This window comes from Pholis gunnellus (genome assembly GCF_910591455.1).
Source record: "Pholis gunnellus genome assembly, chromosome: 13".
NCBI lineage: Eukaryota > Metazoa > Chordata > Actinopteri > Perciformes > Pholidae > Pholis > Pholis gunnellus.
This window is the reverse complement of record NC_136540.1, coordinates 12,785,680-12,857,768: the sequence shown is the minus strand read 5'-3', so window position 1 is coordinate 12,857,768 and position 72,089 is coordinate 12,785,680. Positions and strand designations below refer to the sequence as shown.

Genomic DNA, 72,089 nt, shown 5'->3' with positions numbered 1-72,089 from the left:
CTTACTTCTGCTCGGCCACACATTGCCATCCAATCATATGTTGTTGCCATGACATGTCCCTTTGAAACTATCTATGAAAAATATGAAAAATAGCCATTCAAAGGGCACAAGTTGTATTGAATTCAAACACAAGAGTATGATATTTTCCTTTTTACTTCCTATAACATTTTTTTTATTACATTCAATTTCACTATGGACTTTCAGAAAGAGGTTTGCCCTGTTTTCCCCTGGGGATTACGCTGCCAAACTGACTTCCTGAAAGTATAACACAGTGCTGGATCTAACCTTAATACATATATTGGCTTGTACAGGTACAAAATATGATTTCCTCTCAAGGCCCGTGCTTTTCCTGTCTCAAGAGCATAAATCAATAAAGAACTTAAAGGATAACACGGTGTGTGACCGAGGAAGCACAGGCTGAAGCATTGATTGGAAGTATAGTTAAGATACATCATGCTTTTGCAATGCAATTATGAGGGGAACCATCTAAAAATAAACACATTTGAGGAGGACATGCTTCTCCGCTTCCATTACTGTTGTCATATGTTCACATAACGCCACACAATGTCAAAACCTGACCAACCTGGGCCTGCACATAGCCTTTTATCTTTAGATGTATGGTTTGGCTCTTAAGCTGCTGGTCTGTGTGTGATAGGCAGCACATACTGCAGTGAGTTGAACTATAAATCAAGCCTTGATAGACTGTGTACACTGAATCGACACATATCTCACATCACCTCCCTCGGGATGCATCGGAGGCTAAGGCATCCATCAACATGTTAGCAGGTTAAATGCAAACAACGGGGAAGGCAAATGGATCCTGATCAGACCAGAAGCACATCAAAACATATGGTGTTCTTTTCCAGAGTGTTTCTAAACAGGCCAAATAGCAGTTGTTACTAAGTGTACTCAAAAGATATTTTGTGCAGGGTATAAATTGCAGCTTGGTACCAGGGACACAACAAGGCTTACTATAAAAAACTAAACCAGAAGATTTACTACAAAATAGAACTGTAGACTTGAGACTTTACTGCTGTGAGAGTTGAGTTACTTGACAATGGACTGCTTAAAAACTCGACTTGACAGAAAAAAATGTCATTCTGCTATGAAATACAGATGTACTACCGTTGTTTTTGGGCAACAATTTCACATTACAGGAGGGTCCACCTGACGCTCTCTCTCTCTCATAAAAACACTGCAGATTTCCTTCTCAAACATGAAACCTTTGTATGATTTGTTCTTTCTCTGTCATGTATGTGCATGCTGTGTATACTGTAAAGGGACCCATATGCCTCACGCACACACATGCATACAGTCATCTTGAGGACAAATAAATCCAATATACATCATAATCTGATCCAGTATATAATTGTGTGGTTGATTCCATAAACACTGCCACATATTTCAACATCCTTAACTTGTTTTCTTGTGTGTAAGCCCTCCAGTCTTTCACATATGAGTAAACACACACAGACACACACGCACAGGCAGAGCTAATGCTGATGTAATTTGTTAATGTTGACATTTGTGGAATCCTCAGGCAATGCATTTTCCCTCTTCATCCTTAATGTGTCATGTGGCATTCTGACCCCGCCCACCATGTACAGCAGGGATAGAGAGGTGATCTATAGATAGATAGATCTATAAATAGATAGATAGATAGATCAATCCTTGGAGAAAATGAAAAAAATATATAGAGAGATATTGGCTTAAGAAGAGAGAGAAAGCTTAAGAGAGTAAAAGACTGAAAAATACAATAGGGAGAGATAGAGAAAGAGCCTCAATTATTCATCTGCTCATCTCACTGCAGTAGATCCAGCAGGGGGAGGTGTTGCAATATTTGGTTGGTTGCTGGCCTTCTGTTGCAAAAACCCAAATAAATACACAATCAGACTTGAAAAAAGCCTAAAAACAAGCAACTTTTTTCTCCACACCTGAGAAGCATTCCCTAAACAGAGAAACACAAAACTGTACAGTGTCCTTCATAAAGTCCTTTGATATGAAATAGACAGTTGATGTGTCTTTGTGTCTCTTCTTTTACACTGTATATCTATATATGTGTCTTTGGCTCTTTCTTTCCGCCCTCGTTTTGTGCTCAAGTCCAACTTATATGACCGAGTGAAAGACCCTGAGACCCTGAACCCTGAAATGTCTCCCCTCACTTCGGAGGTTCTGACATTGTGTCGGTCTTGGAGACATTGAGAGTGGAAGAGAGAGAGAGAGAGAGAGAGAGAGAGAGAGAGAGAGAGAGAGAGAGAGAGAGAGAGAGAGAGAGAGAGAGAGCAGGATATTGGGATGGGACCAAACACTGAGAGAGCGTTTGTATCTCTCTGTCACACACAATATGATCGTTGCATTCAGCAGGTGGTCATTATCACAGAACAAGAGAATAATGTAAGGTTTGGGATTATGGTTTCTTGTCACACAGATTCTAGTCATTCGATTTCGTCGACCACCAAACGTTGTGTGTGTCTACAAAGAGTTTTATATGATAGTGCCAAGTAGTTTTTCTATATCTTTGGTGTGCAGCTCCAATCCCTTGTCTATTACTACTCCATATAGCTCTTGGCCAGTTTTAGGTATTCTAAATTGACTTTTGATTTGTCGATCACATATATCACATCAATGGTTGTCAACCAATTGCCCTTCCAAGCTGATGGGACCCTGATATTTGTCAGATCACACAGGCCAGTGGATATTGGACGTACAATTGGCAGGTATGAAGAAGATGGCTCTAATGTGAGCCATCTTACTTATCTATTTTTAAGAATTGATTTGTTGCTTCTATTGTAGTTTATGATGTGAATTTGACAAATAACCACACACACACACACACACACACAGACACACAGACACAGACACAGACATTTCTGTCACAGTTCAGCTTCACACCCTCCTCACTCTACTTTCACTCACTCCCTCCTTATCAGGCTAAACTCCCTTCACCTGTTCACTCACCTGCCGCTGATCATTAATCAAGCCACTATTTAGACTCCTGCCTCCCAGACACACACTGCCAGATTGTTCTTCGGTTTTTCCATGCCAGACTCTCCAGCGCTCTTTCCCGGACTGATCTCCTGTTGCCGACCCTGCCTGTCCCTGTTCTTCCCGCCTTGCCTGACTCCCGGTAAACCCACCAGGCTTCTGATCCTGACACTGTTTTACTCTGCCTGCTGTTCCTGGTAGTTTGAAATAAAAAGCCAAAGTTCCCTGGAATCGTGTGTGTTGCATTTGGATCCATATACTACCGGTTACAATTCCATCACCAATAGTTAATGATTTAATGAATAACAGATGTTTGCCTGGCTTTGTCTGTCATGAAGTCGAAATCACAACATGCAAGCAGCAAAGTATATCTTACGGGTGGCAATTTTGAGGTGACTCATTTTCTTCTACATTATTAACACATTACCCACAGCCAGGCCGCGATGTGCCTTTGGTGCCAGCTATTATTCCTTCTGAGACGTGTATGATAGGGATTTCATAGCATCAAATGAATCATTTTATTTCAAACCTGGCCACTGAGAAATCTCCCACCAATTATTTATTGTTTTTTTCCAAATTATGTCTCAGAGCCAAACTCTAACTAATTTTTCCTAAATTTAGTTTTGAGAGGAACTGCTCCCTCTGACTGAAATTCAATTAGGTAAACCAAGCAAATTGTGTTTCATAAACATGCTGGGCAACCAAATGTCTAAACAGATGGGTGTGTGTCAACATAATCTGATTTTTATCAATTCAAAGTGCCAATTAACTGCCATTGATGGTGACAGATTTGGTTTAAGGCCACTGAACCATCTTTTTCTGCTTTCTTGATGTCATGCTCTATTTGGGTTTCTTGAACTCTTTAGGTAATTCATCATGCAAGTCAATTAAGACCTTATTCTATTATTTGCTGCAAATATGTGGCAAGATGCAAAACAGGCTCTTGGTGATAACAGGGGAACAGGAACAGAAGCAAATGTTCCTACTTTTTTTTTTTTTTTTTAAAAAGGCCAGTTTTGAGAATGGCTACTACAAACACCAGTTTGTGCTTTGCTTAAAAACAAAAGCCCCAAAGGGTGTTGAGCTCACAGAAACTATGGTTCTACTGGTGTCTACGAAGAGAAATCAACCCAACCCAAACAACCCTGTCTTTCAACACAGACCATACAATTATAACATTACACCTAGAGTCATTTATAAAACTGGTAATACTGTGAAATTGTATATTGTTGGATTGGCTTGAGAACTCTCCTGAAACACAACCCTACAGTCAGATTAAACCTCGTACTGTTCAATGGGACACCGCAACAATGTAACATAGCTGGAGAACTGTAGTCCCTTCATAGATTTCCCCACCCGTTTTTCATACAACCCTACGGATTTCCTACTCTGATTCCAGGTTGGTCACTCTTCACGGATTTACAGTGTGGTTTCACTCTTTGAATTGACAGTTAATTAGTCGAAGCCACAGAAGCTTTTTGCTCTTCACTGGGAACAAGAATGACAATATTGTCAGCAGAGCATTCTCTGCACTTGTTGCCTGCACTTGTGTGAATGTTCTGCCAACATTTCTTTGTGACAGTTGTGTGGAAAGTAAAGAGAATTATGCGAAGAGAATAAAATAAATTACTAAAACTTTGACTGAATGCATTTGAAATTAGCGCATCACTGCATTTGCAGTCTTGGCAGAAGTGTGTCGGTTGAGAAAAAAACTGCATCTCCTTCACCCTTAACTCTTGTGGCATTGTTCTCTGCCAAAATGTGCGCTTTTTCTCTCCAGGTGTATCATATTCCTCTCTTTTTATGCCCCTTTGGACCTGGTTGCTTGATGTGACAGCATGGCTTCGAGTGAACTGAAAGGCTTTGTTCAAGTCCTCAACCTGTTTTACTGAGCTGTTACATTGTAACAATTGTTTTCTCATATAAAAAGTAAAAAAAAAAAAAAATCTTGAACGTTAACATAGAGAACAGACTCAAACTGGAAAGGATCTATCGTAATGTATTCTGAAGGTACAGTATGCACTGCATCTCAAGTGAGGGTCCACTGTGGGTTAGCATGTGATTGACAGAACATCAGATATACGACCGCCTCGGCATAGCGTGACCATCGTTATGTCAGATACCCTTTCTCACACTTCCAAGCTGTCTTGCAGCCATCCAAGCGGGTTTCATCCCAAGTGGCAACATGAGACCAGGAGAGGCAATGGAAGAGACAGAGGAAGAGATACAGGGTGAAGAATGATGGAGGGAATGGTAGAGACGGAGGGGGGATGAAATAATCCAATAGAGGTTTTGAATGCTCTCCAGAAAGGGCATTAAGAAGATACTTAGCTGAATCCATTATGCTTCTGCTTTAAATCAAATCATGTGTCCAGGTAATTGTTCTCACATTTCAAAACGAACATCCTACCTCCCTCCCCTGAATGATTGTTTACCCTGCCCCATCCATCTGAGATGTGGGATGGATGAAGTGGGAATCAGATGATGATGGTTTAATGTTGATGATGCAATAAACAATATGGAGGACGGTGTAACCAAAATGGGTTTATGAGACTAAATGAAGTATAATGAAGCAGATACAACAACAATGATGACATGGATGACAACAATGATGGTGTTGAAGGTGATGAGATTACATTATAAATGCAGGATTTACCCATTGTGCCAGTGTTTCTTCAGCAGTTTCCCAGTTACACACTGTTATGCATAAAGGTTCCCCAGTAAATTGCCATTGTTCTGCTGAGTAGCACCACTGGCAACTGTGAAGGTAGTACTTTTCTCAAAGTCGGCATGGTATTAACTTTTGGAGATCCATTGAAAATGAAACCACAGACAGGTTTAGAAAACCCAAATTATTTAAAATGTCAACGACTTCCAGGATATACCTTTCAGGTCAAGTTCACAAAACAACAGTAGAGAGCATTTTCAATAAATAAAGTGAGTTGAACTGCTTCAGTCAGAGATGGCTCCGGCTAACTCAAGGGATGAGATCGCATTGCTTGATAAAATGTTGAGAAGAATTTTTATGCATGATATTTACTGTTTTATTTTGAAAGGATTACCTTCTCCTTGCATTTCATTTCCTGCCCTGGTGTGTTCCTTAGCACTTTGATTATCCACACCTGCCCTCAATTACTCACCTTTCGCCATTAGTCTCCACTAATTATTTACTGCTTGTTATTTTCCCTGTTCCACTGTCAGATTGTCTTTGTTAATCCTTGTAAGTACATAGCTTTCCAGAATGTGTGCCTTGTTCCCTGATTGTTGGATTGTTGCCGATACTTTCTGTGTAGACTTGTTTAGTCAATTTGAACTGACCACCTGTGTATAACTGCCTGTTTTTCTTCCTCTAAGACGTTGCCTTTTTGATCTCTACCTTGTGTCCTGTGTCTCTGCGTTTGAGTCTATGTACAGCCCAGAATCGTTACTTGCCCAATCTTAACAGTAAAGTATTGTGCAAAAGAGATTACTCCAGGTAAGTCAGTTTATGGTGCACATATCTTGTTTAATATTGTATGTTAGGTTGTTGTTTTTTATTGTTTCTAAGTCCACTTACTAGCTATTTCAACTGTATCTCAGCGGATGCTGCTTGTTTAGTCTTCACCACATGACTGAAGTATGGCACGTTGGTCACAAAATAAGTGAAAGTTTAGCCTATCTTCCATTGAACATAATTCCAGCTCAATGAAAAGTTTGTTAATATGGCCAAATGCATAATTTAGAAATGAAGTTGTCATCGGTAGCCACTCGAGGTGAGTATGACTGTCCTCTCTGTTTGGCTGTCTACTTGTGGGTCTGACTGACTGTAGAGGCCAATTTGCGATCCACATACTTTGGTGCAGTGTGGGCAGGCGTAAGTTGTGTCCGTTGGTGATGGTTGAGACTTTTTCTCTCTCTGCTTTTAGTGCTGTCGCTTTGTCTCTGTGGCATGGCAAAGTCCCATTTCATGACACACAACTCCTTTCTGTACGTTTTCTTCCAGGAGTGCCTCTCCAGTACAATGTGCTCCCAGATGCTCAATGTGATGTTGAATGCCTTCAGATATTGACGTTGTCCTTGAAATGTTGCTTTTGCTCACCCGGAGCTTGCTGTACTTCCTTCAGCTGGAAATACAAAATCTGCTCGGGGAGATGCGTGTTTGACATTCGGATGACATGGTCGGTCCATCAGAGTTGCTGCTGCATTTTTGTGGTGGGCATGCTGGTCGTGTTGGCTTCCTCTGATGTTCGTGCGTCTGTCCTCCCAGCTGATCATCAGAATCTTTTGTAAAGAACTGTTCCAGGGCTCTCTGTTGCCCACTGTAGGTGGTCCATGATTTGGCTCAATGCAGCCGGGTGGGGAGGACAACGGCTCTGCAGTAAACTTGTGTAGTATATAACACACTGGCGCACAAATCAGAATTTGCAACACACTGCAGGCTGACCACATTAGTCCTCATTCGTTCTGCTGCAAGTAAGGAAAATGACTGCTGCAGCAAATGAATTACTCAAACCTTCAATGTGTGAAGCCCAAATTGACCTTTACATGACGCCTATCAAAGAAGTGTATTGCATAATTGAAAATCTTTGAAATATAAATGGACACTGAATCGCATCAACTCTTTCAATGTAGAACATCAACAGGAGGAGTGGAATGTACGCTTGAGTTCAGTCCAGTTCAATTGGCTTGATAGGTTTTTGTGCTTCACCCAGAAATTATCATTAAGCCAGTTGTAACAACATAAAAGAAATGTCTATACAATGTAAACTTCAATACTGTGACATCCTCTGCAGCCTTCAAAAGCATCAATAAATCAAAACTATGTCTCGATGACCTTCGCTCCGCAAACCCTAAAACAACTCTTTGAAAGTCACACAAAAGAGAATGAAGACTAATCCTTGATGTCATCAAGCGACACCTCCTGGAGCTGTTACATTCACTGCATATAGTTTAATAGTGTAATTAATAAGAGTTGAACATAGGGTAATAACTGAGACAGTTGTACATCTGCAGCTCTATATTGTCGTAGGGAAGCTTTCAATCATATTTGATAATGTTGCATACATCTCTTTAAGAAAAAGGAAGACATTATTGTAGTAGAGTGTACAGAAGAATGTTGCTGTTTGTTGGGCTGGGCTGTCTGTATAAAAATAGTTGTTCCACTTGGATGTTTTAGCTTCAAACAAACTTTTCAATTATGAGTGAGAGTGAAAAACTGCCAAATTAACAAACAGCTTCGAGGATTTGTGAATGCAGTAGTTCATCACATAAAGCTTGTAAAAATAAAACATAAACGGAGGTTTTACTGTGAACTGAGCAACTCCCAAAGCGGAGTCCTAGACACTACAGTTTCACCAAATGCAGCGCTTTCAGCCCAAGGCACTTTCCTTTCTATCTAAATTAGACACAAACCATGTTTCAGCTCCCCAGGTAAGAGCTAATGGCCTTGGGTTAGGCATCAGGCATGAAGACACTCCCACTGATCCAGAATACATTTGGCAGCTTTATAAACAAACTCTTTGTAAACTCTATGATGTATCAGAGGAGTCGCCGTTTGAAATCTGTAGCAACGGATGTGATGTCGTATTGTCAGTAGGGATCTACCAACAAGAGCCGTTTTTTGTTTATTTGCACTTTCTATTAGGTTTTCTCTACAGTTATTGTGTGTGTCTGTTATTCTCCCTTTTTAGTCATTTTTCAGGTGCGGCTGTGGATTTCCTGTTCTTCATATCGCAGACGCCACAGTACTGTCCTTGGTGTGTCTCCAAACATCAACCCAGCAGTGCACTTTACCTCTGATAACTCTACTGGTGGTATTCATGCGTAAGAAGCCAAAGGATCTAAGCTTGTAGAAACATACAACACACGGTAGCTTTGCTGTCCAAGTACATACAGCAAGCCAGGCTGCCACTGGGGCTCCCACCAGTGCCTTTTATAGGTCCGTGATCAGAGGAGCAGAAAGGGATACGTTTACACGGACTCCCAACTGCTCAGTGGAGAGGGATGAAGGCAGGCTGACTACCTGCATTTACCAGGTTTACAGACTCATCTCAGGGCACTAGCAGGTTTTATAATCACTGGAGTTGATTCTGTAGTGTGAAGACAGTAGAAGTCCGACAAACCCACTGTATGTTGAGGTAAACTGGTATTATGGAATGTAAATGTCTAGGTCAGGGGTAAATGTTTAGTTAGGCAAGCCCATCCTCGAAGCAGCACACGACGTGTTTTGCCTTTGAATCATTGCTAGCAACAACTATTTTGGAACACACTGAACATAAGTTCAATGATGGACAGAGAAGGATTGTATTGTGATGCAGGAGAAGTTTCTATAGATGTTGGACACTGTATCTTCTCTTATTTTATTTTGCCATGAACCTGAGTTGCCATTGAATTCCATTGTAACTGTTGTGAATCCGAGCTGACCACGGATGCTATCCTCTTTGAAGAAATGGGCAACACATTTCTTTAAAAACACTTTCAAGGCAGTTTTCAGGCAGTCCATACAGATTGTGGACAATTTTGTTCTGTAATTTTTCATACAGAATATGTTGAAGCAATACCTGTTTGTTTTTTTTATTTGTCATGTGAATTTAAGGCCACCATTTTCAACATTTTGTGTGTCCATGGAGTTTAAGGTCCTAAACTCTATGGATATGTCAACCCTGGCTGTTGTGAATCCTCTTAGTGAGAGACAGGGAGGCCTCTTCCACCAAGGCTGAGTAAATTACCAACTGTTGTGAGTAACCAATATGCCTGCTATGCACAATGGGACGGAGTGCAATGGCCTTGGGTTGAACAGGATGTGATGTAAGCATTCTGACGGAGACGCAGAAAAGAGTAACGAGCTTTAGATACAGCCTTCTCCTACGCAGTGAATTTGAAATTATCAAAGGCATTAAAAACTACTGATGTGTGTGCAGATGTCCTGCACTGATTAGGTGAAGGCCTCATATTCATCATAATAAAACTATTGTGCTGAATTAGAGCAATTTATTTCTCCTCTAGTCCTTTTGAATGTCATTGTAGAGTGAAAGGGATGTGTTGCTCTACGCCATGAAAATGATGTTTCCAGCGAAAGCCACAGATACACTTCCATCTTTGTCTCTTACAGCTAATACTGTATGATGACTTGAATTTCATATTAAATGTTAGGCAGTCACTTTGCAGGTAATCTCTATAAGCAGATTCTGCAAATTAATGCAGACTGTAGGCAACGGAACAAGATTTTAGTATTGAAAGCGTTCTGATTGTAGTCCGCTTGTTGTCTGAGTAATATTGACCAGTCATGTTTTAGCAGGTTGCATGCAGGTAAACAGTCCGTGTGGAGACCAAAAGAGGCAAAACATATTGGCCGAGATGCAATCTCTGAACCCATCAGCTGATTGAAGTATAAAAACCAACTCGTAAACTGTGAAATAACTAATCGGACTGTAAACAATAACCTTTGTATGGAAGAAGAAGTCTTAGCTGATAGCCAATGAGTTCCCAGATTGCTTTGAAGGTTCAACGATTTAATAGCTACTGGTTGAAATCGTATTCTTGTATTAAAGGCGTTATATCATCCATATTATCTATACACATTTTTCCCACAGTTCACCATATCACCATATTATCATGTTGATAAAGAATAATGAAAGATACAGTAATGTTCTGCGCTCTCGTCTGCAGTATTGTGAGTCACAGCCTTTGGCCACCATTAGCGCTCATATAGAAATATGGTAAATAAACAAACACATAAGAGTATATCAAAACAAGTATATTATTAAAGTGTCAAGTGTGTATTAATAGGGAAGAGAGTGCAAGGGTGTTTAACTGTAAGAAATTGTCCTGGGGATGTAAGTGTCAGAGTCAATCGGGGTCCCTGGCTTTGTTAATGAGTCCAACTGAAGACGGGAAGAACGCATCAAGCTACATTAGAGCTTTTATATTCGCTGTGATCAAAGTAAATATGTGTCTTTATAGCTATTTAAATCTCCGGGAAAAAAAATGGGCCAACAAGATGAGGGGAATTCTCAAGTTTTTTTGGAAACTCGGGTCTATGATGAATGGGGGATGTTTGAGCATTAGTGTTCATAATGACAAAGTGGGGCTCTGGCACATTTTACAACTACAAAAAAAGGCAAATGGAAATAGAGAGTCCATCATGAAGGTGAAAATACCAGCAACACTTGCAGTTTCATTTTGGTCAAACATGTGGTGCAATGAAGGCCACAGGCAGAAAAGCATTTGTATTTCACTGAAAAGTTATTCCATACAGCACTAAAAGCATTGCTGGAATTTTCATGGCGTTAGCATTCTGCCAGGGGAACCGTTAATCTTGATGGCAACTGTTGTGTAATGATAGGGAGATTTACTTATGCTAGAATAATGTATCATACTGTAAGTACATCCCAAAGCAGATAAATATTTTGGCATGTGTGGAAGCATTTCTGTGATGCAGCTTTCTCACGCTTCAGTTTTTTTTTTCCTCACAAAGAGGCTTTAGAAAAAAAGGAGACAAATTCCTGAGGGTTGAAGGCAGAAATAGTCTAAAAAAACACGTCACGTATTGCACTATCCCTCTGCTTTAACTTACTTGGCAATGCCTGTAACTTGCAGCACTCTCCCATTCTGGCATTTTCTCCCTCATATGTAATCTGTAGTATCTGCTTCAGTGACTTTGGGCTCAATTGTGGTCTGTGCTTGATAAAGCCGTGACCCCGAAGAGAGCACAAACGCCTCAGAAATAATACCAAAGCTGAAAGCAGAAACTCCCTGTGATCTACCTTTGGGAGTGGAGATTATACCTGCTTAACGTCAAGCAGACCAAATACCATATAAAGAGGCCATGAAATCAGACAGCTAAATTTCCCCCCCAATCACAGTGGAGAGGTTAGATGCTGGCAGGCACCTCCAAGCCACAGTTCAGGAGCATGTGTGCAAGCCTCATGGAAATCAGGCAACTGAACTTGATTGTTACAGGCTTAGAGCAAATCCTTGTGGTTTGTTCAATCCATATACAATGGATGGTTTACTGAATCAAAACAATTTAGATAGAGCCAGATAGAGGCCATTTGTCCTCATCAAACTGAGTAGCCCGGATTGGAAGGGAACACACTGTTCTAGATTTACAGTATTTATTGATTTTCACTGTTTTGGAGGCATCGTTTGGCTGTAAATATTTTGAATAAATGGTCTAAAATATTCATATTGTATGTTACCTGAGACAATCTTTAAAAAGCCATCTTGGTGTCAGACCATTGCAAACATTACTGTTTCTGTTATCTGCCAAAACAGCTTCTGAACCCTCCAAATATAGATCGGCCGACGGTAGTTTCACTGTCGATTAGATTGCACTTTATTGGCAAGTTCCTGTGGAAGCTGTCTAGTCTGCAAGCGTCCACAATGTATATTTCACTGCTTTGCAGTGTGGCATCCTGCCTAACTGCCTAATATATATATATATATATATATATATATATATATATATATATATATATATATATATATATATCAATCATTCATCACATGGGCTTACTCAAGGAGTTTCCAAACACAGTCCACATAGTTTACCAGGCTAAATGCAAACAGCGTGAGGTTAAATGCTTGTTTAGTCATGCCATTCTGACTGAGAGGTGATTGATTTGGTGGTTTGTGGCCCCTTCAGGTTGAAAGATCTGAGTGCCCACAAGTCTGAAACAGTTCACACCCTCTGCAGCTGCCTGTCCACAGTGAGTGGGCTGTTGGTATCACATATCAAGCCAATTCTAGTGGTATTATCCCCCACAGTGATGACGTGGTTGTTTTTCAACTGCAAACCTCCAGGCTCTGATACGTAAGCATGATCATATTGAAAACAAATGTCGTTAAAATTGAAATGGTGAAAATGAAATTGGGGGAGGGCTAATGGTAGCATAGTAAGGCATGTTTGTGACCACAGAGTTGTGTATTGGGAACAGCCAACAGTGAATGAAACACATGTTCATATGCAGTTATTATCCTGGGTCAAGGTGGTAAACTCCCCTAGGTTATTCCTATAATCACGTTGTGTTTCTATAGTTGAAATGAAGAATGAAAGATGACAGAAACTGTGACAAGCTTGAAGTTGTTACTCTTAACGGGGGCCCTCATTAAATCAGCAGAGAGCACCAAATGACTCAGCATGACATGTTGTTGGATGAAGAAACAATTTCTAAATGGGGTCTAATACGATTTTAAAGAAAGTTGCGCTATACAACAGTTATGGCAAATAAAAGGCTAGAGTCAATTACACTGAAGATGAGCACGGTGGAATCCAGTCTGGTAGCATTTCAGATGTGGTTTAAAAATGTTAGTAATGTCAGACCACAGAGAGTGCTTTCTCATGTTCATGTCCGAAAAGCTCTCAGTGAGGAGGGATGTGTTTGCACATTTGCTAAGTTTAATAAACGGACAAACTGACCTTAGTTTCAGTGCTTTTTATTTTATTTCTTGTCACCGCTGCAGCAGAATCTTTCAAAAGTTTCAAAAGTTGTTGTCTTTCTTCTACTGTTTTGGGTTTTTCGATTTTGGATGTTACATCATAGTAGTCTGAACGCCAGACCAATATTCTCATATCCAATCGTGCTTACAGTAGATCATTCTGCTCCCACAGCTTGATGCTAACCGAGTGGGGCTGTGACAGCATATGTGTGGGTTGTAAAACTGGAATGATAGTGGAACTGGGCATCTGTGTGTTCAATGGTGCCATTATAGAAGACTATACCTCCTCCAGCTCTTTTCTAAAGATGACACAACATATCATCATAGCCAGACTCACACATGCACCCTGTCTGCAGAGAGAATATGTGCCATGAGAGATGAACTCATTATGGATTTTTTTTTAAGCAGGCATGTCACTAAACTAAGCCTTCACATGCCAGTACTGTCTCTGCCCACCATGTACCCAATCATTTTGATTACCGAAATGAAAACCTTGGGTGCTTTGTAACAGGCCGTTTCATAAAGACATATATTATGCTGCATTGTAATAGATTTCGTGCACTTCACAATGTCACTAAAGCCACTTGCTCAGTTTAACTTACTGCAGATATCAGGTTGGTGTAATATGTCTGTATAACACAAATTCCACGTGTACACCAGGGACCCCTATAAGAACTATGAGTAAATGCCAGTAAAGGTAACTACATCCATGTACTTTCTCAATGTTATAAACACACAAAAGAATAGGTCTCCTGAGGTAGGTCAATGCGTGAGAGCCCAGGTGCACCCGTGATATGGGGATGCTCCAATTTGGTTCAAATTTCTGCTGTGACTATTGGACCAAGTGGATCTAACCTGACATCTCTCATTCTCTCTCCCTCTTTCTCTCTCTGTTAGAGAGAGAGAAAGAGGGAGAGAGAGTCTGAAAAAGTGGAACAGAGGTAGATTCTGCTGGGGATATTAAACTGGCTGCCTTGTATCATCAGAATAAATGTTGGGTATGAGCCATATAGATTACAATTAATCATCTAGTAACATGCTGTAATAGCAATCGACAAGCCTCTGCACAAATCCTTTCAATCTAATTATAAGTCAACTGTGAAGGTCTACCACGAAAACTACGTACATCCACATGGGTTAATTAACCATAACAACTTAGTAGCCACTGGGTATAGCATTCTTATAAATTACCTCCTACTGCTAACCAGTATCTCTGATGTTGACATTTGGGTCATGACCTGCATGGCTAGAGTCTCTGACAGCTGTGGTCATATGGCTGCAGGGCAGAGAGTGATAGCTGGCCCTGGGGACTGAATGATATGGGACATGCATGTGTGTGTGTGTGTGTGTGTGTGTGTGTGTCTGTTTATACCAGTTTCATTTACAGAGTATGATGAGCAAGGCTTAAAATTTTATTTTTATTTCCAAAGTTGTAAATATGTAGAATATCTATACAGGGACGTCAAATTGAAAAGAAAAAAATAGCACGCGAGGGCAATAGAGGTTACTCTCCTCAGCTCATACTAGAAGTGTTTTAACTGCAAAACAAAAATCATAAAACAGCCAAACAAACATGGTTAAATACAGTTTTAATTATTATAGTCATATTTATTAAACATAACATTACCCATACAAACATGACCCATATTACTGTCTTGCTTGTGAAACCTATATCTTCAGTAAGAGATCTTTTGAGGTACACTATGGCCAGGTAATACACATTGCAAACGGGTTATAAGAATATATTAAATATTACAAGACTTCCTTTCTTCAATTATACTGTTTTTCGGAGCGGCTGCTGGTTTACTCTCTTTTAAGGAGTGCTGCATGCCTGATGAAGCATCTGTCAATTTTCTTAAGATGATTAACCTACGCTGAGCCTCACTTGCCACAAATAAACACATGCTGGTTATTTCAAAACAGGCACAGCTCATCTTCCATACATGTCACACTGAGGCGGCTACAATCAACTTTGATTGCCACAGTCGAATTTTAATAACTAATGTTTAAAAACAGAAACCAGATAATAGCCGGTTGTCATTCTGAGTGAATGAGTTTATCAGGCCTCAAACATATGGAGAAACTGTGCAAAGGTTTATCATTTATGTCGCCTCATGGGACCATAAAAGTGATAATGCAGCATGTTCAACGCCTGTATGCCCATGTAATAAATGTTTAGAGGGGAATTTGGGCTATTGCACCATGACAAGACGATGACTCTGCTAGCACTTGCTTGTTTCTACTGCAACTGCCGCTTTCCTTGGTGCTCATTTTTTTCCTTTTACAGTCATGCTGGAAGGTTTATATTTTAAATGAGTTCAATTAAATGTATTTTTGGATTGTTCGCTGGAAAGGAACTCTCTCTCGCTCTCTCTCTCTCATAGATATATATGTATATATATATATATACACTACCGTTCAAACGTTTGGGGTCACCCAGACAATTTCGTGTCAATTTTCAGTTTCTTCGCAATTTCTTGCATGGAATAGCCTTCATTTCTAAGAACAAGAATAGACTGGCGAGTTTCACATGAAAGTTCTCTTTTTCTGGCCATGTTGAGAGTATAATCGAACCCACAAATCTGATGCTCCAGATACTCCTATGTAGATATTTCATTAAAAACCAGACGTTTCCACCTAGAATAGTCAATAACCATATTAACAATGTATAGAGTGTATTTCTGATTAATTTAATGTTATCTTCATTGAAAGAAACGGTGCTTTTCTTTGAGAAATAAGGACATTTCTAAGTGACCCCACACTTTTGAACGGTAGTGTGTATATATATATATATGAAGCCAAATTGTTCTTCTCATCTTTCAGTGAAGGTAAAGGAGAAATGCAATTCAGAAGAGAGCATACTTGAAAATGGAAACTTGACAGATATGTTCTTGGGTCAGTCGAAACAGAAGACATAACAATGCTGCTGAGGACATGTGATCTACTTTGCTCTTGTCTACTTGCACACAGTCCTAACAAGCACCAAATGTAATCTTTGCAAATGTTGTGCTATTTATTTATCCTGATTTGCCGTTCAAGCATGTGTGTAAATAGATCGAGGGGGGGGATTGCAAACAGGTTATTTATGAGACAGTGTGGGATTGGCTCCCATTTTGTACTTTAGATTATGACATATTTTTTTCCTCAAACATCCCCTCAAGGAGTCCTTGGAAAGAATTTACACCCCACCAAAGCAGGAGCATTAGCATACTTATGTAAGGATAATAAAATGGGTGAGAGCACCCTATGAAGGACTATAAAAACCTCAGGATGCTCTTTCTGGATTGTTTTTTTTAAATATGTCAAAAGATTTGGAAAAGCACATATATCATTAAATAAATGTGTATAATGCCAAAAAAAATAGATATGTCCTCTGGCAAAGGCTGCTTAACCTCATTCAGTCACGCAATCAATTAAAGTGAAAAATAAAAATCTAAGTAAACTAATCAGCTCCTTTTTGGGGATGACAGTATTTATTTGTTTATTTATTGTCAAATCAACTGGGCCGTGAGAGGCTGTATCCTCTGAGTTGAGCAGCAACAAACTGACGGAAGCTGTCCTTGGTGCTGAATGGTGGTTTGTTATACAGATGAAAACTAATAGAGCTGTCCAAGGTGCTGAAAGCGTGACTGGACTCGACTCAGGCCTGCGGCTCATTTAGGATTCTAAATAGATGCGTATGGCATAAAGGGACACACACTAACACACACTAACACACACACACACACACACACACACGCACACACTTAGCCACCTGAAATGATTTGTGTAATTACTTATAGGGGAGTTTCTTTGAAAAAGTGTACTACAAAAAGTCATTTTGGGTGTACTTGCTCCTCATTAGTCTGCAACAATCCTAAGGACCCCAGGTTGTCACTTAAGAGATTGTGTCACATTATTTGGCAACAAGATTACTATCACCATTTTGACATATCTGTTAAAAATATGAAATATGAACACCACATGGAACCTAAAGAACGGTCATGGATGGGGCATAACGTGCCTTGTTCTTTCTGAGTGTCCGGCTTTCACTAGTTCTACCTTTATTCTAAGAGATCCCGTGGATAAATATAGACCTACTACAGTTACTCCAAAAGGGTCTGTGTGTTTCTATTTTGAGGTCACAGGTACACAGCAGGTGAAAGGGGATACTAGAGTAGAGAGAGGTTACTGTTAAAACTAGTCCACTGATGTTTGCTTTCCCTCCATGGTAATGAATTCACATGATTGGAGGAGTTTATTACTAATAAGTGAATGTTGTATTGGAATTCTCACTGTATCCTCACTCACGTGAAGCTCCAAACAGTTACGTGATTTAAAAAGATGATATAGATATTTTACTGCTATATGTAGCAGTAAAAAATGAAACCACCATCTTTTTTTTCATGTAGCACCGAGCTAATTCTTTTTTACCGTAGTCAGTGCAGCTCTGCTTCCGCTTGGTGAAACCACGCATGTGTTGATCCGTGCTGCAGCAACGTGCATCAGTTCCTCTCTGACCCCAGTGTTAATCTGCATTCAGCCTGAGTCTCTTCTGTTTTTTTTTTCAGCTGCTCGACATTAGAGTAGCATATTACGGGGGTTCGCAGACTGTGGCAGTTTTTACGGCCCTGTTAGACTTACGATTCGCCAACAGACACGCAAAAAAAAAAAAAAAAGCGACGCGAAATCAAGCTTTCTGGTCGCATCGATTTTGTTTGGGCTGATTTCCCTTCACCGCACGTCCGCATCGGGTCTAGGTTTGCAGACCCGCTACCGCTAACGTGCGTAATGTATCGTAGAGAGGAAACACAGTAAATAGACGGAGACGTCCATCTGCAATAAAGAGGAAGCGAAGATGGTGATGATTGCTTCACCGAATTTTGCCTCCAAATGCTCGACAGCGATGGCGAAGCCTTCCCTTCCCCTGAAGCTGTTTCTCTGGGTGTTTATTGTCGTTAATCTTCCTACAAGGTAAGCCATCGATGCCGTCATGTGTCCTCTCTAAACCGTGATTCTATGTCGGCTTTTTGGGGGTTTGCGTGTGCCTTATTTTAACAACACGTAATTCTGCGGCGCCTCCCATCTCATGCCAACTCAACCCTGCTTTTGGTGGGATCCTGGCCGATTAGGTAGCTGAGAGGAATCTGATTTTATTAGAAAAAGCAAGGCATGTTGCGCGTATATCACATCTTTAATCGTGGTTCGATATGGGAGTGTGATAGACATTTTTTTTTTAGATACCTACAGCGACACATGCACCGCATTACAGGGAGATAATTTTATTTTTTTTATTTACAGAAAACAAAAGCGACGAACAGCTACAGTCTGACTTAAATATTCGGCTGTGGGAATCTGATGATTTAATACCGTGCAATTTTGCAGTTAAAGATATCTATGAACAGGCCTGCATCTCTCACAATATGTCCAGCGTTAGAAATAGCATAGTGGCAGGCTAATTTGCTTGGAGCTAAGGCTACATATAGTCCCTGCTAAGCTGTCTTTACGGATCAAGTCTATTCTAAGAGCCAGAGCCTTGTTATTAAACGCAGGTGTCTGATGTGGCAGTAACTCGAATAGCTTTATGTAAACAGTAATTTGTAATAAAGACAACTTGAGTATGGATGAGGGTATGTTTCATCTCACGTATCTGAAAAAAAAAAAAAAAAAAAAAAGCATTTCAAAATGGCAGACATTCACACAGAGAATACAAGTGTAAAGGCACAATAAGGACAAGGATAACACATATGGAGTCATCCTTGTCTTGAACACACACTCACACACACAGACACACACATATACAGGCAAAGGACTGCCATTTCAGCTTGAACTGAGGTGCAGATTTGAGTTTGTTGAGAGAAGCTGTTTGGTCTTCCCCGACAAGACATTATTCCCCGTGTGCTAAGATGAGAGAAGTCAAGAGGAGGGATGACAAGGCTCCTCGCTTCGCTTTCGTCTTTTTGTGCTGCTGGAGGGCGAAAAATGGAGGCAGATAAATCAGACGACGTTCAATCACCGTCATGCCGACCGCAACCTCAATGCTCCCTGCCCCAGTGCCCAGGCTTCATTGTCAGGCCTGTGCAGTTTTTTTAATTCTATGCACAAGCAGTGTTCACAATGGGCTTGAGTTACCGCGACACCTTGCCCAATTGAATTACACCAACAATTAAGATATAAGTGCAGGTTATGGATTTTATAAGTTGTGCACGTGTGATTGATACATAATGAACTGGGATGTGACAGTTTGGTGCTTCTTTGATAATCATACCAAGGCCAAATGAGAGATCTATATGTGAACACCTGTACAAATGTCATATATGTGGCTCAAAGCTAGTTACCCGCTATCACAGCAAGATGTATTCTCTTTCAAATAGTTCATATACAAGTCCCATTGAAAGACAGCTAATTGCTCAGTAAGTTGAATGAGACGTTATTTGTGATTCATGTATGAGACCTCTTACATAAGGCATCTCTCAAGGCCTCAGGCATGCTTTCAGTAATCTATGCTACTTTGTGACTCATTGACAGTTACTATGTGTAGTGATGTCTAATTGCATCACCATACATGGACCCCAATGCGCAGTCCTCCCTCATGTAAAAGTAGAAGATGTGTATCAACACATGTTTTGGCATATTGTTGCTTCAGTCAATAATTAGGCTCCAGATGTAGGCCCAGGGTCTGCTAGGAGATTTAGTAAACCCTCACAGTATGGCCATCGCAGGAGGAAGTGATGTCAGAGGGAGGAAGTGCTCTGCTCAGGTTTTCTATTGTGCCAAGTGATGTTTACTGTTTGGTAAACTCACCTCCAGAATTTTAGGTTGCAGCATTATATAATCATAATTTGGGACCCACTGCAATTTATTTTTGTATTCATTTTGTATTTTCTGTCTTTAACTGTTTTCCAACCATAACTGTACCAGAACTTATTTTAACACTAATGTATATTTCCCATGGATCAAGAAGAGCCTCTATTGTTTTGATGGACACGGACAATAAATATACGTACATGTGACATTACAGGAAATCAGATGTCAGGATTGTCGTTTAAAATTCCAATAAGACATGCTAGTTTTTATTGGTGTCATTGAAGTCTCATTAACTGTCAATAAATCCCATGTGAGCATAATAACACAGCATAATAATGTATACAGCTTCCTCTAATGCCTGACAAATAGTACTTCAGTTCTTGTAATCTGAAATACTGTGTATGAAATATACAAAGCTTAGTAGGTTGAGTACTGCTGGTGGTTAACAACATTTGTTTCCATTTCACATGAAAAATAATCCTCAATATGGCATAGTTCCTCTAAATCTGTCAGGGTTTTATAACATCACTTCAGCATATCTGATGTAAAAATGTTGTGTTGAGAATTAACCTCTAGCCCTCATCACCTAAAAAGTCAATATTGTATAGCTCATGTCGTTCGTTTCAATGCAGGAATCCAATAAGGTATCAAAAGCACTACAATGCCAAATGTAGTTGTGGCTTAAGAGAAACATCAACAACAGATACCTTGCCAGCAACATAAACACCCACACAGTTATCTACAGTTAGGATAGTTGTGTGTAAAACAAATAATGACAAAGTAACTTCAATTAGATATTCCACCTTTTTTTTTGGGGGGGGGGGGGTGTTCAGTTTTCTTGCTAAAATTAGTTTGCTAGCAAGAATATGCTATGGACACAATACATTAAATGAAGATGGCACATGAACATCTCAGCTGATGAACATTACTATAGCTTTGTTGTATTCTTTTGAGCTGCTGTAAGTGTAGATACATTGTGACAAATTTCATGACAGATTTGGTGCAAATGTAATAAATCCAATCCTGAGTCGGCCACTTGTAGCATTCCAGCTACCAAACCCAGTCATACCTGGTTATTGGTAAATGCAGTTCCATCAATTTACAGTGTATTAGGCTCAATCAAGCACTCATACTGCTTCTTGTCACCACTTGGAAAGGGTTGAGGTGTATAATGTTGACAAACATAATGACTATCCTATGTATTTATTTCTTAAATGTGTTTGATATGCAGATGTCAATCATCCTTTATTTTGTCCCTGTCCGTTTGAAAGGACAGTGGATAGCTGCCTCTTGTTTACAATGAAGAGAGTCTTGTCATATTAATCACCCAGGAGTATTAAGGTTGGAGTGATTTCAGATTCCTGGGACAGAGTTTTGTAAATTCACAACAGTGGTGATTTAGTCACATTTACTCAGCCCAGTAAGCACCACATGGAACCTGAAGAAGGGTTCCTGGATATTGTGGCGTAACGTGCCTTGTTCTTTCTGAGTGTCCTGTCTAAAGAATTTTCACTATGGCTTTCACTAGTTCTACCTTTTATTCTAAGAGATCCGTGGATAAATATAGACCTACTACAGTTACTCCAAAAGGGTCTGTGTGTTTCTATTTTAAGGACACAGGTACGCAGCAGGTGAAAGAGGATACTAGAGTAGAGAGAGGATACTGTTAAAACTAGTCCACTGATGTTTGCTTTCCCTCCATGGTAATGTATATGTACATGATCGGAGAAGTTTATTACTAATCGGTCAATGTTGTATTGGAATTTGACTCACTGTATCGTCAACATGTGAACCTCCAAACAGTTAAGTGATTTAAATAGATTACAAACAGAAAGGTCACCCCACCCAGAATTGGACCCTACTATCACTTCCTCTGATTGACAAGCGTTTTAATCCACCAACGTCAGACAGGATCTTAATTACTTATTCATATTTAATGTTGCAGCTGCTGAGAGTCTCTTTGTCAAACTTCCCATTTAAATACTCTACGGTATTACTGATTGGCCCTTTAACTTGATACACCCCATTGGCAACAATACAAATTGGGCTAATCTGGGAGCACTTGTGAGAGGAGGGTTGTGCTGTAGCAACAATGTGACGTGCACCAATTTCACGTGGGTTGATAATTAGCATGAGGGCTCACTAGATTTGGTACCTTTATTCTGTACCGTTTAAAACGTGCAAAGACGATGGCTCAAGGGAACCTCATGGGTATGCTAATGAGGGGCACAGAGCTGTTTCTATAGCTGGTATTGCTGTCATTACCCTACTTAGACCGTCTCATGAATGTGTAAAACTGCAGAAGATGGGGCACTTCACCGCTGCTTTACATGGAACCTGAGATGTGATTTTAATCTTTTTTGACCGCTCACTATAGAGCCGATGAGTGTTTATTGACGATGGCTCTAAATGTGAAGGGGTAGACTGTATGACAATATCAGACTGTCCTCAATGAGAGTTGGTGTGAACGCCACACTTGACGCCAGTCTTTCCATCATTACATACGACCATGGATATGCATGAAAAACAAACACTAATGCATAACAGCACGCACACATACATACACACTGGCGCAGACCTCTCTGAGGATCTCCAGGTACCGCATTAGTAGGCAAAACCTCAGATCTGCCTGCAGTGGAGAACACATGGCTCTTCCTTTGATCTATTTGTCTTTGGAGCATTTCCATATGCACAAAGTTACTCTGCGAGATGAATACAGCAACCTTTTAAAAAAAACAAAAAAACAGACGTTTCAAGTTCTTCCACCCTTCCCTGCCCTGTTTATCTACCCATCAATACACCTATACATCTAGTCTGTCAGTGCCAGAGACGGATACTCTCTGGATTTATATTTTATGACATCCTGTAAGGCATATCTAAAAGCATCCACCTGAGAAAAAATATTAAGATTTAATGTTTTAGGCACTAGTATTGGGGTGTAGATGGATGGCACTTAATGGCACTTAATGCAGTCTAAGGAAGAGTGCTGGTCAAAACATTATTCCTTGCACCCAGCCTAAGAACACGAGAAAGCTATTAGAGCCTCTATCCTTGTGCTTTACCATTAAAACTGTCTTTTTTTTCCACGTCACCATTAATGATTCTTTATTATTTCATTCAGCAGTCTCCTTTTCCTCTCATTGCGCTAAAGCTTTCCTGAAAGCTCGCAACTGTTTCACTGTTAATCTTCTATGCTGTTGGCTGATTCTCCAAACCCTTTCTGGGAATCTCTCTATCTTGCTGTATCTATCTATCCATCTATCACCTTTCTCTGTCTTGTTTCCGATGCATCGTGTGCCTGTACACATGTGTTAATTATCAGAGTTTTTTTGTCATCTGAGGCACAACTTCCACTTCTTTAATGCGTAGGCAGACAGGGAGGATCACACAAATAGTAGGAGATAAGTATTGATTTGAAAGAACTGAGATTTGTAGCAGACCTTAAGTTTCAATATGCTCAGAAGCACTGCTCACCACATTTCAATTTGTCATTTCAATCTTTTTCAATTCCTTTGACAGTAGTATGACTCAACTGGTGCTTTTACAAACCTCTTGGAGTTGATATAGAGATTTCTTCAATATCATTCACTCATCATATTCATGCTTTTCTGACTACTCCTCTGTTTCTGTCAGACACATAGCGTGCATACACATCTCACCCCTGGCCTTCAGCAGTACACACATTCCCTCTTACTGCAGACAACATCAAGTCTCCTGACACACTATAGTCCTACTTGACAGCAGCATGTTGTTGCCAGCATTAATTGGCCTAAATGCATTGTCATACCTCCATCTTCTACTCAGGTCTCAGAGCTAAAAGAAAGATCTTTTGTAACAGAGACCAAACCATTACAGACATATTTACCAAGACCACGCTTGTCTCTGGGAGAACAGGATAAACACATTTACAGCCCAGCCGTGGTGATATTTGTGGTAGGGGTCTCTTGAGACATCATTATCCTTTCAGTTTAAGAAGTCTGAGGTGAGGAAGTAAACTTAGGAAAATTGGCTTGTGTTCTCCAGCTCTCACTGAAAACTTGTGGGGCCCTATAAACCTAGTTACACTTTGATAAACAATTCTGCCGTCAAGTTGCCCAACTTTCCCATCTTAGAATTTGTTTTCACCAAGTTGGAAATTGAAGGAGAGCTTGTGCTGCTTTTGAAGATAATTGTGGAGGTTGTCGTTCAAACTCTGGACCTCACAGTAAAAGTTAATGCAATTCCTTTACTTTTCTTTTTTCATGTTAATGAAATAAAGGACATTTTGAGAAGCAGTGGGTAGATGTGGGCTTTTACTTTTTGCAGAAGTGAAACCTGGCACTTTGAATGTATGTCAAGCTATTAAGACTTACGTTTACTCTTAAGCCTTTACTTGAAGAGATTACCACCTTTTTTTTTGGGAAACAGTGTCACAGCTCTTTTTCAATCAGTTCGTCACACTAGTCCTTTGTCACATACGTCTTTGGGGAAAGTTGGCCACCTGGACGGAACAAACGTCAAAACATCTCACTTTTAAAAAGGGGCCATTATTAAACTTGTTTCAGTCTTGACAGATGAAGAAATTGATGCATCCTTGTGATGAATCTGTCCAGGTGGGCATTTAATGTTAAGAGTTGCTGACTACCTAACCACATTACTTAAATTAAACATTTGCAAGATCTCTCCATTGGGAAAAAGTTAGTACAAGGCTTCCGGGAGGACCAATTTAATGATGAAAGTGATGTGTCACATAGATGAGAGTGGCTCTCAGCTGGCTTGGTGGTGCACACTGATGTGCCCTAATGTATGTTCCATTGAAAATAAACCAAACAGTGTAAAACTCAGATAATGAGTTATCTCCTTTTACATCAGCTATAACCGCAGGTCCCCTCAGAGAAAGCATAATTCCCATCAGCAATAAACTCACTATATATCTATTATATATCCTTTTAAATTAGCATATGTTTACGAGCCGTGTGCCATTTCAGGCTACGATTGCTTTGTGCTTTGGTATTTTCTGCATCTCTTAAGTGTTCTATGTGAGGAACGAGACTGAGAACCATGGGATTATGGGATGTTTTGCAAATTGCAGTGTATTCACAAGATGGCATTGCTGCAAGAACACACCTCTCAGAGTGGAACAAAAAACCGATATATCTGGTACATAAAGGAGATAGCAACTTTTAATGGGCAGTTCACCAAGACAACATGGATATTTGATTAACGATAAACTTATAGTGTGAAAAATGCATGTTATGTATTACATGTGTTTCACTGAATGTGTACCATTCTGTAACTCTTGTTGGCATTTTTGAGTGGTGCAACTACTTTGTTTCACAAGAAATCCCAAAAAACAAAATGAAAAGGGAAGTTGAATCACACATATTTCAGTTTGTCTAGCTGTAACGTGATGAAGAAAAGCCCTGAAAATATCCCTTCTGACCTTGTCTCTAAGCTCCTAATATGTATTTATAAAGAAAGCAGAGCACAGTGCAAAAAAACACAGCTTGCTCTTCTTTAAAAATAAATTATTGATTGAATGCATTTATTTTCTCTCTCTTCCTCGCAGCTCCTTCCAGACTGATGAGGATGATGAGGTTACCAACAAGACGTGGGTGCTGACTCCCAAAGTGTACGAGAGTGACGTCACACACATCCTAAACAGCCTACTAGACGGATATGACAACAAGCTCAGACCTGACATCGGAGGTGGGTCCTGATTTCTCACAGATGATTCGATTAGTTGCAGAATCGCAAAGAAATACACCCACATTCTAAAAGGATCCTGGAGCTGGCCTTATTCTCACTTGTTGAAGATATTCCATGATTGTGCTGCAGTGTGTACCCTAACCCAAAATACACTCAATTGCTCAAAATTGTCACTAAGAAATACATAAAATGAGTTAATAAATTAGGGAAGACGTTCTCCTTTTTTGGAGAATTAAGCAGCAACTAAAAAGGTGTACTCAGTATACTGCAGACCTCGACCCGGTTTGTCTGCAAAGAGCACTGCTGTATTATGTGATTGAATAAATGCAACCCACAATTGTCTAACCCCTCGTCTAGACACCAAAAAAACACAAACACACAGGGATGAATTCAGTCAATTAGCTCGAAGTCGTTGTATAAGACATGTTATACAATCTACATCATCAAACTCATCAGGCTGTCTGCCCGTGTAACAGCGGGCTGAGTGATGACGATGTACAGCAGTCTGTGCATTGGTAGCTCCGTTAGCGGTTAGCATTTAGCCAAACACACCATCCAAAACAAAAGATCAAGTGAACCACAAAGTAGTGGCCAAGGACAAATGAACTCACACACGCGACCGATCGATGACTTTCCTGGCGGATAATAATTAGAGGAATTGCATCTTGAAGGGACAATTCACCACAAAATCCATAATCCATATGTTTTTACCCTTGGTGCAATTTATCAATCTAGATTGTTTTTGTGTGGGTTGCTGAGTGTTGGAGACATTGGTTGATGTTTTCTCTCAAACAACCTAAACCTCCTAACCGTATCAACGCGAAGAAGTAAAGAGCGCATCTACACATGAACGAGGCTCGTGCGCGTGACAGTGCGAGATGTAAACATTTATGGCGTCCTCCTCGGCTGAGCTGTAACGTCAGCTAGCTCAGTGGTGCTACATGAGCTAGCATTATCGAGGATGGATGCACAATTTCTTCTGTGCAGTGATACGGTTGAAAAGTTTGGTATGGTACAAAGAAGATAGTTCCTACATGAAACGGCTCAAGGTCTGTGGATTATCTTGAGTAACTCGGTCATGATATCGGGAAAGAGACAAATGCTTTTTTGGGGGCTTTGAGCACCTCAAGCCGAGTGCCACCTACAGTAGTTCCATTATTTTTCGAGAGAAGTCATCTCTGGGGCCGATATCTAGTCGGCAACTCGCACCAATGTAAATTAATAAACAGCACTAAAGGCAAGAGGAAAAATAATATTTGTTTTATTTGGGGGTGAACTAGGCTGGAATTTGGGCACCTCTTTTTAATGAAAAAAAATCAGCCTATAAGGAACACCTGGGACGCGTTACTTTGCTTGGCCTCTACCCTGATGGCCTGGAATTACTTGATATCATACCAAAGCCCAACGATTAAAAATCATGTTATACAAAGTACCTTTTTTTTTCCTGACAACAGATACATTTTAGAATTAAGCCGGCAGCAGCCAGTCAAATTGAACAAACATGAGGGAAAGGTGCGTTTTGATGGCTTCTCACTTTTAGCTTGTGCTGACTGCTGCTTTAGCCAGTTTAAAAAAAAACACATCACTAGTGGCAGATTATATCACCTGTAGCTATCTAGTTAACAGTACTGCTGTGAGGTACTGTTTACAAAGACAAAATTAAACTTGGCTGTTGTCTGAATCCGCAACTGTATTTAGACCCGATAAAATGCTATCAAACACCACCAGCAACTCAGATGGCTCTGCCACGTTTATTTGACGCTAGTAAATACACACTTTGAAAAGCATTCATTATTTCTTTAAGTCTTCTCTACTATGACTCTGTTTTGAATTCTAAATGGCATTCAAGTTAAATCGACTCACGACTTGTTGAAGACTCTAAACAAAATGTTTATGACTTGGACTCGACGTGGGACTTCATAACTAAGTCTTGTGACCTACTTGTGACTTGCCTCACCTCTAGTGGTTGCTAGTAATAACGTTAGTCATGCCAACTGATGCCGTATGAATATATCTGCTGCAGATTGAAAAACAATAGGAAATAATGACTTTTTAATTGCACTGCACTGGATGGTCTATTCACTGGCTGTATAAATTGAAAATGGCAGATTGAATATGCACAGCATAGAGTTCATTGTTAAACCATGCGCGGTAGTACAAGGTGTCCTTGTGTGTTTATTCCGGTATCCATTCTATGTGTGTGTTCGTGTGGTGTGTTGACGGGCATCCGGGCTGGCTATAAATAATGTCTACCTGTGACAATGTACTTGCACACATTATGGTCGGGGTAGCAAGCCTTGTCTTGTCGACAAGAGACAAGTAGCTTACTCCCTACACTTTGACAGACAGCTGGGCAGGGCTCCATTGTCTGCACAAGTGCGCGTATATCCTAAAGCCTGTCACGTCCATTTGCAAGAGCAGAATATATAGCTATTCAGTACCCTTGGATACTTGATGATTCATGGGTCAGTATTCCTGGGAAACTGGTTTGAGTCAGAACCTGTCACATACTCTTACAGATTAACGAAGACATTCCAATTGATATGCTAGAAGTGAATTGCTTCGCCATTTACTGTAGGGGCTGTTGGTGCTGTATTAAAGCAGAAACTGGTAAGAATAGATTTGAATAAATGCCCTAATAAAAGCTGCTAAGGCACTCCAAACTTGCCTAATTTTTTTTTAACACTTTAAGGATTTTTTTGTCCTGTTTTCTCCCAATTTGAAATGTGCTGTGGTCTTTGTCACTGCTCCCCCCCACTGTTGACCTAAGGAGGGAATATACTGTATGTGCTACCTCATCAGCTGCTTCTTCACACCTGCCACTGAGAGGTTCTACCCAGGTTTAAATTCCTACCTTGAACCGGTAGGCTTCTCTAGTGTGACAAAAAGAGTACAATCCCTCACAAACCACCACCACAAACATGGTAAATTATTTGAGGTGCCACTGCCAAGAATTGACCTGATGCAGCGTTAAAGCGTGACTAATGAATTGTTCAAATGATGGCACAAGATGAAAGCGGCAGAGTAACATGGACGTATACAGTAAGTCTGTTACACTGCTTTCATGGTTTTCCCATATAGTATACGAAATGTACAATGATGCATATAATGTGACACATTTCATGAAGTGGCAGCATCTTTATTCTTAAGACTTCAGAAGTGGGCTTGTGCTTTAAATTGAAGAGCAGCTCAGATCTGCTTTGAGGTGCAGCATCAGCCCAGAGAGCCGCTGCGTAGCTGGGCGGCTGGCTGCCACCGTCTTAACCATCATCTTCAAACGCACTGTGATCTTGCTCACTGGTGGTATTCCAGCTGCTGCCAAGTTACACAGCTACAGAGGGGTTATAATTAGCTGGCTATACTGTCATCTGATCCACCAACCAACCAATCAACCAACCAACCATACCAAGGCAAAGATTCTCCTCTATTCCTCAAAGCACTGAAATGCTCTGGATTTAGATTCATTGCTGAATGTACCACAGCCTCCCTTTGAAGTCCATTGTGATGCTCATTTAATTTTAATGCCCCTGGAGTCTACTGTACATATGAAAAGTGAAGCAAATAGGACCGAGAGAGAGAGAGCGAGAGAGAGAAAATCCTTACTTCTTAAATCATAATACATCCATGGATGGATAGTGATGGAAAGTCATTGCCTTCTAGAAAAACAATACATTGCTTCATATAATTTACATATTTAGAGAGCAATGGGGAGGACATGAAGTTGTACAGTGAGTTGAATGAATAGGTCTAGATGATTGCTCATGCATGGAGCTGTATTTGGTCAATCTGTGAGCTAATTTGATCAGCCATTCACTAGGATGCCTGTGGTGGCTGTGTTGCATGTATTATGTCATCTCAGACAGCAAGTTAGAAATCTCAGCACAGCCACTTCATTTTTCCTTTGTGCATATATGAAAAACATCCACTTTCCAGTTGGCTATATACAAGAATACACCTTGTTGTTATTTGTTCATATTTTATTTACACCATGAATGCGGTGGATTTTGTTTTTACCAATAATCCAGTCCAGGGTTACATATTTCTGCATCACATTTTCAGATTCACAATCCAGATTATGCAAACACAGTAATGTGCACTTGTAGTCATAGCCGGTAGTGGAAGTCAACGATAGTGTAGTGTGTGTGTGTGTGTGTGTGTGTGTGTGTGTGTGTGTGTGTGCGGGTGCAATGCACATGCATGTGTGCCTGTGTAACCCCCTCTATGTAACTATCTCTTACACTCACTCCTGCTCCCATATCTTAACCCAGACTCTCTTCTCAGATACACCGTCCAGTCATCCATAAAGATACGCATTGTAGTGAAGTGCACGCAAGTGTAGTGATCCAGGGTGACTTGGAGGGTCTGACAGAGCATGGGTGTCTGTTTGACACCAAGCGTTCAAGTTTCCTGAGCCAAACTGTTTCTGACGTCTGCCCGTCTCACTAAGTGTAGGCAGCAGACACCAAGGTGTAATGCATGGCGGGCGGGGGGCACATGTACACATGCAAGTGCTCAAGCAAAGATAATTGATTTATACATGAAGATCGCAACATTCAATAGTTTAACAAAGGAAAGAGTAGGACAGCACTCCAATTTTTTTTTTTTTGTATATTGCCACATGGACACTTCAGGCAAGACACCCTTCTTCAGCATGTATTCTGGCAATTTCCAAACAATACACGCTGAAAAGGGGCGTCTTGCCCCAAACATCTGTCTGGCAATATTAGAAAAAGTCGATTTGGAGTGCTGTCCTTGTCTTCCCCTTTTTTTATCATCTCCATTTAGGATCCAGCACCCAGTCTTCAAGGTCTAGTTGTGAGTTTAGTGCTTGTGTCTTAACATTAAATAGATTACAATTTAACTGCTGCTTTTTTTTTTTTTGTCTCCATTGGGCTCAGAATTGTAGTGCTTCCTCAAACCTTTCAAGTCGAGATATTTACGAGGCACTTCTAACAAAAAAGTGCGTCACTGTGGGAGCGCCCGGCATCAGCAGGTCTGTGAGAAAAGACAGTAACTGATTGGCTATCAAGAGCAGCCCACAGGCCTGAAGCATAGAAGGGTAGGAAAGGGATGGATGGGATGTTGCAGAGGGCACAAAGGTATTGTGGTAAATGGGATGGGAGTTTGGCAGTAAATACAGACAATGCATGTGGTTTTCTGACATTGGCAGGAGGCCTGTTTGAAGATGAAATTGTCCGTGTAGGCTCTGATGTCGTCTCCTTGCAGACAAAGGAACAAGGTTTTCTATTTCATTAGCGCTATCTGACGCATCTTACACCTGGTAAAATCCTGATTATGTAATACAGTGTCATACAAGTAAAGTGGGATCATTTCCTTTAAGTAATTTAATGTGAAGATTGTTTTCTACACCTGTCTTCATTGTGTGTACATTTGGCCTGATATGTTATAAAACATTAGACTATTTGCTTGAAAGTTTTTGCTTGAAATTTTAGCTTGATATGTTTGTGTAATATTATATAATGAAAGTCATATATAGTGTTTTTTTTTAATTTCCTCTATTGGTTCTATTTTGATAAAAATCCGTTTTTCTGCATGGCACATCTAGTTTTTTGAATTTCCAATTGCATTTTTCCATTGACTTTGATTGATTTTAACATGTGGCTTCAGTATTGAGGATTTGATGCCTGATAAAGATTCATGATGAAATGTTGCATTTTCACTGAACTTGGTGCAGACAGTGTGCAATCTTTCAACACTTTCTCATGATTTCATCATTTGCACCTGTCAATCAGGTGTGTATCAGATCAAACTTAACGCTACATACCACTGAAAGCTAGCCGAGCAGTGACGCTGTCCAGCAGCTTCGTATTCACACTTTAACAACAAGGAGATTATTTCCCTTCTTTTCTTCATTGACGATGAAGATGTCGACAAAACAAAACAAAAAGAAACTTCCTAAAACTTGTTTGTACATGTGCATGATAAATAGTTGCTCATCTATAAAACTGACTTTCTTGTGCTTCTTTTCAGTGAAACCAACAGTGATCCACACAGACATGTTTGTCAACAGCATCGGCCCAGTAAATGCCATCAATATGGTGAGTAATACTGGAATATAGTGTTAATATGGCAATGTTTTTTATCAATAATCGAGCATAAACTGCATGTGTAACTAATGGACGGCCTACCTCCATCCTCGGGGAGCTGAGCGCATAATGATGTAGCGGGGTAGCTCTCTGGAGCTAGCGGGGTTGCACTGTCTTGCTCAAGCACACTTCAGCAGAGCAGATGCTTGCTGTCACGGTGGATTGGTTGGTCCGTCTAATGACTATGCTTCCCTTCTGCCCTTGTAGTGTAGCAACACAATGCAGGTGTCAATCAGCTACTTAACTACTGCACTGGCCTTTGCACCAGAGGGGATACATGTGATCCATTTCTTGCATCTGCGTTGCATTAAACACCTTACAGAAATACTGATAAACAGTTGACCAATTGTGTTGCTCAACACACAAGCCAGATTTCAAAGCAGCATATTTGCAAATGGCTGTGCGAGTTGGCAAATCCTAAGATGCTCGCACTTTGTGGTTGCCAAGAATTACATCAGCGACAATCCGAGGTGTCACCTGTTCAAGCTCTTTGTGTATTAAAATCAATATACCAGGTTCTGATGTTCCTTAGATCTGGTTTGAAGACGAGGCTCTTTTTTCTTCTTCTGTTTTAATGGTGAAAGTGACACATTTGTACTGGTTGCATATAAAAACTTTTTTTCTTTTAAAAGTAGTTCAGTTATCTACAAATGTCTAAACTTACATTCTGGTGAAGTAGGGGTTAACCTTGCTATTATCAGGTACATGCATTAATATATTGCTTTCCATTTTGTAAATCATTATTGGTCCAATAATAGCTTCTCTCATTATCGTTCTGCTAGTGTATAGATACATGTTAAGGGAGCAATAGAATAAACAGAATAAAATCAAGTTATTTTTTTTAACTGCTTTATTACTTTAAGATGCAAGAAGCTTTTCATGTTCACAAAGCCAAGTCTGTGTAGCATTTGTTTTATTACTCTTACAGCGATGCACAACAGTTTCAGCCAACATGAGTGGGAGCACTGCTTTTTTGTACAGTACCAGCTTCCAAAACTGATATGTATCAGTGTGGCCCTATTAATAAAAATATCAATCTGACGAGTTGGAACTGAATTTCAGCTATCGGTTTCAGATCGACAGATTGTACTCCATGTTTTTTCTTTGATTTCCATAGGTGGTGAAGTAACAATGCACAGTAACTAATGAATTAGAAAAATGAAAACTGAGGAATATTAATAGAATATATAGCTGTCACGCTGCAGTGACGACAAAGAGAACAGTTCATCTGATGGTGGAGAGGAAAACATTTTTTTTTGTTGGATAGAAAGAAGGATTAGCAAATCAGAGTCTCTTGCAAATCTCACATCAGCGTTGTTTTATGTGTCATTGTTTTCTGTAGCACGTCCCCGCTGAGAACCCACTTCTATTGTTATTCTGCAGAGCAGTCTGCTCTACATGGCGGTGGCGTTCCGTTTCACTTAGTCTTAGTTAAAACACCCACTCTCAATAACTGCAGTCACAGTGAAGTTGAAAGAAAAGCATTGATGGGATCAGTTAGAAAATGTGTGTTTGCGCTCGCATCAGGGTGTCTGCGTTCGTGTGACGAGGGCATCTCGCTGACATGAAACGATGCCTGATCGCTTCACATTCATATGTAATTACTGTGGATTGGGCAGTGCGTTCACACTATGACATGACAAATGTGGTAGGTAGATTTTCTGAAGAGCACACACGCGTGAACACAATTTTTAATTCTTAATTATGCAGGACGGAGCTTTGAAATATGGCAAATGTGTAACTCATGTACAATAGCAGAAACAAATTAAAATAAATAGATGTTCATTAAACTAAGCGGGGCACAGATCCTAAGGCATTCAATCTGTCTCTCATCATTGGATTTGAACTCTCTGCCTGTCCTTTGTGGGGAAAAAAGGATGTTGAAAGGATGGTAACGTCGCCTGGTGAAAATGTTATTTTTCAAATCTCGTTTAGGACTCTTTGGCATGGATTTAGACTTTATTGTTGGGCTAAGCTTTGTCCGGAAGTTAATGCCTTTATGCCCTCTTGCACACAAATCCCCCGATTTTTTTTTTTTTTCTCTCCAGCTGTACTTCACTTTGAACGTCAGGGCTCAACCATTCCAAATAACAAAATAAATATGAAAGACACGATAGAGCCCTCTCACTCACCGTGTCTCCTTTCCCTCTCACATTAGACCACATCTCGCCTTAGCTTTTCAACTCTCCCCGTGCCGCTTTTCATCCCTCATACGGATATTCTAACACAGCTCTTACAAGGACTGAATAGGAGACAGATGGTTTTGTCAGGCTCAGGACAAAGTGCTGCCAAGGCAGCAGGTTATGAGGTTAGATAACACTTGAGCCAAACAAGCGGAATTATTAATTGCCCTGTTGAACATTTAATTTTCAGGTTGAGGGCTTCAAGATGGTCTTTTTCAACAGAACTCTCTAAGAGGGACAAAAGGACTTCTTGGCCTGAATAGAAACCCTCTTGTCTGAGGAAAAAAAGTGCCTACAAATGTGTTCCAGCATTAAGTTTTTGACTGCCATAGCACAGTTCCCCTCAGACGGAAGAACCAGTGCTTTTGCAGCCCACAATTCGATTTGATCTCATTGTACATCACAGTTAAAAGCCAGGCATTGGTGACAGCACTGGTTGTAAACAATACCGTAGCAAGCTTTTCCTGACACAGACTTCTAGCTAGTGTGTTATATAAAGTACGTTCATCTTTTAAACTGAAAGTTGAACATAACAATTCGGGTAAAAACCTTCTTTTATCTGTCTTCAGGAATACACCATCGACATCTTTTTTGCTCAGACCTGGTACGACAGGAGGTTAAAATTCAACAGCACGATGAAGGTTCTACGTCTTAACAGCAACATGGTTGGGAAGATCTGGATCCCAGACACTTTTTTCCGCAACTCGAAGAAGGCCGACGCCCACTGGATCACCACACCCAATCGCATGCTTCGTATCTGGAATGACGGTCGGATACTCTACACCCTCAGGTAGAATTTCAGGAATGTCTGAGATAGCGTATTAGTAATGGTCAGAACTGATTTGAGTATTGCTCAATCATCAAACAGTTGGATTGATTGTGTGGCAGAATTATTTAGATTAGCACGTATTACCATTTTATCCCATTGAAAGCTTAAATTATCAGTTATCATTATCCATACCATGTTGGATCCATTTAATGCTATTTTGTCTAAACAAAAAGATAAAAAAGTGTAACAGAGCATTTTTTTCTCCTATGTTGGAAAGATAATTGGGAGTTCAACATCTATTTACACAAACAATTAGTTCTAGTGCTCTCGGTTGAATAAATTAGAAAACAATAGATAACAGTAAAAATGCATGGTAATTAGCCTTGATTCAACAATCTGAGCACTAAAACTGGACTAAGAACTAACGATAACTGTGCAGCGTTTAATTTTGTATTTGGATTATTATCATTTTGTTGCCACCAAGGTGCTTCCATCTCTTCTTGGGATCCACCATAATCACTGTGTGTACTTTAGAAAGTGTACTGAAGTACCAAACAATTGGCTGCCTCTCTACACTACACTGATTCATTGTACTGATTATCCTGAACAGGCCTTGGGCAATTTTTAAATTTCAGCATTTTAAATTTGACATTTATCAGTGAAAGTGAAATCTGTCCTACTAAAATATGCAGGAAGTTGTTAGTGGCAAGGGAACACTGTAACTACATCTCCATAAACTAATGTTTTACGGCACTCTTGCACAGCATATGGTTTGAACATTTTTAATGTTCCGATTATATTTTTTTCAGTAGTTTTGAGTTTCAGAAATGTTTGGGAAGTTTCTAAAGAAAACATTAATACATTGCTAAATATAGTAATTGCTTTATTGTTTAATGGCCCAATTTTGCCTGCAGAGCAATTGATTGGACAAATATAGTAGCCGGGGAAATGACTCCTCTGATGGGCTGGAAGTACTACACAATGTTCAATGTTGTTGGTTGCTCAATATTAAACTGACTGGATACTGGTTCTGAGTGTAAAACTCATGAAGCCATCAAGAAACATGTGAAACATGTTAAACGGGAGGTTAGATTGAAGGGGAAATATTAATTGTGCTTATTATCGTGTTTTGCATGCCATCATAAATACAGCGGACGTTTATACTGACTCCACAATATATCATCAGTGATAATAAGAGAGAAAGTGAACCTTTCTGGAGTCAATCAAGCCGTGATGGATGTTCTGCTATGCAGAACACTACCCCTCCACTTCATTAATTTGTTAAGGAACTCGGAATTTAACCACTGGTTAATTAGGATGACCGCTGTGATTGGGAGGACAATGATACATGACAATAGTGGGTGCATGGATGGGTAAAGTCATTTAAGGTCATTCTCTCATTAAGGGGAAGTTTAATGACTTTGCCTTCAAACTCCCTCAAGTGTGAAAACGAAGAGACGTGTGTGTCTTACTGTGAAAACCATCAATTTAGTTTGGTGAAATTCTAATTAACAATTCCTTGTGTTAATTTTGATAAGGATAGGGGTGTAATTCTGACTTTAATAAATAAATGAATATAATAAATATATATATATATGATCCAAATATTGTGTATCTGCAGGTTGACCATCGATGCCGAGTGCCAGCTTAAACTGAACAACTTCCCGATGGATGAGCACTCATGTCCCCTGCAGTTTTCAAGCTGTAAGTTTGGCCATATGCTGATCCCCTACTGTTTTACCTCTTCCTCTGTTTCATCTCCAACACGCACACGCTGTGCCCATGAACGAGCAACATATGAGCCTAACGAAGACATCATTCAAGGAATCATTATGCAACAGGTTTAGGATTTCTTTCAGACCTCTCCAATCTCCAGTAAGACGAGTCACATGTGTATTTAGGTTTAACATATATATATATATATATGTTATAGTGTATGCATGTACACTATCTACAGTATATCTTGCACTCTTTGCCAGCTAAAATGCTTTCGTCTTCAAAGAGTTCTTTAATAAATGAGGAAAATATAACCATATGTAGTTATGTGTTACAGTAGGACATATTTGAAGAAAAACATTTGTTAAACTATTCATTCATTCATTTATAGTACAGTATATAGGCATTCATTAAGGGGATTGAATAATAGATGTCGTATTGCCAACTGGGCCAAAGGCTGAGTACTGATTGATCTTTGTCAATACTGTTCTAAAAGACATTTCAAAAAGTGACAGAAATCCAAATGAGTCAGTCCCTCCGAATGATGAGCGGATGGGCGGTAAGTTATGCTAATGAGGCCGCTATGGATCTACAGAGAGATGCACCATGGGATATTCTCCAGAGAGAATGCTTCCTAAATAGCTCCAGAGCAACAAGAAAGAGAAAGCGGAGGGGTAGCAGGCCTAAAAATGGAACAGAAGCGTTCATTTCAATTTGATGAAAGCCATGGATGTTTTCAGAACTTTGAAAATCGCTTGATGTACAGTACATGAGCTCAATCTCAGAGGCAGGAGGCGGAGCACTGAGCAGTGTGCAGCAATGTATCACGCGGGCACATTTTTTTTCAACACGTGCCACAACGCATCGTAGATTCACCAGTGCCCGAACCTCTCTTGCAGCGGTTTAGGAGAACGCTTTACAGATACAGATGATGCACCATATCGTTTAAGTTTGCTCAAAGTGAATTCACAACATTGAGCTCACGGAGCATTGTTCTAGCTTCCCAAAAGGACACTGAATCAATAATTTGTCCTGGATGCGTTGCCGGCGAAAGAGCAGACTGCCCGCCTGCCTGGCTGTAATGTGGCAAATGGGCAGATTCTTCCATCCCCTTCTCCGCTGAGGTTCAGCATTACTGGATGCCTGAGAGCACTTTAGTAATAAAGCCATTTAAAGTTTGAACTGAGGAAGCTTCATGTGCATTATTCAAGCCACTCCGTTGTCGGCTGCACACAGCTCATATCTAGACTGACGACAACCTTTGCAGGATAAGGAGTTGCAGTCCCGAAATGTAACGTACTATTAGTTTAAAGAAGCTTCATTTTTGTATCCAAATTTGGATACCAGACATGAAATCAATACTAACAAAAATCATTTGATTATGTTGATGCATCTGAAACGTCTTAAGTGAAATAGCATTAGTACGATTGTTATTGTAATTCTCACAACCAGAGAGCATCCTCTTGGTGTAATGAAATTACTGGAATCCAAGTCATAGACAGACGTGGATCAATTTTGAGTGTTTCAGCTTTCAAGTGTTCACTCCACAGATGGACTGCATATTTTGTCAGGAGTCTGTTATATGATGATTCTTTCATGAAACAGTCCCCCCCCCCCCAAGCTTACTGACTTTGTCTGTATGGATCACTCTAAAATAGAACAGACTGCGTCTGTTTTTTGTTTTATATTGAACAGTTTTCGAACACATTGTTTTTATAATGCAGAGAGCTTATCTAAGGAGTCAAGTCTGAAGATATATATCATTTCTGCACCCAGCTTCTCTCCTCTCCTCAATGTCACTGTGCTCTTCCCTGTTCAGATGGCTACCCGAGGGAGGAGATTGTTTACAAGTGGAAAAGAAGCTCAGTTGAGGTTGGGGACATTCGCTCCTGGAGGCTCTACCAGTTCTCCTTCGTGGGCCTGAGAAACACCTCTGAGACTGTCAGGACTGTCTCAGGTAAGAAAATAATCTATACTTGTTTCTAACAAGCAGCTTCTTTTCTTCTTTTTTTTTTAAAATCATTCTTCAATAATCGTTCTTTGCCAGTGGCACATTGCTTGTGTGATAGAAATGATTTCTTGATCGGTGGGTGCTGCATGACACAGCATTGATGTCGGGCATGATGTATTTAATCTGATGGAGGCAGGAGCATGCAGGCAGCATCACCGTAATGTGATGATATGCTGAAATTTCATTCGCGAAAATGTGAGAACCATTATTATTATTATTATTATCAGGCTTAACCATGCATGCCAGTGACTCTAAACACGTTATGAAGTAAAGTCGATGTCTCTCTGACTCTCTGTCTGATCTGTAAAGTGAGGGGTTACAACATGACTATTTAGAGAAGCAAGAGACATGACTCTTGATGTTTTATCCACCTTTAGTTCACACTTCTTCAAGTTAAATCCATCATGGCTACCTACTGCATATATCACTACCCTGTGGGAGGGGCAGACAGATAGTGTTGGGAAAGTGGGATGTATTGTTCTTACTATACATACCCTTTCCAGTTTTGTGCACAAGTTACATTTTTTATATGACTTGTCCTGACTATCTTTCCCCCCGTTTTGTTGTAAAAGACTCTCGGTGGCTTTTGATTATGTACTGTATCTTATGGTCCAATTGTGTTAATATCCCACATGTGTGATGACTGAGAAATTCGTCTTAGTTTTGTAGCCACTTCTGTCATTAAGAGTGTATAATTCATTCTTTCTGAGCCAGTGGGCATTTACATCCATTTTAATTTTACCTAAATTGGTTAAAAGAAAAACCAAATGGTGGACTTGCAATTAGGATGTTATACAATCAAATTATTCAAATATATTACATGCATATCTTATATTCTGCTCCATTTTCTACAGATACAATAACCGTGAAGAACCAATATCAAGAAAGCAATGCACTATAAGAATAAGTTCCAAAAGTTATGATACATTTTTAGAAGCCAAGACCTGATTTGCAAAATAGAAACACTGTCAGTAAAATGGTGTCATTTATTTTCAATGCATACATTTCTGACTTTTCTGCTATTCTAGTCAAATGTCCTTCATGGCATGCTCGAACAAGGGTGGGTTTAAATAATGTGGTGCCTATGAAATAACACACAGACGGGGATAATGGGCATCATTCATTCTGTTGTACTTGCTGGATTCCATTCCGAATGAATGCAGGAATATGAATGCTTGCTTGAGGAAAAACATCTTCTTTTCCCTGACAGTATTGATGTTTTAGGAGAGGGCTACTTTGTTTGCATCCATGCTTGTTTGTTTATGTTTATATTCATGAGATATCGGTATGTAATGCTCTGCAAGAAATTGTTTGGGCTTGTCTGGTGTGAATCAAAGAAATCCTTTCCGCGGAGATTAACTTTGGCCAGAGGTGAGTTCATGCTCAATAAATCAGCTGCATTATCCGGAGGAGCTGACAATGGACATTCAAAATAAAGGTCTATTTTATAGGTACAAGTAATATATCCCCTCGCAAATCGGACTGTTTGATCACTTCGAAAGAAATACTGCCATTTCTTTATTTATTCGCTTAAACTTGGACATTTTGAGATGACAAAGAAAGAAAGGCCTTTTCTCTACAAACACCAAAGTGTATTTTATTTTATTTTTTTAATTCTCCAACTCAATCTCCTTTTTATGAGATAGTCAATTGATCCTAGTCTTTCTGTTATGTGAGTATTGGTCTGGGGGAATGGCTGTTTTTTGACCTTACTCCATCCCTTTAGAATGTGCTACAGACTGGAAGGTTAAAGAAAGTAAAGTCATTGTTTCAGACATGTGACAGAAGGGTCGTTATTCTTGCTTTCATTTGCAGCTCAGCATCTAATCATTTAGTATGCTGCTTACCTTTCACAATAAAAGCCAAGTCTGCCTTGTGAGCAGCATGTACTTTAGCTACACAGACGAGCAGCAAAGAGGAAATAAAACAACTGTTTACAGGTTTTCAGTTTGATCACAGTACAATTTTGAGACGTACACACTCTAAAGACACAGGAAGATGATGCGTTGGCCTTTGCAATGTAGTTTATTATTCCAAGTGTTTCAACAGAAATGGTCGTTTCACACACATGGACTCGCAGGCCCTGGTTTCACTTGTCTTTTTAATGCGATTGCACTCGCACACACAGTAGCCATGGGAATAACTGAATTCACCCAGTCGTTCTGTAATTCGCCACAGTTCAACAGAATGTCACTGACACATAGTGCTAACACACACCCTCGCACAGTGCATGTGCGTTGGAAAACCCTGGTGCAAGTTGATTTAAAAAATGTTTTTTTCTTTTTAAAAACATGCTCTTACATTTTCCTTCTGTTTCAATCACAACATGTTCAAGTGACAACATGAAAAGGCTATCTGTGTAGGAGGATGAGCTGTAGTGGAGCATTTGCAGCGTCCTCTGACTCTCCCTCGATCTGATCTGGTTTGTTATTTCCACCAACAGCCATCTGGTCTCTTGTCAGAGCAGAGAACCTTGGCTGTGGCGGAGAGACCTCTTGTCTCATTTTGCAGTCAGTCTGGGTATCTGACCTGCTTCAAGATTCACGAGCACAACATCTGTCTCAAAAAGCGGTCGGTTGGGGCTTTTATAATTAAGCCCGTCATCTCAAGTACCCGCCATGCAGCGGGTAGCAGTCCTGAAAGGTATGCTGAAAATGTAGAAATATTCCATAATATTCTGTGTCGTTTAGCAGCTACTTTTGCACATTTTCATTGCAGACAAACATTATTATAGTTCCTGGTGATCTAGATCTTTTCAAACTAAATGCGTATTAACACTATTGCATTTATTTGTTCTTCAGTAAATTCATTAAAAATCCTCTTTTACCGTATTCAATTGTATCTTGTCTTCTGGTATTACCAATCAGATATGTATAAATATCTTAAATTACCTACATATAGCTTTGTTTCCTTATTTTCGGGCTTCTGCTTTCTGTGAAATGTACTACTTTTTATTTATTTTTTTATATAAAGGACAAACACTAATCATCTTTTTGGTTGTTGTTAAATTGACTTAGGATAAAGCTGTTGTGTCGACTCCTGCATTTGCACTGAAGGAGCCTTGTTAGCGGGGGGGCCTGTAGACCTATAGAGTGGGGAGAATGTCCTTCAACCAGACAGCCCTGAGCTCAGGCACTCATCTGATAGTGTGTAGAATACTGCGTTGTCCACTAGCAAGACACTGAATCCCTCTCAGCTAAGGGTTCTTTGTCCGGCATGGAAAGTTGTAGTTGGTTACAGATATTCTTTTGTAAAAAAAATCTTATTTTTCACAGTATTCCAGTCCAAGCACTCTCAGCCAAACTGAATTGAAATGGGTCAGGTGAGGTAACAGAGGGACATGTAATGCTAAGCTAAGCAGACAGGCAGGCAGTGTGAATTGGCCGTATCCAGGCAAGGAAGGCTGCAGCAAATAGTCAGAGGAAGAGATTCCTTCTCATTCTGTGAGACAAGCCAGTCTCTCCCAGGCTCAACTTGAACAAAAACACTACTCCTGCATTCATGTGTCTGTGCTTGTATTCTTTGAGTATCTTTTGTTAAAAAAAAGTGATGCATGATTAAAGAACGATATTGTAATTTAAGGGGGTTGGGGCGGTGACATTACATTACAGTCATTTGTATCCAAAGCCACTTACAATTCAGATTCTATCACACCGTAGGCACAGCTACGGGAGCAATTATGGGGTTAAGTGTCTTGCTCAAGGACACATCGACATGTGGCTAGCGCAGCCGGGGATCGAACCACCGATCATCTGATTGAAGGACGGCCCTGCTCTCCACTTAGCCACGGTCGCCCCATCTGCCCCGTTATGCCATCTGCTGCTCTCATCCAGTTGTGTTGTAGCTGTTTGTAAAGGCTGTTTTTTTGGGGGGGAGGGGGGAGTTCTCTTCCTTCTCACAGCCAGTGTCCAAAGACTTGGTCTCTCAGCATGTCACTTCACATCAGAGCCGCCTGTACTGCCTGGAAGCTTATACCTGCATTTACAAACACAGACACACACATACACACATGTGGATGCACGTACACAAACTCATAAAAAAAAAAAAACATTCACTTCTGCTTGTGACAAGCAAGGACCCTTGAAAGGACGCCAGTGGACAGAATAGAGGGAAAAAGAGATGCAGACAATGTTGAAGATAGGACAGCCAAGGCACTAGATACACTGAGTTAACCCCTCAGTGGCCGGGTTAAGCTTGACGCTGGGAGCTGTGTTCTCACCCATCTGCCAGGCTGGAGTTCAGGGATGAGCATCATAGTGCAGACAAGGACAGAGAGAAAAGAAAGATAACGCAGGAGTGGAAAAATCATAGAGGGGTGACGGGATTAAAATGGAAAGGGATGGTAGTTGTGGTATTTCATTGGTCCTGCAAAGGGAAATTACAAAACAGAATCCATTTTGCCAGTTTACAGAGGTCAAGTGTGTCAGGACACACATTTACCGCAGCTGAGGTTATATTTTATACTTTATATAAACTTGTACTCCTATTGGATTATTAGTAGTTTTTTGCAAGCAAATGACCAGAAAATTATAAATGATCAAAGTTATCACGATAAGCGGATGACTATTTTGACAGATTTTTTATTATTTTTATTTTATTCTCATGCAGATTACCATCTATTTGACGTTTGTGTAATGAAATCTCCGTCGCTATTTATTGAATTGAATGTTTCAAAAAAACAGACCGGTTGGTTTAACACTAACTGTGATCAGTATAAGCGGTTCACACTGTATTTGAAATGTAGTGTTGGAAAGTAATATATACACTGTAGAATACATGTAGTGACTTGAATTCACTAACACACACTCAGAGCTTGACAAAACAATTTTTGGATATTTTTATAGCACCTTGAACACCAATTTAGATCCAACAACAGCAGTGTGGCTGCATTAATACACTATAGTGTTTGTTTGATGGATAGAGAGGAGGTAAAAGGAGATGCATTGTGAGGGGAGAACCAAGATGAACGAGTGACTTGTTTTCACAAGATATAGCCAGTGTGGTGCATTTACATTAACTATCAAGCACTACCACAGGGATCTCTTTAAGGATGTTAACCATCTTCCCAGCACATTAGTGGAACAAATGAGCTTAGAAAAGCACTGCTTAGATTGCAAAGAAGCTTTTCCTTTCCAGCATAAAGGGAATCAATGCCATTGCTGTCTTTCTTTATTGTTTTGTTACTAGCCTCACTTTTCTCCGCGGTGAATTGTGTGAGGGTTTACACAGGAATTGTGCTTAATTTGTTGTTTCAGCTGAGCACAAATGTACGCTATGTGCATCAGCCAGCAGTATCTGTGTGTTTGACAGTGTTCAGAGTGCTTTGGTCTGCGCCCGTGTCCATGAATTAATGCATGCTTCTGTGTCCATTTGCCTGCATGCACATTTCAGTCCGTGCTCTCCACTGGATACAAGTCTTTTATTTTATTTTATTTTTTTACGTATTGAAAGCTATTCTTAGAGTGACCTTCCAAAAGCCATGCCGTGCTGCCCTGTTGTCTCTGTGCGGCCGCCTGTGTGATTCAGTTTGAGTGGAGAACGCCCAGGGATACATCAGTGGCCCTCTTCAGATTACGGAGCTCCACAGTTTGCAGATGATTCGTTGATGGGGCGAATCTGGAGGCATTGTGGTTGAAAGGAAGTGGCCCGGCGAGAGGAGGACAGTCAGTCAAACAAACACATGAACGCCCATGCATCCGGTATATACATATATATATATATAAACACACTCACTCTCTGACTCGCCAAAGGATTTCCCTTATAGCTTGGGAGAGTGCATCTTTAGGCCCTGTGCTGCAAATGGGGAACTAGACCATAATTGAATCCTCAGCCACACAAACACTCTGGCACACGACTAGAATAGATGCAGTTCTGCTGCAACACAATTTCCTCCATCTTCCTTCTTTGATATCACATTTGGGTCCATATATTTTATGGAGGGTGAAGAAGAAAACCATTTGGTCCTTGGATAATATGTCAGTGTTGTGTCAGCGGTATGAAATGATTAGTTGGGTTTCCATCAATGTTATGCGTTACTACTGCACTGCCAAATCAAAACAGCTGTTCCCTTATAGAAATCGGCTTAAAAGAGAGGTGGAACAGACGTGTGACAATATTGTCTTGGTGTCAGGAGGTTTGTGAAATCCCCCCAGTGGTAGTGTGGTAACGGGCACACCTCATATGAGTTCAATAGCAGAAATTCAAAGCAAATTAAAGGGAAAATGTTATCAAATTCCTCGAAACAAAATGATGCCACCGAGGCAAGGACGCTTGTCACCACCTGCCTGGTTTAATCAAGAGAAGATGGAGGGAGACAAAAAGCAATAAAAACAAAATGGCAATAACTATTTATTATTATTTCTGAGATATTGCCTCCCGGATCAAATGAAACATGTGAAAGCTCAAGCATTTTGTGCGAAATTATTCCAGTTTCAAATGCATACATTGTCTTGATGAGTAACACATTCTCGGAATGATTCACAAAAATGTAAAAGGAGATGCCATACGAGATTTAGTAATATGCAGATGCATACAGAGCAGAAAAAGTTCAAATATTACCATTCATGTTTATGTCAAATATTAGTAATGCTCTGTTGAAATTAACCCTAACCCTAACCCTATAGACTGTACAACTGAAATGGTCAGTCACAATGAGTTTGTTAAAAATCCCTTTATTTTGAGAAAGTAATAAATCAGACATGTAATGAAAGTACAACACAGGTGGTGCAGAATACGTCACACATGACTTTATGCTGTAAATGAAAGCAGCAAATCACAGGAATAAAATGTTGCAGTTTCTTTATCAGATGACAATCACTCAATCTTTGCTGAAGGAAAAAGGTTAAGAAGAGCTGAAACCATCCTCTGTTGCGATAATAGCTGCTCTCTCTCTCTCTGTCTCTCTCTCTGTCTCTGTCTCTGTCTCTCTCCATCTCTCTCTCTCTCTCTGTCTCTCTCTGTCTCTCTCTCTGTCTCTGTCTCTCTCCATCTCTCTCTCTCTCTCTCTCTCTCTCTCTCTCTCTCTCTCTCTCTCTCTCTCTCTCTCTCTCTCTGTCTCTCTCTCTCGTTCTCCCTCTTGCTTCTGGGTGATAGTTGTGATGGGCAGGAGTGGGAGGCAAAATGCTCTGACTCAGCCAGAATCCTCCTTTTGTGAAGTTAAATACCAATTTACACTCCTCCCCATTCCTTCTCCCATCTTCCACACACACACACACACACGTCCTCACCCGCCTCATACACTAACAGTATTCACATTTACACGGGTCTGCTCTTTACAATCCTCCCTCTTCTCCCTTCTTCTCTGCTCACTCTTGCAAAAGAGATGATTTTTATTTAGCTGCCCATGTATTCCTGTGTCCTATTTTTTTTTACAATCTCCCCCTCGTCTCTCTCTCTCTCTCTCTCTCTCTCTTTTTCTTTCTCTTTCTGTCTCTTTCTTTCTGTCTCTCTTTCTCTTTCTCTCTTTCACTGTGTGTGTGTCTAATAACCTGAAAACAGAGAATGGTAATATGCCACAGGAGAAGAGGGTGCTTTGGGAAAGTGGCGGTGGCAAGTGGACGTAAAAAAAACGAGGTTGTTTTGGTTCCTGTTTTTCGGTTGAGATGCCATTGGCAAAGATGGAGGTCATTGGGCGGAGAGATCCAAGATAAAAAAAGAAGAGATAAAAGGGAAAAGAAGCGAATGTTCAGCCAATACCAAAACAGGTCAAAGCTGTCTTATGTCCTTCTTGACTTCTGCTGGTGCAGCTGTCATTTTGAAACATCACTTTTACTTCATGGTGTGAAGCACTGAAGGGGTTGATGGGGGTTGGACTTGGATTTTGACAAGCAGAGAGCGAGAGACTTTATAAGCCTGAAGGTGCAGGAAGGGAAACAGTCACACATACATACTGTCATTTTTGAGAGATGTGCCGAATGGGGTACTTTTGAAATCCTACATTTTACCATCTATTACTACAGCCTAAATGGAGTTTATACATGTACTGCTCGCATCTGCACGCACACACACAAAATGAACTTTTAACTGTCTCTTCTTGGTACCCTGTTGACACAGACAGAGCTGATGCCACTCTGTGGAGCAATTGTTCCCGGAACCAAAACCTCATTGCTCAATTAACTGTTGTAAAGTTTGGTCCTAGATGTTCTTCTCACTCAGCTTATTGGCCTTTGCGTAATATTCTGCATCCCAAGGTTGCTAAGTAATTAGCTATAAGAAATGAGGAGAGGGTTGTGGAACATCTTGTGTCTGGCTGGTTAATACATGGCATGAGCATAAATCTCAGAATTGCAATAAAAGCAAAATGAGTTTCCCATGAATCATAATGACACCGTGCAGCACATCACCTGGATTCTAGGGAAGCACTAAATACAGTTCAAAAATAGAACTTAGAATCGATAATATATTATATCGCTGCATATTTATGCTAATACTTGTCAGAGATGCTACATTGTATCAGAGGCCTGTTTCCAGTAAGTCTCGTAAATGTTACAGTAACATTTAATCCCATGTCATCTAAGCTTGGACTTGGAAATGTTACCTTCAATGAAACTGTTCATGAATCCGTATGAGGCAATGCATTGTTAATATTAATGCTGGATAGCGAGGATCATGTATGACGTTCGGCACAAAGTGAACATTTGCATATGAGGCTTACTGCACTGAAAATATCAATTTCTTTAAGTTGGCTCATGCTTTTCTGGGAGTGCTGTTTTGGCAAAGCTTTGTGATTATTGAGGTACTTAAAAGTAAATGTTACTTAGTGTGAGTATACACAGGCATAAATCAGTGCTATGGTTTTGGGCAATTCATTCAGTGAATTCATATGATTAATTCGATTCCAAAGCTTGAAACCAGGGATCCAGAACTCTAATCTGTAATCGCACTTACTTAGCTTATACAGTGTTTGTCTGAGCTCATCCATCGAAGTAAAATTAAATTACATTGTTTCTATTGTGAAGATCAATACATGGTGCCATTAGGATGGGAAAATGAAAGATATCCTGTAATAGTGAGTCTTTTTACATTGTTATCAGTGAGCACATATGATTCATTAAAGAAGACATTCCAGTAAGATGAGATGTAGTGAATGTCAACTGATTCCTCTCAAAAACACCCAAATCAATGCAAAGCGACCTTCACAGCTCAATAAGATCATATTGTTGAACAGTACAATGTTCTGAGACATCATATCATCACATAACAAAGCCTATACTCTGTTGTTTGACTTCTTAAAGGGGCCTGTGGGAGGTACTTGTAGATTTGTCTGGTCAGTATCCTGCAGCAGGTGTGTAGAGTAGAACAATGGAAGCTAAAAGGTAAAATGATTCTAGTGGAATCACTCTTGTGTTATATCACTGAGAAAGATATTCATACGGTGCAAGATATTACTGAGAACAATGGCAAATATTGTCCATCCATATCCTTCTGAGTGCTTGTCTGAACTTGTCCGTCCATCTTTGGTTTCAGGTTGTCCATTATATTTTCACACAAATCCGAGCTGAACGGATCCCCACACCAATAGGGCCTCCGGAAAGCTTTTCGTCTTGTGTGCTCATCTCTGGTTTTCTTTCAGTGCGTCACACACAGCATCTCATTCTTCTCTCCTTGCTTTATATTTAGTTTGAATTGCAGCTCATCTGTCCTTTTTTTTTTTTAAAGAAGTTTAGCCGTCAGTGTCGTGACTGTTCGGTGAGAATAAGTCTTGTCACCTGGCCCCTAAAAGTAATTAATAAAAAGGTGAAATATTAAATATGGGGAGAAAGAAGAGCGAGAGTTGAATTTTTAGAAGTTGGAGCTTATGTAATGAGTGTGAATTGCATCTCTCCTCAGTGTGCGTGTGTGACTGTGAATAAGACATGATGAAGCCATTTTTAGACGAGGTTAGCTGAAACACGGATAACCGAGAGAGAAGTTGAATGTGTTGGCCTGTTTTTTTTCATCATCTGACGTAATAAACTCACTAATGCAGTTGTCTCATCTTATCCGTAGAGAAGTAAAACAGTTTAGGCGAGGATAAGAAGTAAACAAGATGTTTGTTTGTGACCTGAAATAAGATTGAGATAAGAATAAGATTTTTTTAACATGGTAGCCGTGGCTGGAGCGGAGGGAAGAACTGCCCCCATGGTCTGTGTGGTAAATAGATTGATTACACATTTGTGTGGTAATACGCACCACTAAATGACAATCACATCTGGGCCACAAGGTGGCAACAGCCCAGCCCTCCCCCTGCATAGATACACTAACTTTTAAACATGCGTTCCTAACTTTTCCACTTCAAATGGCAGGTTCTCACTACGAGTCATAAATCCTATAAACAGCGCTGCTCTCAATAATTTCAGAACTATTAGTGTGTCGTAGAGAGGGATATTCATCGGTCTCTGTCACATTCAACACAATGTTAACAAGGCAATCAAACTCTGCAGACTCATGTCTGGTGTTTAATCATGCTGCTCTGTTCCCGCAGTCACTCACCATGACAATGCTGTGCTTTTTTTTTTCTTTTTTTTGCCGAGGCATCATCTTGCCACCCGCTGTAGGGCAGGAATAGCTGCAGTAGCCTGTGAAGGCAAAATGCAAAACCATAGTAACTAGTTAATAACTGGCATATAGCCTCTAGTCATGTCACAGAAAGTGGTGAGTTAACATTCCCTGTAAGTATTGTTGACCCTGGCAAACAGCCGTGGCATAACCCTGGTCATTAGCAAAGCTCCGGTCTTTCTCACCAACACACACACGCATGCACACGTGCACAATAGCATCCGCTGTCACCCCTGATTTGGTTGACCTTTGACAGGAGAGGAGCTCAGTATGACAGCCTGTCAGCAGCCCTGCCATGCGTCTGGCTCGTCTCCCTTCATTGGATGGCCAGCATGTGCCTCAGGTCTCCCCTGCCCATCCATATACACACCAATTTACAGCCTGGCTGCCAGCAGAACCATATTCTCATGTGACAGTTTTTTTTTCTTCTTTTTATTCCCTGGTCAGCAATCCTGAATTACCATGTTTCATTCCCATGAATTCCCCTGTGGCTGTTCTGCAATAACGCACTGCCACATTCGGATCAACATTCCCTCTCGCAGGTTTAATACTCTCCCGTCAAATATAGAATGTTGTAACGATATCTGTATTCTAATAATAATAAAACATCCACTGTTTGTGTGTATTTCCACCTCAGTAGAAGGCTCATACTGGAAGAATGATCTTCTCTCGTTTCCCCTGCTTTGCTCCGCTCTGTTGTGTGTGTGTGTGTGTGTGTGTGTGTGCGTGTGTGTCTAAATTCTGTTGAGTGCGTTGTCTCTGCGGCTTTTAACAACAAAGTAACACAATTCTGATGAATGATCATCCCCGCCAAGTTTTTATTGCTTTTTTGTAGATTACATCAGCTTGTAAAATCGCTTTTGCCGAGGAAATGTGTGATCCTAATGAAAATACTTCAAACCGTATCTTAATGCAAACAATAGATTTGAGCCGTTGTCTGCATAGTTGATTTTTCACACAGCTGTCATCAGCATTTTTCATTCATGAAATATAAACGGAAAGAAGCGGCTTGACTTGAAAGCGATGTAATTACAGCGAAAAGATGATAGGATTGTTGAAATTTTAACTTTTGGTAATAGAGAAGCAAAGACGAGAGGCCAAAACGGGAGGCCTCGAACAGAGATCTGATCTCTGAGTGTGTTTTCGTTACTGAGGGAAGTCAGCACATCAAGTTGATTATGAAAGACTGCAGCTGCCCGTAGATCACAGGAGATGTGGGTGGCGTTGGATACATGCGAAAGGCTGTGAGATCATAGCACCATGTATGGCAGCTTCTTTGTATTCATTGTTGATCTAAAGAAGGTACATTTGACCTTAGCGGTAACACCCTTGAAAAAGAGAGAGCTGTTATACAGACCCTGTGAAGACGGCGTGTGAACACTCCTGTGAACACGCCCTCATCTGCTGGTGTTGACAGATGGGGTGTTCTAGCTAAGGTTAGTTTGAGGGCTCGCATTAGGATGAATGCAGGCACGAAGGCTTGGATGCTTTGATATCACAGCTGCAGTCGTATGTGAAATAAACAGGGACCTTTCATCCCACACACAGGCGTCGAGTGCGTGCAAGTGTGAACCGCCATCTAACTTGCCGTACAGCACTTTAATAAAGTGCAACTTGAACAAAATGTACACATTTGAAATAAATTCAAATGGACAAGTTGAATCTGAAGTAATAAAAATCAGGTTCAACTTTTTATAATTTTCATCTATTAATCAAACAACAATAACGAGCTAAATAATTTGTATGCTGGAGGATTTTAGGACACAGTGTGGGCCGTAGGGAAACACTGTTGCCAATAATGGGGGATAAAGTTAATATGATCTAGAGGGGAGACACGAAGGGACAGCTCCGTAAACTTCTGCCATCGGTGTAATATTATATATATTTAAAGCTCCTATGTGCAGTGTTATTAAATATCTAACTTTGGCCTCTCTTAGTGGTGCATTGTTTTCGTTGCCTGATATCAGGAAATGGTTTAACGCTATATGTTCGAATTATGAGCGCCGCTGCTAAAAGTTCACACGATCAAAATACTCTCTCGTTTCACCAAGTGCGGGTCTTCCCCTGTCATCCATGGTCGCCCATCACCCAAAAGCAGTCAACCTTAGGGAAAGGGAAACACTGTCTTGGCAATGCACATTAACACATTAACACATTTTGTATACTTGTTTCACAAACACAAACATATCCTATGAGAATAATAAAAAAAGAACCGAAGAATCAGATAAGAATTGAACAAGTTAAGATTGACTCAAACAGGCAATCAAATATAAATAAACATGTCCGCACAGTCCACTAATTGTTTTGGGATTGTTTATCTTGAGCACTAAACTATTTGCTCCCCATTCGGTAATGTTGTGAAATCACAGCCAGACACTTAAACCAGGGAGGGAACTGGAAAGCCTTTCGTATTGAGTGGAATCAGGAAGTCATTAACAAACTGATGCATTACAGAGTCATAATGGCAGGCAGGCTGATACAGATATATCAGCCTGCCAGAATGGAGGGCATCGGTCGATAACAACTCCTCAAAGTGTCTTCCTGGCAAGTGCTGTGCCCCGTAATGAAACTAGCGAAGAGATGCATAAGCCAGGAGGGTCTTTCGCCAGCCGACCTCACCCCTGTGGTGGCAATCCCATTATCATTAAGTGTCCGAAGAAATATGAAGGAGGCTTCATGTTGCTGACCGAGCTGAAATAAATGTATTAACCGGCAGTTTCTCCGCTGTCAGGGGTCTCGGTTTTAGGCCCCTGCTAATGTAATGTTAATAAAAAACAAAATAGTGGGCTGTGGGACCCCTGAGAGCAGCCTTCATGTATCTCCCGTACTCCTACAAACCGAGGCGGCGCTCTGTAATATACCGTGCACCTGCCTGCATCAGCAGAAAACACACATGGTGATATGAACAGTTATGGTTGTGCTGCTGAGGTTATTGCACTTGGTTTATTTAATGGTGCTATCAATGGCTGGGTGAACAGAGGTGCATTGTGGGATGAATCTCACATACTTGGTCCCTGTTCAGACACTACGTGGAGTTACACACACACACACACACACACAGAGTGCACATCTTTGCAGAAATAACACACACTGACAGGCTCATCTCGTTCCCTCATTGTTTCTCATTAACACACAACTACCCAGATGTTGGCTGTTTTTCAATAAACTGCAGTATGTGTTGTGCGCATGAGGGAAATTGTTAGCCAGCTGTTCAATCTCCAGCTGCAGAGACTATTCAATGTGCTGTGGGTGCCTAAAACACACACACACACACACACACACACGCACACACTGTAGATACATGGCTGAGAGAGAGTAGATCTGTGCCCTGCATGTTACAAGCCATAGCGAGAGGCCAGGGGAGGTTTCCGACACCGGTAACAGTCCGATGTTAATCAATTAGCAGACAACTGACTGAGCTGGAGGCCAGCAGTGAACTGCCATTAAACCCAGGGACAGACAGGTACACGGTTAGACCGCTCAAGAGGACAGTAACTGTTGGCAAGCATTGCTGCATAGGCCGGCTGGCAGAAATGCTGCAGGAATATTTTGTGTGACGAATTTGTTCTCGTGCATGCCTGTCTTCCTGTTTGGTCCTGGTTTAATTCACTCTTTTTGCTAAGGTGATAGAAGCCCATTGTGTGTGCGTGTGGTGCAAGAGGGTGCACGCACGTGTGCGTCCGTGCTTAGCATGCATTTTAAACAGGCAGGCCCAGATGATCCATATTGTCAGGGTCAGGCCTATCTGGGCTCAGCTAACCTCAACCTCTTAACACCTAACATCTGCTGGGGTCAGACAGCCGGCCGGCCCAGGGATGGCTCATCATCAGCTGGACACCAGTGTTCATGGTCCAGCTAACTACTGGCAAGAGACGAGGGTTTGTTTGAGTGTGTGTGTGTGTGTGTGTTTGTGTGTATCGCCAAGCAAGTCTGGCTCTAGCTCTCTGAAACTCTCCGTTTCATGTCAGATCTCCACTTGCCTTGGGCAAACATGCTGTGAAGATTTTGGTTACACAACATTACATATTGATCAGCCCATGACTTAGATAGATTCGATTATTTTGTCCTTGTCTTCTAGGATGGCTGTGAAAATCAATACTCAAGACTAATCACTTTGCATTTTTTGTGCTAAAGTACTGAAGTAAATTCCATCCCATATAGACACTTTACATCCCGTATGTTTTGTCACACACATTCCACATGCCCTTACTCCATCTGTCCTTTCTTATTTCCCTCTCTCCAGGAGACTACGTGGTGCTGACCGTCTTCTTTGACCTAAGCAGGAGAATGGGCTACTTTACCATTCAGACCTACATCCCATGCACCCTGATTGTTGTCCTCTCCTGGGTCTCATTCTGGATCAACAAGGATGCGGTACCTGCAAGGACGTCATTAGGTAAACGGAAAAAGAAAACTTTAAAGTCATTTCTGCCGCAAGGTTTTTGACCAATTGCTGTACATGCTGAAATCAGTTATAAAAAAGAAAAAAGGTTCAGTTAGCAAAAACAATTAAAAAAAAAATAATAATTTTGCTTTCATTTTCTTTTAGACCCCACATCCCTCTCCTCTGTAACTGCTCATGAAGCCTGGACAATTCCTTTGCTGTAGTTCATTTTTATAATCATTCCACTTGGCCCAAACACACATATGCTTCAGTTATACCAGTGTGCTTCATTAGCGGCCCTGGCCTTAATTACTCTCTGCTGTGAAACACATCAAAAACCCTGTGGTGGTCACACACCACCTCAGACTGAAAAGCAATCTGCCTAAGCTTCTCTTTCCTGCCTTTCTCTCCTTTCCTTTTTTCTTTCCTTCACCATCCTTCCTCCTCCTCTTTTCCCCTCTGAGACAGGGCAGCTGCTTACGAATCTAGTTCGTCTTGATTAGAAACGCCTATCCTGGCACATGTGTTTTCATACACGCCTTAATGAGGCATTAATTATGCAATACAGCAGGGAAAGTGCAGAGATGCCGCCTCAGCAAAATGAGAATGCAGGTGGCCTCCTAACTGAGTGCAATAAGGAGACACGCAATGAAAAAAGAAGGCAAGAGTGAGGATTTCAAGGAAATTTATCAGCTTTTGAACTTAACCTTGGCATCCATTGGACATCTTCAGAAGTTCACTCGTAATGGAGTTGCGTACATATTCCTTAGTCAGCTTTCCTTTTGGCCCCTTAAGGCTCTGAATCCTGACCTCAAGTCATTGTGATGGGATGATTAGCGAGCATAATTTAATGTGAAACAATCCCTGCAGGAAGAAACCCTCTTTCTACCTCACCAGCATCGTTACTTTGCCCATCAGTAATCTGTCTAAAAATAAGTTGTTTGGTTCCCCCCCTGCTTATGCAGCTCCAGCCATGATTTGCAGTCTAAATAATAACACTTCTAATTCCCAGCTAAAAATGGTACCAAGAGTCAAATATTTTAATTTCCGTTGAAAGATGATGCAGAAGGTACAGGAAGCCAGGTGGTTAGGAGGCGGATTAATGCAGACGACATAATTCCTAATCCTTCAATGACATCCAGAAATATATCAATTCACTTGCAATACTGCGATGTTATTCTTGACTTACAATGATGTCTTTCTGTCGGCAATAACTTCAAACATAAATCATCTCCTATATACAAGGCGGTGCTCTTGGTAGTGTGAGGGCTGTGACGTTGTTTTTGATAATAATGTTATATCAGTGTACTTATAAACGCATTTCTTTATCACGTGTCATCTACAGTACATCATCATTAGAGACAGACAGAGTGCGAAAAGGGGAGAGGGTTACGAGATGGCGGATAAAAGAATGCTGTACGTGTGTGATGGTCAATGGCAGCTAAACCGTAAAGCAGTAAAGTAATGTGGATCAAGGGGACAGTAAAACAGCTGCTCACTCCGTCCGTATAGGCGTCTAACTGCAAGAGCTTGCTATTAAACAGCAAACACTAATCCTCTTTAATTCATATATATATATATATTATTGTTAAGTCACAGTTTGTTATTGTTGGGCGAAATAAACCTCCAGCATTACATCAGAAAATAAATATCTCACCTTACATCATATGAATATGATATGCATCTCCGTGAAAATTTGAATTACACTGTAATTCTCCAGTGACTTTTCCTTTCTCCCCTTGGCATGTGCGTTTCTAAATTGGAAATGTACGTCATGCGCAGCACTTGGCTATAGGTTTTGAGTATTTTAATGCATTGAAAAAAGCTGCTTCTCATCTGTGAAAATTATTAAAAACCTCCACTCCTTTGATCTCCACTTAGACCTTTGCTCGTTTCAGCTTCCCGCCAACTGCGAAACTGTTTTGGGGAGAATATCCTTTTGGTGACAAATGCAATACTATCTTATTAACTCTTCTTTATGCGCCTGAAGAAATGTCTGAATAAAACTGTGAGCGGCATGCGGATCATGATTTACGAGCACATTAAGTACGGCAAGATGATTGTATTCATGGTCCAACTAGAATTGTGTTGCCTTTTTGTCAATATTGTACAGTATGGCCACAGATAAGACACAATATAAAACATTTTGATGCAGGGAAATTACTATTTCTTTACAAATAACAAAATTGTGGAGCATTTTTAGATGAAATAAGAATTCAGAGTGTAAAAATGATGCATTCCTTTAAGCTCTATGTGGCAGAACTGAACTTACACATTTCTGTTTTGTTTTGATTGAGAGCAGATCTAATTTGCTGTGTTCCCTCCAATCACATTACACAGGAATCACCACTGTGCTGACCATGACCACGCTGAGTACTATTGCCAGGAAATCCCTTCCAAAGGTTTCCTATGTGACTGCCATGGACCTGTTTGTGTCAGTCTGCTTCATCTTCGTCTTCGCCGCACTTATAGAGTACGGCACGCTGCACTACTTTGTCAGCAACAGGAAGCCGAGCGCCAAAAAAGACAGGAAGAAGAGAAACCCGGTGAGCGTCTCTCTGACACTAATTGGTGATGTTTTCTTTTTTTATGAGGACACTTCCTTGAGGTTTCAGTTTCTGATCAAGAAGATTTGCTCAATTTCTAAATGTAGCTACAAACATTCTTTATTTATATGCTATATCTTTAGAGTGTTTACAGTATCCTTTTATTTAGGTGAAATGTCAATTTCTCTCTCTGTCCCTCCCCCACAACATTACACTTCAGGGATTAAGTCTTGGGAAAAACAGCTAAACACTGTATTTCTAAGGGAGCCTCTTCCCAGGGGCCGCCACACAAATTAATCAATGAGCAAGGCGTGCCGCTCAAACGTTTTTCTAATCCGCCACATATCTGTTACAGTTGTAATTTAGACCCATGTCACATGACAGGAGAACTGCAGTCATGTGACGTGAGCCTTAAATCTCTCCAGAGACCACGGCAGCTTGGTTTGAAGGGACATGATTTCTCGTCATGTATTTATGAGCACTTATGGAGCCGAGAACATTTCCTCTCAACGGCACGACTAGCACTTAATCAGCTAGAATAGAAATGAGGATTTTGCATGAAATAAGTGATTAGTAGACAAATTAACAACTTGAATTTTTCTTTGTGAAAAAATTGTTGTTTAACCGAAATCCATCTTTGTCGTCGTGTGTTTTTTTTTGGGGTGGGTGGGATTAGACTTGAAAGATATTAAACCTCTCCACTAAGTTTACTGTGCTTGGGTGAACAGGAGTGTTGAAGTGGAACTTTGGGAAAGTGAGGCGCTCCAGTTTCAGCCTCTGTAACTAAGGTTTCTAACTGTCTCGTGGACGAATGAATGACTAATGAAGTGGAAGGTGTCATGCCAGTTTGCCATCTCAGAGGGGCTTTTCTAGGTTCTCTGCATGACTTGCCAAGATGTAGGAAGGAGAAAGTATGCAAGAAAACGAGGTCTTTGACTGAAATTCATTTGATATTTATGAATTGTTAAAAGCATGGAAAGAATAGGAAATCGAGGAAATATAAAGAACTTCAAAAGTGTGTCTTACTTGTAAGCTGTGTTGGTTCCTTGTGATCTTCTTCTTGAGATGCAGAGGGATTTTCAACATCAGATGTCTTCCGATCATTTTATTTTGTTTCTTCTAGATTACCGTCATACGTTATCACAAGGTGCATTATTACATATAGACTTAATCTCTCCAGTGTGGCATCTGTGACATCTTTCCTAAAGTGATGCTGGCATAAGAATCATGTGAAATACAAGTATCCCACTATGCGTCTCCCCCTCTGTATGTTCATAACATGTATGTCTCTCTACAGTATAATTCTCTTTCCATTTTGAGTTAGCCAGTAGAGTGATTGTAAATTTCACACATTATCTTGTGTTTTTTGTTCTCTGTTTACATGTATTCTATGTTTTTGTTTGTTACTCTCTTTCAATTCCACATATTCTTTGTTTCCTGTCTGGACAAAAGCTCCTCCGGCTCTTTTCCTCAAAGGTATATTGCCTGTGTCTGACTGCATGTGTCCGCTGCATTTTGGCTCTTTGAGCCCCCAGCACCTCACTGCTTTTCTGCCTCTCTTTATTCCCTCTGTAACTACCTGCATTCTTACTGTACTCCTCATCAGTTAACAAATAGGTATCAGAGATAACATAGCATTAAAAAGGGGCGCTCTGCAGTGCACAGTGCGGAGGCAGCCAGCCAGACGTACTTATGGAGTTTTTCAAATTAAAATAAGCATCCCACACATCCCCTGTCCAGAGGAATGTAACAGTCCAGGCCCAGCGTGGACTCATTCTGGCTCCCTCTGTCCTGTTTCACTCTCTGTTGTTGTTGTTGTAACCACAGTGATCTAGCAGTAGCTGCAGTAGTTTCCTGTTCCTTCCCTTCTCCTGCCAGTACATCTACCTGTGTGTTTGTTGGGCTTCTCAACCTGACGCTTCCTACAGAGTCAGCAGAGCCTTAACAGACTGAAACAGACAACCCCTGCACGGTTAGGTCTAATTAGAGATGGAGGTCCGTTCAGAAGATTAACACATGGCAATCTTTGAACACACAAAAAGCATCCAGGGTGGGTGGGAGCTAGCAAACATCTGAATTTACACACAATTCAAGACAAGAACATCTTCCTTTCCACATAGTGGTCCACATCACTATGTTATTGGGAGCAATCATTGTACTGTCAGATCGATTAGATTGTCAGCCTACACATGGGATCCACCTTTATTTGTACACAACCATCAAGTATTCAATCTAAGTCAGATAACCAAGGGATCCTCCAGCAATGATCCTGAAGGATCCTGCCTTTGGTCTTCTCTCAGAGGTTGTCTAATTTCAGCCAGTTAAAGTTGCCTATGCCACTGTGTTGTTTCTTTGTCGTTGCTTTTAATTTATTTTTTGCGAACACCGACACGGCCCAGCTTGACCAGGTCACGTGGCAGGATGCTGTTAATGCTCCTTCTGCTTGAGCTTCCACTGCGCTTCCTCCAGTGCAACCAATCCCCTTTGAGAACTGAGTCATGACCTGTTCTGCTAATCGCCTCATTACCTCAACATGCATTAGTACGGACAAAAATGGCGAAAACTAACTCGTATGCTGTTTTGTTTGCGGTTGTGTGTCGTTTTCAAAGGGAGCACAGGTTTGTGCACTAGTGCCGGGCAAGACGAGAAGTTGTAGGGAATGAATAATTCAATCAAGTTTAAGTATTTTTAAGCTTGTTTGAGAATGCATGCTAACAGATCATTTTATTTTCAAACTAAAACTGCAATGACACCACGCAAGCATGGCTATTGTATCTACGGTTTTGTGATCTATGTTGCAATTTAAAAAAGAACAAATTAACATAGAGCATAAATACGGGCTGTAAAACATAGTTGGAGTGCCAGTACAATCATTTATAGATTATTGTTCCTATGTTATAAAGACAAGACATAAAGAACGAAATGACAGCTATACTGGTATTTCTCTGAGGGAAAGTGGTGATGTGAAATTCTTAGAAGTTGAACTTTGCTCAACGCACTGTGTCATTTTTAAATGATGAGCTTGACACTCTAGTTTATCAGCAAGGTCAAGGAACCTCTGCCAAAGGGGGTTTGGAGGGGGGGAGGGGGGGGGGGGCATTTATCCTGCCAAACAGCCCGAATTCCAATTTGTGCGAAGGTGGCATGTTGTTTCAAGATAAAAGCTGATGAAAGCAGTCTGTTTGAATACTAATTGTCTCCCTTTAGAATGACAGGGCCACAGACTTACTGATGTCCTATTTTAGGAACAAATAAAAGGCATATGCCCTCCAGTGGTGAGTGCAATTTGAAAAGGAGGTTTGTTTCAACCCATTTAGTGACAGAAAGAGTGGGCTGGAGAAATATTGAGCTGTGTACCACATGCTCCTCCCTAAGCTAAGCTTACTGATGTATCATGAGCCAGTTACTACCCATCTTATAAATGCATTTCAGAAAGCGATACTTACAACATCCATACAGGTCCAAATGATGACCTTTTGTCGAGTCACAGGGCATTCCAAACATTTTAAAGAAGTGCTTAGGACATGAGACTCACAGTCATCTGTTTGCTACAGCGTTCTCACTGCATTTATAAAGGTTCTCTATACGATATTCAGAACATTAAATATAGCATCAAACAACTATTCGTATGTATGTTTAGTATAATACCTGAGCAGAGAATGAACTCTTGCTCTTCTTTGTGTGTTGTATTCCCGGGCTCCTCTGAGCTCTGTTTACATAGCAGTGTGGCTTTTTAGTGCATGTGAGTGCATGTGAGCGTGCCCCACTGGTTAACTCGCGGCCGCCGCTCTACATTCTACTCGTAAGGCAGTTCTAGACGATAGACGACGTCCCGGACGCGTTACGCCCACCTCCCGTTTCCCCTCAGGTTAACACTGTTCGCTCTGTCATCACTGTTGATGTTGTTTGCACTTTTAGTGCTCTTAGCACCATTAGCTGCGAGCCGCCGGCTCAGCCGTCGAGGAACTAGATGTGCTCTCAATTTCGCATTTGACCTTTTTAAATGTTGTGCAATAATGCATAGTAAAAAAAGAATTAGGCATTGTCCAGCCCCATCTTTAAAAAGTATAGCTGCTAAGTAAAGCAATGTGGACTACTGTTCTAAAAATATTATGGCTGCTTCAGCCGCCAGCCCAAAAGTGTAATTTGCATCATAGATTCCACGGGGACGACTGACCCTTTGCTCCTATAAGCCTCACTAATTACAACTACAGGTGGTAGTTATGGCTCAATTTGTATTTTCTGACATTGAAAGGGTCCATTGGCCAATTGAGGGTGCAAATTACATTTTGCTGACTAATGACAGAAATTGAAGCGGGAGACAGGAAATGGCAGCTCAAATTAGGTCCCCTGTTATGTCAGGGAGATCTCAATTACGGCACTCTGGGGCTCTGACGGCTAACTGTGTCATTTTGTCCTGTTCAAAGCAGACACCCACGGTAGACATCCGTCCACGCTCGGCCACAGCCATCCAGATGAACAACGCCACGCACATGCAGGAGCGAGACGAAGAGTACGGTTACGAGTGTCTGGACGGGAAGGACTGCACCAGCTTCTTCTGCTGTTTCGAGGACTGCCGCTCCGGAGCCTGGCGGCACGGCAGGTTGCACATCCGTGTCGCCAAAATAGACTCGTATGCACGCATCTTCTTCCCCACTGCATTTGGTCTCTTCAACCTGGTCTACTGGGTCTCCTATCTCTATCTCTAGGCCTGGGTGGGTTTCCAGCCTTATCATATAGCTCATTTCATTCTACATATGCTCCGTGCCAGCAAGTGACATTGTGAAGGAGGGGACCCACTGAAATACCCACTGATTTGATTTCAAGCGTTTCCTTTAATTCCTTAGTTTTAATCTCTTGAAATTTTAGCTATATTATTTGAGAACCTTAACAGACATTGCAAATGTTGTAGCATTACATTTAACTGGTACGAGGAGGTTTGTAAATGTGTTGTGAAATCATTGATTGTGTAAGCAATTAAGAGGATTCATAAGGTTGGTTTTTTTCTGGTTTTATGATATGATTTTGGACTTTTTATTTGGAATTCCTCCTCCATTTCTTCACAATGGGTCTTCTATTAATTGCTTTATTTTAAGACAAATGCATCCCTTCCATAGAAAACAATTGACATGAATAGCAATTCAGATCACATCAAACGGCTTGAAAAAGAAAAAAGAAAAAATGTATATCTTATCATTCCCTTTCACTTTAATTTTTCACTTAAAATACTAAAACACACAATCTGAAGCACTTTAATAGAGCTATGTTTGACTGTGATGCTAATTAAAGTAATTCATTTACGTATTGGCACAATTCAACATTGCATTTTTCATGTGTGGTCAGAGACGGAGAGACGATGCTATTTATGGAAAATGTTCAACTGTACAGACACTGTATATAGTTTACTATTACATAGTGGTTTACATTTATTGCATGCACCTTTCAGGCCAAAAATCAACATTTTATGGTCTTCTGTTGTTGGCTATAGAAAAATTAAAAAAAAATGAGCACTGTTGATTAATATTTAAGATTTAATTAAGCTATTTTCTAGAAAAATTGGAAAATGTAATGATAAAAATGTGCCCGGTTTATCCTCTTCAGTTGAGGAATCATCTTTGCATACAGGTAGGAGGATCAGCCCAGAATTCCAGGCCAGACAACTGGTTTAATTATTTTCCTCACAGCTATTAGCTTACAGTACAGACAACACTGACCTCTCATCCTCCCCTACATTTGCTGTTAAAAGTGGGCATTTACATAATGACACACTTCTGTTGTATTTTGGTTATGCAAGCTTTTACAAGAGAAACTGTACTAAAACAAGTAACGTTTTATTTTAAAATCATTGTTTGCCCTTTACATTCCCAGAGTGAACGCTGCAACAGTGTTTCAAACTGATCTACACTTTAATGTGAATGTCGATACAGACAGCTGTCGGGTATTTTGAAATCCCTGCAGTGGGACAGGATTCATTCTATGTGTCGTTCTTCTAAGTTGAGCAACAAAACAAAAAAATATGAATTTATATCAAATAAACTAAAGAACTTAAGTGCAAAAAAGTATCTTCTTAATTTGAGAAGAGATGTGTAAACTTTATCAAGCATCTCATGTCCTATCTGTTTTAGGAGAAACACTTTGAGAATGTAAATTATTACATAGTGAGGAAATTGATTCACTGGCTAGACATAATTTCATTATTTTTCTATTTTCTTTGACATTTGCCCTATAAAATTAGCTTGAATGCCATAATATGAAGAGTGTGACGCGAGCGGCTCACACAGTGAAAGCATCTGAATTGTAAATGTTGTGTATGATAACATGTAACGCACATGAATTACAACCACTTACAAATTACAATTTTGATAGACACCGGTATGCAACAAATGGAGACAGTGCTCGAGTATCGTTTGTAAACTCAAAAGGAGTGGGTGTATATCACATTGTTTATGTAAATAAATTATGAACAGAAGAAAACACTCGTCCTGCCCTTGGGATTTTGTAGAAGGGTATATATTTTGCAATTTCAGCATTGTTACAGTATATCATCATACAGTATATTAGACTTATTGTATTATGCTGGACTGACCATGTAGAATACTTTGGGGTTATGGGGTATTTATTTATTTATTCATCAATGGTATTTATTTATTTATTTTATTTGAAACAAAGTATTTTATGGTCATATAGCCCCTAAAAAGAAACACAGAATGCTGTCATTTATATCAAAGATACATTTTTGTTTGATGTGTCAATGGAGCTTGAGCTTATTTATCTTGTGTTTTCTATGTTGTGATCGATGTACACTACTCTCACAAAGGCCTGTCAAACTGTTATATCTGTTGAATTTGTGAGTTGCAACATTACCTTTTTTTTGCAGCTTCTGAGTAGTAGACTATTTTCGGGGGGGGGGACACACACAAAAACAGTTCCCAAGCCACCAGAAGAAGAAGAAGAACATTTGCTTGTCTAAGTGACTATTGATTATATCCATATTTTTCTTTTCCACCTCCACAAGGTTTTCATCGGTCTTGGTATTTGCCATCTTTGATAAAGCATCAGTGATGATATTAACATATGCATTTACCAGATTATCTCATATTTCCTGAAGTTCTTTCCCCATTTTGTATTTAATGGTGGCCCCGTTGTGTCCCGAAGCTGCCACTTAGTAGTCCGTCTTCAGTGTGCACATACTCTATCTCTGACGTCTTTAGGGACGTATGTGTGTCAATAGCGATGTAGAATGGTCATCATCAGTGTTCCGTAGTTTAAATTGCCAAACTGACGCACATGCAATAGAGAATATCAAACTATAATATCATTTGTGAATCCACTTTTACTGCCTTTATAGTAAAAACATATGCTAAAAGTGTGCGTTTCCTTGAAGGAAATGCTATGCAGCAAAAGTTGGCCACACCATATTTCCTCAGACGTTTTTCTTTTTTTGTATATTTTTTGGTGTGTTATTGATATGGTACTGATCCAAAATCATCAGGACAATTGTTTGAATGTAGACCAGACCAATACAAAAGGAATCATTGTATCACGGCTAACACAAAGACATTTCTGATTCTGACTGAATCTGGCTTTATCAGGATGCTGGGTTTGTAAATAACCAAGCAGATCTTGTGTTTGGATAACAGTGTGTAAAAAAGCAAACATACTATATATTGCATTTTATTATTTCCATGATGGTAAGAGCTTGTTTATAATTTTTGTTTATGTTTGTGTGCACTCTACTGTAAATTCCGAGCTATAAAGGCATATGGGAGATACGATGTATTCAGTGGTGTGCATGTTGGATATGTTTTCACAATTGGGACTAATTCAAGCACTGGTTCATCTGGTCTCAGTCCTTTGCCTGCATTGACATGGACGTTTATTACACTGTGCTTATTTTTGACAAGGTGATTTTATTTATTTTGGGACCCACAAATGAGACATATTATGTGAACCGCACATGTAGATATTTTCTATTGTTATGTATTTTGCCAAACGGATGAAAACAAAATAATACACACTGGAATTACGGAGCTCAAAAGGTATCCAAGAACAAAATTAATTTCATATGATCCTCATACATACATTATGTTAGTTGTTTGTCATCTATGTGTATTGAGTATTGTAAAAAAAAAAAAAAAAAAGGGGGCACTGATCAATTCTGTTAGGATCTGCATTATATACTATACATGTACTGGAAAAAATCCTTTTCATAAGGGAATGGCACATAGCTGTGGAATTTTACAATAAAATGATTGCATTTATCACTGGCACAGGTTCATCATTATTATGTATTACTGTATGTGTACTTGTGGGTGTAATATTTCATTGCTATGCTACATTTTTAATATATGTGTGATACCGTGAACAGACAAGCAAGTATAATTCCTACATTAAAAATCATACTTGAGTAAAAGTATAGTTATATCTTCAGACAGTTTGGTAGTTTTAGTCCAATGGCTCCAAAACTGGGGGTCGGGATCCTCCCAAAGTGTCACCGTGGAGACATGAGATGATTAATGTGGTAGGGAAGAAGACATGCATTTCTTGTGAAATATTGTATAATTTTACCTTATGAGGCCTAGCACAGGTGTTTAAATAAAACAATGTGAGAAGTTTAGAGGGGATGTTGAAAGTGTGTCTTTCCACCACTTTTTTTGACAACCTCTCAAGAACTCAGATCGCTTAGCAGCAGACATTTCCGGCACAATTAGAAAAACTGGTTGTGAAGCAATATGACATTTCAACTAATGGGAGAAAAAAACATGCCAGACAGGCTAACTTAGCGTTTGCTAACATATCATTATCCTGGACTGGTGATTTAATTATCTCAGATTGGTCATGTGTGTGTGTGTGTGTGTGTGTGTGTGTGTGTGAATGAGTGAGTAAGTAAGTGAGCACCTCTGTGTCTGTCCACAGCTAATCCTGCATACTGCTGCAGCAAACTACATTATATTTTGGGTATACCAGTCATGGCTGCATGTTCATGGACTGCTCGTGTTTGCCGTGACTCACACTTTCTCGAAACACATTCTATGGTCTTTTTTTATACAGGTAATGACTGCCTGTTGACTCCTCACTCACTACTCTTTACCGGCCGCCAGTGATAGCGCAGCTGAGTGCATCTCCGACCCCCCAATCCTCTACTCTGTGCCCACAATGGAGGATAACAGTTTGCAGTGTATAACAGCTAATGGTATGCACACGGTGTGTTAGGCTAGCAGATCTGCCAGTACTTCCATACATTGCTGCTTGTTTTTGAGTTTGAATGAAATGTGTTTTACAATGCCTTAACAGGGGGTTAGCCAATTCGTAGTTGTATTCATTCAATCACACACTACAGCGGTGGTCTTTGCAACCTTCCAAGTTGTAAATTGGTTTGACCGGCAATTCAGGAGTTCAAGGCTAGAGTCTAGCAATTCAGTCTATGATGAAAAGGAGCGGTTGATAATAACAGAAGATAGATTTTTTAAAAAGATAGAAATCCAATGTTTTTATATAATAAAGAGCTACATAATTGTATAAGCACCACAATGTAGTAATACATAGTAAAGTACAGGATTCACTGGCTTCCTCAAGGCCAACAACTGCTGATATACTGAAAAGTATCCTCCTCCAAAGTCAGCACTGTACAGATAAATGACTTTATTTTATCCAGGCAGGTAAAGCATAAAACATACTCAAAGCAATGCCCTGGCATGGATACTAATATTCACAACAATTGCAGAATAGAGGATTTACACAAACAGTTACAAACATACTGGAACCTTTTCTCAGGCAACGTGTTGTTGAAGAAGCTGTAATTAAAGTAGACTACAATAAACACATTTATCCAATTTCATTGTCTTTTGATAACATGTCAAGGTATCTTTTTAATTACATGTTAGAAATGAGGATGACATATTGAGACATTTTAATAGCTATGTCTGCAAATTGTCCAAAATGGACTGATCATTATTTTCCCCTTGTTGGAGCAAAAACACATTTAATTGTCCCGCCCTCCTCTTCGTCAGTTGGGCCAAATGAACACTTTAGCATTTATCACTCATCTTGATTAGCTGTCATCGTGGAAACTGCACGTCTTCTGAGGCTGAGGTAACCATCATCCATTCAGCCGCCACAGGTTTTGAGGAACCAGTTTGCTATATGTGTTAGAACCAAAAGGCTTTTGTGTCATTTATATTGTCAACTTTTGTAGCATAATTTCAAAACATGTCACTTGAGTAATCTGATCTGTTTTATGGAAACAGCTAAGCACATTTGTTTGGCCTGAATTAACTCAACCAGAAGAATGTTTTCATTTAGGTGTTTTTTTATCTTTATGTAGGAATAGCACAGTCTGTTCTACTCTCCAGTGACTCTCTCCCTTCCAGGAAAGTGCACTCGAACCAGAGTGGCAGTTGAGCTGATGGAACCATGTGCTGGCACCTCTCCCTCCACTGGGCAGTGTGGCAGCTGCAAAGGACAGCCATGTGAATCCCTCTGATTATTACACAACCGTCTGCAATGTACCACACAGCACAGAGCTGTCACAGCCCTTTCATCAGCTGAGGTACAGGCTCTTCGGCGAGTACAGAGCTGGGATCGCAGGGAGTCCTGCATGAATTATGAAGTCTGCACATGGCTCACTTTTAAGGACTTCACCCTCATGCTTTCATCACCGTGCGCAATGAGATATCCAGAATATCAATATACCGCCTCCTATTTTAATCATTCCGCCTCGGTGATGTTTTCGGGTCTCGATCCATCTGTTCCATATTCGTGAACGCAATATCTAATAAGAATTTAGTGTTCAAAGGCCACTGTGATCTCACATCACAATTTTCTGGCCAAAACTCAAGAATTCATTTGTAAATCATGACAACATTTCACACAAATATGTGCGGAAAATGATGAAGTGACAACACGTTATACCCAAAAGGTTGAAGGTCAAATTTACTGTAACATCATAATGTCCGGCAACAACACCTTTCTAATGCAGGAACAGGAGAAGAATGGAAGGTTGTGACCATATTTTACATTTGGTTGCATACTGAATTGGTGACTCTAATCTCGGTGCCCACCTTGAAAGTGTTGTGATTGTGTAGATCTTCTGTGCTGCCGGGTTGAAAATATGTGTGAAGCATCCACACATAAGAAGGCAACTCTTCCATAAAGCCCTGGTCTGTGGAGTGTATGGCTTAAACTGGTCCTATGGATAGATACTCATCAGGGTTGTTTGGTCTCTTTGTTGACTCTGATTAATGCTCTCTTTGCCTGCTATGACTTGTTTATCAATTTGAATCGCCATACTATACTATGACTCTTTTCAACATGCTATACTATGACTTTTTAATTACTGTTTTTGACATACTATACTATGACTTATTTCAACATGCTATACTGTGACTTTTAAATGACTTTTTTATCAGGTACTCTACTACGGTGGCTCATTAGGTAGGGACGGTCATCCCGTAACTGCAGGGTTGGAGGTTCGATCCTTGGCTGCTGCATGTTCAGCGTTTGAACTGTGGGGAAGACTCAGTCGCGCTCTTGAGCCCCGCACGGTGATAATCGCTGTGTGGGGCAAGCTGCCATCAGCAGGGTGTAAAGATAGTCGGCCAGTCTTCAATGCTACCTGGGGGCAGGAAGTCTGCATGCCAGTCTGCCTCAGAGCTCACTTTCAGGCTTCCGGTGTGTAGGATGCTGTGGTAAGATACTCGCACCAAACTCCTGTCGTGTAAACCAGTAGCATATCATGGACCCTGTGCATCCACTCTATTCCTTTTTTAGCATGCTGGCCCTGCAGCGAGAGAAAGCTGCAGGAGTTGAAATGTTTAAATCTCCAATCTCTCACAGTGACTGACTTCTTCGCTGTGACTAAACCTGTGAAATTAGAACACTCAGTAGCTCTGGGTTACTCTGCAGATAAGAGTGCAGTCTAGCTGATGTTGATTGAAACAGCCTAAAAAAGTTTGGAGACATTCCTTATTTACAAACTAGTATGCATTCTCTATTCTATTCTCAATTTTTTTTTTTTTATGGCTATAATAAAATTTGTAATATTTTTTGCTATGATTTCAAATTATCTACGCTTTACTTGCAGCGCATACACGTTAGCTCCCAGTGTCGCCGTGGGGCAGCCACCTGTTGTTTCATTTCCACTACTGTAGACTCACTGGTTTGGCAGATGTGCATCTGCATCATGTTTCTGGATTTTTACTATTTATGTCTGGTCGATATTAATACTTGATAAAATAATACTGAGTGTAACATGAGACCCATGTCACTCCCATCGTTGTTTGCTCAGCATCGAGCAACTATAAGACATAATCAAAGCCTGATAAGTCAAGCCAATACCATTACCAGGCTTGTTTCGTTTTGAGATGAACTGCAGCAGCGAGCTTTGACCGGATTAATGGAGCGTACAAACAGGAGTGTTCCCCGCAACAAAACCGAAACACTTTGTACCAGGGTATCAATTGTTGGAGAGTCAAATGTTCTGTGATGCCGAGACATTTGACAGCTATTTATAAACCTCACGCACACACAGATTCAAAAAAATTAAATAAAATAAAAAAAGAACATGCAGGATTGTGATAAGAGTGTTGTTCACAAAAACAATAAGGACCATGGTGTCATAGAATCTGTGTAACAGTGGCGATTTTTGTATGAACATGTTGGTGGGGCCACACAACACTCATACATACAAGACAATTTGATGATGGAATCCAAACATCATATCATAGATACTATACCACATTGAACCATACTCTCACAACTGTGCGCGAGGGAGAGAGGGGAGACACTGTGATTGCTGTAAACAATGCATCACCAACAGCAGAGATGACAAAATTCCAGCCAAATAATGCCATCTAAAAAATCACACAGTGAAAGTCTGACGACACATCTTACCATACCAACATATAGGACCACCAAAGGACAATGTTAAAGATCTCTCAACATCAAACAGCTTACTCATGACCAGCAACGAAAGGTGCATTTGTCATCTGTTTAGCAGCCCCATTCCTTTAAACATTGTACATGCAATCCAAAAGTTTGTTTTGAATATTGGCTGAAGTGCCCTTAAAATAGGGTTGAGCATCGTAATGGTTCCTTAGTCTGGAGTATCCCTCGCATATTGTCTCAAATATGAGACACATTCTACACAGGTTATAATTCTGCCAGGAACATACCTGTTTTCTTCAGTCTGACGGTTGTATTGTTCAACGCTACGCCTGTACGCACTGTCAAGCTAAGAGGCAACGTTCGTTGTTCCCAGGAAGCCTACCTTGATGGCATTATCTACATGCGATGCACAACTCTCGTGTTTTACCAGCCTTTCTGAAAGATGTTTCAAGTCTTTAAATCCACTTGCTGTTCAGACAGTTTCCTCTCCCAAAAGAAGACATGGAAAGCAGAACAGTGTTTTTTTGATATGCTAGCAGTTAACCAAGTGTTCCTTTTGAACCACGAGTGGTTGAATTATCTTTTTTTATCCTTTTCTTCTCGAGATATGATTAAGACATCCAGTCGATGTTATCCCAAATGTTATGTTTCCAGTTTTTTCTCCAGGGGTATAGAGTGCTAATCATACTGTAGTTGAATAATCCACACAATTCATCACTACTGTTGTAATGTTAACTTAAGCCACTAAAATCAACCAATGGGATGCCTCTAGGGGCCCTGGCCATCAGGCCCCACTCACAATCTGAAAGTTCACATTGAACAAGCGCATATATGTGCACATATGGTTTGTCGGTCCAGAGCTACATATACAGTATAGGCCAGGTCTGCCGTGCCCCACCAAATTGCAAAAATGTTATTAAGTAGACAAAGTTGAGTTTGCCATTAATCTGTCTGAAATTGAGAAAAACCGATGACTTCTTCTGCCCAACAGCGCCCTCTAATGGGGCTCTGCCCCGCTGGTCCCAATGCAAAAAACGCTAATGCTTGGTAATAATGGTGACATTGCGTTGGACATTTACGCCAGGATACCTTTAACCTTATTGCATTTCTATCTACTCAGGACTGGTAAAAGGAATAGATTTACTTACAATGGAATCATATTTCTTAACATCTTATGATATGCATACAAGCCATATGGTTGAGGAGCTCTTCCTGTTTCATTTTGTGTATGTTATTGTAGGCGTTTTGTCCTAGGGCTCAGTGTTTTAGTTGCCTGACCACTTACCATAGCTATTTACCAATTCCTTAACATATTTTGCCTTTGCACAGATATTTTCTGAGCAAGAATTGAAAAAACGTTGTAACTGATGAGTCAGCCATCTTGACAACAGGTTCTTTTTTCTTTTCCAGTCGCTGCCATCCAGTAGCAAATGTATGGGCCCTAATTCAAACTGAGTCAGATTAATACTACTCGTACCATTTGTAAAAGCAGTGTCAAAATAAAAGGAGGCCATCAAAAACACATAAGTCTTTGAGCATACATGGGTTGAAACACTGGCATGAGAATGAAAGATGATGTGACAGGAGAGGCATAAAAGATATGTCTATACCCCACCACATAGACATTTCAAAACACACACGCAAACCGAATGGTCAACTACCTTCGGCAACTGTCTATTCTAATCCATCAACTGAGTAGATGAGCTGATCTGCCCGGTTCAGTTTATGGTAACACAAAGGGAAGTCAGGCTTTTTGAATCACTGTCTCAATGCTCTGAGTTTTGGTGTGTTTTCAGTTTCACTTTATAAAGCATTTGGCAAATGATGGGGAAAAACAACATTTTGGTGGTTTAAGTTATTGTATAAACAGCTTGTTAACAGTGCTTAGGTTTCCGGAAAAAACAACAACAAGGAGCCTTAGCTGTTGGATAGTCAACTAATGGGCAGCCAGTGAAGTTTGACTTTGTAAAAGACCAACAACCCCACATAGACTGCAAACGCTTTCACTGCAGTGCAGGGACTAAAACGGCTAAATCTGTTGCCACATAGGGAGCCATCTAGTGTGACATGGAGGTTGATTATGTTGTGCGTTTTTTCTGTATATGATATATGGTATGCTGTATAAACTTAATACGTTTTTAAAAATAAAATACAGTGGATTATGTCCCAACACATTCGAGTTGCTAACAAAATTAAACTATGAAAGCAAACTATCCCCTCAGTGTTCTTTTATCTTTATTATCATTTCATTATTTTGTGAAAGGGCAGTATGTGTATTTGCATATTTGTGAGTGTTGTTGGTATGTATGTAAATCCTCTCATATAAATAAATCCCCCTAAATGTGTGTGCATGCACGAGACAGCTGGTAGAGCACATTTCTCGACCATACTGCCCTTGACACTAACTCTCTTCACGTGACCGCTCCTGCCTGGGCTCCCTGAGGCAATGTCGCTCCAGCGTCAGACCTGTCTAGTCGAGAAAACTGGATCTCAATCTCCCCACAGGGCTTAAGACCCATAGTTGTGTGCCTTAGATATCTCTTCCACTGGCTGTCCATTCCCTCCAGGTCCCAGTGACTCATCTAAGCACACAGCTGAGTCACTCCCATAGGGTGCACGGGGACAAGGCACAGGCACAAACATACTGCAAAAGTGTGTCGCATTTGACTTATATCTAGAAATATATTTTCAATAGGTTCACTTCAAATTACATTTTGTAGAGGTTGAAATATTACATTTGGTGTAAATATGACACTAGGAGAGTGTATCACATTGGGACAAAAACTGTCTAGGAATGGGTCAGCGGGTTAGCCAAGATATGCTGAAACACCGTCTGCATTGGAAGTTGTTTGGCCAAAATGCCCTCCCTAAACCCTCCCCATAGGGCCTTTTGGAAGTACCTGAGGCATTCCCAGGTGACGTGAATCCTTCTGGCCTTTCTGCCCTCAGGGTTTGGTCCCAGTTGGATTTTCCTGATCAGATGCCTGAACCAGCTCACCTGACTCCTTGGGTGACTACGCACACTGCATGCAATCCTGCGCACATAGATATATGGTCAATTTATACAGTACATT

At 40.4% G+C, this 72,089-nt stretch overlaps 1 protein-coding gene across 6 annotated transcripts; it reads left to right on the top strand.

Moving 5' to 3' along the window:
• Positions 1-18,241: 18,241 nt before the first annotated feature.
• gabrg2 (gamma-aminobutyric acid type A receptor subunit gamma2) lies at positions 18,242-60,839 on the top strand (the record flags this gene model as incomplete). 6 transcript variants are annotated; one of them, XM_079170947.1, is made up of 10 exons in its annotated part: positions 18,242-18,357; positions 25,739-25,878; positions 31,870-31,937; positions 34,738-34,958; positions 36,559-36,641; positions 38,473-38,610; positions 53,444-53,596; positions 55,925-56,130; positions 57,583-57,606; positions 60,561-60,839. In XM_079170947.1, 10 exons carry the CDS (start codon positions 18,242-18,244, stop codon positions 60,837-60,839), a joined length of 1,428 nt encoding a protein of 475 aa, XP_079027073.1. The 6 variants fall into 6 exon arrangements, with proteins under 6 accessions (XP_079027073.1, XP_079027077.1, XP_079027075.1 ...); XM_079170951.1 differs by lacking the exons at positions 18,242-18,357; positions 25,739-25,878 and having other exon boundaries at positions 31,881-31,937; positions 53,447-53,596; XM_079170949.1 differs by lacking the exons at positions 18,242-18,357; positions 25,739-25,878 and having other exon boundaries at positions 31,881-31,937; positions 53,402-53,596.
• Between the last annotated feature and the right edge of the window lie 11,250 nt (positions 60,840-72,089).